Genomic DNA, 68649 nt, shown 5'->3' on the forward strand with positions numbered 1-68649 from the left:
CAGGAGCCCACACTCCCCGCCTCGGGGCTCCACTCCAGCCCCCGCCCCGCGGTTGCTGATCTGGAAAAGCGTGGCTCTGTCGGGCCCAGTGTTTCTATACTTAGCGTTTCACACACTGTTCTCAGCCTGGGTGGCTTACGGTGTGCCGCTCACGGGACCCCCAGGACGCCCACCCGGCCCCCGGCCCCACAGAGGCCTGAGCTCCCCGCCCGCCCTCCAGGAGGAGTGGCCCCTTCCTCCGCCATCCAGCAGCTTCCACAGCCCGAGTGTCCCAGACCCCTGGCTTTCACCGTGAGTTCAGGGTCCAGCGTTCTCTGTGCCCCTGCACTTGACGTGTCCCGGGCAAAAGTCAGAGACTGGAGATGTGCGGGCGCTTCCTCTGCCCCAGGACCCCGTGGACCTTCCCCACAGTTCAGGCCGGCATCACTCACTCGCTCACCCATCCACTCACTCACCCCACAGCAGCAACAGGGACCCACCCCAAGGATGCCCCTCCCCATGAGGGTTCTGGGGGGCAGGGTGAGCCCAAGCCTCCCCTCGGCTCCGCCCACCGAGGGCCCGCTCATCCAGCGAGGGCCCCCGCCTGTGCGGGAGGGTGCAGAGGAGGGCTCCCCAGGAAAGCCCGCAGCCTAAGAGCCCTGCCAACTGCAGCTCATTATCGATTTGATGAGTGCTAACAGCTTTCCCGGGCAGCCTCTGCAGGGCCAGATCCAGGAGCAATTAACTGTAATTATCCCCGGTCCCCGCGCCCCCAGCCCGCCCCCAGGCCCATGAAGGAGAAGTCGAGGCTGGGCTGCGTGACGTCCCCCAGGCGGCAGCAGGGGCCTGGTCCGCAGCCTGGCTCCCTCGGCAGCCCAGCCGGTCTGTGGGGGGGACAGGGGGGAGGGAGCCGGCTTCCAGAAGGCTCAGGCTAGCTCCCCCCTCCGCCCTTCGCACACCCCCCCTACCGGCTCCACCCAGACCCCACCCACGGAGCACACGCGGTGCCGGCTCCTGCCCCACGCCCACCAGCGCTTCCTGTGTCTCAGGGTCCTTCCACGCCCTCCCTGACCTCGCACTACCTGGAGGGAGGGGGACCTGTTCGCCTCTCAAGGAGAATCTGAGGTTGAGGGGCAGCTCCAGGGTGGGGTGGAGCTGGAAGCCGAGCCCTGGCCAAGGTGGCATCAGGCCCGGCCAGGGCTGACCTAGAGGTGGGTCTCTGACTCCCACCCTGCCCCGACCCAAAGCGAGAGCGTCTGCCGCCCTGGCACCGCTCGGGGGCCATGGGGGTGGAGGGGGGTCAAGAAGAGAGGCGCCCGGCGACCCCGGCTTCCCGGCCTGGACCACGGGTAAACGGTGACCACTCCACTGGCACCGGATCCCAGGAAAGGGGGGCAGGCCGGGGGGAGCAATGGTCTTCTTTGGGGTGTGTCGAAACAGAGGGGTGTCCAGGGGACACAGGCAAAGGGCAGCTGGACACCTGACCTGGAGTTTAAACAGCAGGACCAGCTGGGGGCGGAGGTGTGGACGGAGGGCACGGCTGAGGCTGTCCTGGCCACGGGCGGGCCACGGCGCTGTGTGGGGCCGCACAGGTGGGTGAGGGCAGCAGCAGGGACAGCCGAGGGGACAGTCCGGGGCTGGCCGTACGGGGCTGCGGAAGCTGCTTCCCAGGAAGCCCAGGGCCCGCCCGCCTGTGCTGTCCGCAGAGTGCCCAGGGGTGTGCGGAGATGCCCCCACGTGTCCTGCTTCCCCTCAGACTGCGGGCCGAGGGCAGGGACGCAGGAGACACTGGGGTGGGGCACAGGCTGAGTGAGTGGTGGGGTGGGCAGCCAGGCCCCTGGGGACGGGGTGGGACCGTCCCCTCGGTCTCCTGTGCAGAAGCAGCTGACGAGGCTGGAGGCTGGGAGAAGCCGGCTGGACCCAGACACCAAGGCTGGTCAGAGGACCAAGCTGGCCACAAGGATACTGGCATGAGCTGAACTGTGTCCCCCAAGCTCCCATGCAAAGCCGACCCCCGGCACCCCAGAATGTGACGGCATTTGGAGACAGGGCCTTGAAAGGGGGATTAGGTGAAAACCAGGCCCTTAGGGCAGGGCCTAAACCAGTCTGACTGGTTATAAGAGGAGATTTGGATGCACAGGGAAACGCCGGGGGTTCGCAGGCGCACGGGACGTGAGGACAAAGCAGGAAGACAGCCATCTGCAAGCCACAGAGACAGGCCTCGGGAGAAGCCAGCCCTGCCGACACCTTGATCTCACACTTCCAGCCTCCAGGACTGCGAGAGGATAAATGTCTGTTATCCAAGTCACCCGGGCTGGGTACTTGGTTCCAGCGGCCCTGAGAAAGGCGAACACAGATGTTTTATACTGAGACACAAAGCTGAGGCCGAGGCGGGGCAGAGGGCAGACAGGTGACCGCTCTCAGCCCCTCTCCAGGGCCACCGGGACCCCAGCCCCAGGCCCTGAGCCTGAATGGCCCCCTCCCTTCCCTCACCTCCTGAAAGCCACCCAGGTCCAGCCCTCCTCCTCAGAGTCTCCCCAAGGACCTCACTGTCACTGCTCTGTGTCCCGCCCACCCCACAGCCCCAGAGCCCCTCGGGGAGGAGAAGGTAACCCCTGGAGCCCCCAGCCCAGACCGGCCTCCACAAGCTGGGGACCAAATCCCCTCCGTTCCCTGACCCACCCCAAAGCAGACTTTTACCAAACACAGTCAATAAATTATTCAGTTTGCAAAATGCCATTATGTGTGAGTTTACTTAATTGAATAGAATAATTTATGGCAAAACCTGGGGAAAGAAAGATCAATGAGGAATGGCACGGAAGAACGATTGAGTTTCAGGGAAGGCAATTTGATTTTTATCCCTCATTATAATAATGTTAAGGGTCAGAATCAATATTTGCCCGTGGCCGGACCATGAATTTTCACTGGAGGTGGCGAGGAGGTGGGCCGGTGCATCAGTAATTAACGCCTCCTCGTCTGCGCCACAAATAACGGCGGGCTTTGGGTCCAGACGCCCGCTGCCCGCAGATTCGCGGGTGCTCATAAAAGACAATTTAGGAGCCAGTCTGTTCGCGATACGTGTGTAACACCCCCCGACATGATTCAGGACGCAGCTCCTCGCCGGCTTCACAGCAAATCACCCAGAGATGGATGGCATGAAGTTTCAGTGCTTTTCCTCGGTACCCCGCCTCGGTCATCATGATGCCCTCAGCCAGGGCCAGGCCAGGCTCAGCCTGCGTCTGGGCCACGACCGCCCGAGCGCCCTGCACCCCTGCACTAGGCCAACCCGTCCTGGAGGGCAGCTCAGGGGGACCCTCGTGCCGGCCACGAGAGGCACAGGCCAGAGGCTCCGCCACCTGCCCCCTGCGGGAACCCCAAGGGCGTCACCTCCGCTGGGAACCTAAGTGCCCTCTCCTGGAAAGCAGAAACGGGCATCCCTGGGTCTGCACAAATGATTGTTCCTGATGCTGCTTCCCCCCGCACTGAAAAGGGGTTCCTGATCTGACGTATTCAACCCAGACACCTGCCCCGTGCCCGTCCACAGGCGCGTGTGTCGACGCACACACGGCCCACGCCCTCTGCAGGAAACCTCTGGCTTCAGTCCTGCAGGTCCAGGGAGCAGCAGCGAGTTCCGAGGCCTGCAGGAGTGGCTCCCTGAGCCACAGACCCCAGGGCTGCCTGCCAAGGCTCTGGAGCCCCCCGAGCCCCCAGTGGCCCTTCTGTGGCACCCCCACCACACACACCCATGCGGTCAGCTCCAGGGAGCCCGGGCCGGTGTGCGCAGAGGTCCTGGATTGCTGTCCCCAGTTTATAGAGGAGAAAACTGAAGCTCAGGGGGGTCGAGGGACTTGCCAGGGGCTTGCCACACCCGGGTGGCAGAGCCCTCCCTCCTCAGACCATCTGACCACTTCTAGGGACTGGCCTCACGCAGGGCTCCGCAGCGGGGACAGGGTGAGACAGACCCGGCACCACGGCCCAGCATGACGACATACATGCTTCACAAATGGCTCATGAAAGTCCTGAAAACTTAGCAGCTCTCGCTGGCCAAGAGGAGCCGGCTCCCAGCATGGTCCCTGCCTCCATACCTGCCTGACATAAATGAATGAATGAATGAATGAACGGACGAATTCTGAGTCTCAGCCCAAAGCTTCCTTCTGGAGCTGCCTGTGGGTTCCCTGGACTGTCTCAAGCATTTCAGACTAAACAGGTTCCCAAAGCAATGTGGGCAACCCTGTAGTCCCGGGGCTCCCACCTCACCAGCCTCCTAAACCAGAAGGACTGCGGATGAGGCCGTGGCCAGAGGCCCAGCACGCCAAACACCAGCAGTGTGCTGGGTCCAGCTCCCCATCCACCGGTGGAGGGTCTACGGAGAGACCTGGAGCTGCAGGGCAGGGATGCTGCAAGGGCTGACGAGGTCTCGCGTGCTCAGTGGACCGCAAGGGAGGTGGACAGCACTTTGCTTTCCTCCCGAGGCCCCATCTCAGCCTGGTCACCCCGATGGGCCTCCCCTGCCCCGGCAGTCAAGACAGCAGTGGAACTGAACGGCCCGCCTCGCCGTGCACATCCTCTGCAGTTACACCTAGCATCCTTTCTGCCAGGAGGACACTCACCCCTGCCTGTCTAGTCCTCTCTGCCTTCCAGGATGTCACTAAGTGTCTCCTCTTCCAGGAAGCCTTCCCTGACTACCCCTGCCCCAGGACCTCCCTTCGTCTGAGCCCCCCCACATACGTTCTCTGACTTCTCTCCTGGCCTAGATCGCCTCCCAGACTGCAGGTCACTTGCTGGACCGTACGTCCTGCTTCTAGGACCTACGGGAGCTCAGCCTGAGCGCGGTGGGACAGGCACCTCTCGCCAAAGGCACAGCATCACTCCCGTGTCGATTGGGTTTGTGGGGCGGAAGCTGGGTCTCTGTGGAAGGTGCCCCCACCACCCTAGCCTTAGCCTGACCTTGACCGCTCACCGTACAGGGTATGGCGTCCCCCTCAGCCACAGAGCTCCCTGGGGCTGAGCTGAGCAACAGAGGACTCCATGCAAATATTTGTTTCGAGAAAGAGCAAGAGACCCTCAGGTGCGTCCATGAGGAGCACATCAGACGGACGGCGAAATCCACTGCGGGACTGCTCGGCTCGACCACGCCAGGAAGCAACTCGGCAAACAAAGCAATGAGCAAGAGCAGACTAGAAAGAGCAGCCCAGATTTCACGGGAGATACGTTGTCCTTGTGAGTGAGATGCTGAGTTGCGAGTACAGAGTACCTTCTGGCCTGTCACCGGGAGACCCCCGCCCTTCCTCCCTCCCCAGGATGGAGACACCTGGGTCTCTCCCTCTCATGCCTGAGAGCCGAGGGTCAGGACTGGTGTGGCCATGGGGTTGGGTTGGAGGCCTCAGGGGACAGTGGGGAGCCCAGGTCACCCCAGGTTCTGAGAGGAGGATGGAGTTCCCACAGTGGGGCGGAGGGCAGAGTGAGGGGTGGGTTTGAGGGAAGAGAAAGCACTGGTTTGGATCCCGCAGGTCTGGGGAGTCCAAGGGGCACAGGGCAGAGGCCGGGGGGCGGGTAGGGGCGACAGAGTCACAGATCTGGGGACATGAAGCCACAGGGCGGAGCAAGGTGGTCCTGGGGGAGAGGGGAGAGGGACGAGGGCCACCAAAAGGACGGAGCAAGGACACCCACAGGGTGGGGCGGCTGAGGAGCATCCCGGGAGGAGGCAAAGCACGGAGGGGAGGGGCCCAGATGCCAGGAGTGACACCATGGGGCACCTTCCTCTGCAGCCTGTCTGGGACCTCGGCGTGAGGAAGGGGAGGCTGGCCAGCCCTGAGCAAGGGGCCCCAACCCCTCCTGCCTTGCCCTGGGGTGACATCCGCTGGCAGGGCTGGGTCTCACCCTAGGCCCCGCTCCTGGGCTGTGGGTCCATTTGCAAGTCTAATTGCCCCGCTCCGCTCTGCCTTTCACACCCCATATATTGGCACCAGAGCCAGAGCCGAGATGCCTGCCTGGGTGAGCTGTGTCTCTAAGCTCACAAGTATGGCAGCCCCACCTCACCCGGCTTACAGCACAGGAGCCAGGAGGTGTGGGGTGGTGTGGGGAGAGAGCCTAGGCCAGGCTGGGGCCCAGGGGCCTTCCTGGAGGAGGGGGCTGGGAACACGCAAGGACAGGGCTCTCTCCCCACTCTGCTTCCCCACCTCCCGCAGCTCACGCTGGGGCCAACCTCCACCCTGCCTCCCCCCTTCCCCGTCACGGCGCCCCCGCAGAGCAGGGAGCAGGTGGGGCCTCACTCCCCCAGGGCTAGGAATTGAGAACTTCAAGTTGGCCACAGCTGGACATGAGCACAGTGGGGACACCGAGAGTGGCTCTGGGGCTGCATAGGTCTCAGCCCTGCCCCCTCCCCTCCACCCTCCCCGCTCCATCCTGACTCCAGCCCTAGAAGCTTCCCGGCCCCTCCCTCACTGCCCCCTTCCGAGCCCCACACCTGCTGCCTCCATGGGGACCCCTGGCCCACCGCCTTTGGGGATGCCCTTGGGGTCTGGGCCAGTCTGCCCAGGACTCTAGACTGGGAGGCCAGGGGCCTCTGGAGGCCCACCTGCCCCTTGCATGGCCAGCTGGGGCCAACAGAAGCTTCAAACAGAAAATCCTTGTACCAAACTCCAGCTTCCTTCAAGGGAAACTCCAAAGCAGCCCAAAGACCTGAGCTAGACCCTCAGATCCCCAGACCCTCAGATTCCCAAATCGTCCCACCCTCAGATCACAGACCCTGAGACACCTTGAGCCTCATTGCCCCAGAGCCCCAGACCCTGAGGCCCCTAGGCCCCCAGGCCCCATACCTGCGGGCCCTGAGACTCTCAGACCCTCAGACCCCCAGACCCCCAGACCATCAGGTTCCCAGACCCTCAGACCCTGAGACCCCCAGACCCTCAGACCCCAGACCCCCAGACCCTCAGGCCCCCAGGTCCCCAGGCCCCCATACCTGCGGGCCCTGAGACCCTCAGACCCTCAGACCCCAGACCCAAGACCCCCAGACCCCCAGGCCCCCAGGCCCCATACCTGCGAGCCCTGAGACCCTGAGACCCTGAGACCCCCAGACCCTCAGGTCCCCAGACCCTCAGGCCCCCAGACCCCCAGACCCTCAGGCCCCCAAGCCCCATGCCTGCAGGGCCTGAGACCCTGAGACCCTCAGGCCCCCAGACCCCCAGGCCCCCAGGCCCCCAGTCCCCCATACCTGCGGGCCCTGAGACCCTCAGACCCCAGACCCCAGACTGTCACAGGCACACAGTGCCCCCACGGCCAGAGGCAGGAAGGTCTCACTACCCCAGGCGCCACTGAGGAGCAGCTGGAACTGGAGTTGACGGTTTGAGCAGAGCTCGCGGTGAAGACCTGGAGTAGATGAAAAACTTCAGGAAGTTTCCATCAGCCACCCAAAGGGACAGCCCTCACCTGTGCCTCACTCAGATCTCACCTACACCTTCCTCCCTGCAAGGCAGGCTGTCCTGACCCCAGCACTGGGCGAGGGGACACAGGGCGCCTGCCAGTTGGGGGACAGGAGACACTGCCCTGCTACCCGAGGCCCCGTTTCAGGAGGGGGTGCTGATGGGGGCTGAGAGGGAGGCATGGAGGCCAGAGCCTCCCAGAGAGCACGGCCGGTGGAGGCTGGCTCTGAGGTGGGTGGGGGGCAGCCTGAGCCAGCAGCCCCCAGACCCACCCCCTCCTCCCGCTGCCCCATTCCTGGTGCCTGGGGACAGAAAGGGGGCCTCCTGGGGAGAAACCACCTTGTGATCTAAGTGCCAGGACCAGGCCTGGAAGCCAGACGCACGGGTCCTGGCTCACGGCACCCAGGGAGGGCCAGCCAGGGAGGACTGGGGCCGGCGACAGAGCCCACCATGAGGGACAGAGGGAGGGCAAGAGGAAGCCGACAAGGGCAGGGGGACAGACAGGACAGGAAAGGGAGCTGATGGAGACCTTCGGCCTGGGCCCAGTCCTGGCCCCTCTAACTGCCCGGGAGACCTTGGCACGAGCCCGCGCCCCTCGCCTCAGTTGCCCTCCCCTTGCTGAATGAGGCTGTCCAGACTCTGCCGTTTGGAGCTGACAGCTGGCCCCACCCCTCCACCAGATCCCGGGAAAAGAGCAGGAACTACAGGAACTGGGGGGCAGCCCTCTCTGGAGCCAGGCCCCTCTCTGCCGTGGAGCCACAGGGGCTCTGGAGATGAACATTTCTGGAGAAACAAACCCAGAGAAAGGATGAGGAAGTAATCATTTTTTAAAGGTGCGTGCCCCCCAAACGGCATCCACCCGGCCCGCCAGGTGGCTGCCCTCACCCTGGACAGTCCCGGGGCCCACGCACCACCACCCACACCCATCTCCTGCAGCCTCCCGGACCCCCGCTCCTCCCAGCCCCGCGGCCCCAGCCCCTGGGGGGCTCCAAAAAGGAGGGGCTCCCCTACAGAGCTTCAGCACCTCAGCTTTGACTGCCAGGAGCCTGGACCCCCGCCTGCCCCCAGGGGAGATGGAGGGAGGGCTTCTCATCCCACCTGGCTCAGGACCAGCTCAGCTGCTGTCAGCCAGCGTGGCTAACTGGGCGGGGTTCTTAAATGACACTTAAAGACCCCTATGCAACCCAGCGGGGAGGCTGATGAGGGGGCAGCTGGTCCACTGGCCTCCACAGACCAAGGTGCCCACTGGGCCCTGCTCTCTCAACCCCAGCGTCAGCCAACGGCACCTGCCCAGCCCGGCAGCAGCACAGAGCCCCGCCCTCCTCCCGGCAGCAGCTCAGGGGCCCTCCTGCTGCCCTGTTGGTCCAGAATCTGGACTCTTCACCCCAACAGCCCCAGGCGACACCCAGCCTGCCCGTCCTCTGCCCGAGTGTCACATGCTCACTGCTTGGAAGGTCACCACTCCTACCACTGAGCCCCTGAGCCGGCCGGCCGGCTGGCCCTCCAGGACCGGGGCAGGTGGGGAAAGGGGCCGAGAGCAGGGCTCCTGGTGGGAAAGACGCCCCCAGCATCGGGATTCCAAGAACTTTGACGTGACAAGCACAGAGCATTGGGGCCAAACTCCCACGTGTGTGTGCGCTCCTGCATGTGTGTGTGTGCGTGTATGTGTGCCCGTGTGCGCCAAGTAACAACTCTGTCCTTCCGGGGGAGGCGTGCTTCCCACCAAGCTCATGCTCTTCCTCAGCTTATTAACAAATCGCATGGCCTGACACGCGTTTCCCCCGGGACTAAATCTCACCATCCAATCAGCATAATGTGAAATAAGTGAACCCTGCGATGCTCCAGCCGCGCTCGGCCGGCGGCCGCCTCCCCGCCTGCCACCCGCCCGCCCCAGCCCTGGGCCCTGCCCAGGACTGGCTGAGTCGGGACCTTCCCCCGAGGGCTCAGAGCCGTGCCAAATTCCCAGCCCTCACTGCCTGTCGTGGCCCATGGAGGGGCCTGGGGTCCCCGGGACTGTGCCCAGGACCTCCTGGTTCCCCTCACACACCTGCCAGCCCTGGGAAACTGCCCCCCACCCCGGCCCCTGCGTGAAGCTAACTGGGGGTCTTCAGGGCAGGCCCTCGGGGTCACCGTGGTGTTTATAGGGAAACCGTGAACTGTGGGTAGACGGCCCACCCTCGGCTCACACTGGGATGGAACATGAGGCCAGCCTTGCCCTCCCAGGCCAGGCAGGGGCACCAGCCCGCTGGTCCCGCTGCCACTGCTTCCCGGATTCCCGATTCCCTTCTGGCTGATGCAGGAGAAGACGCTTTTCTCTCCAAGGAGAGAGAGGAGAGCACGGCAGGGGGCCAGCAGGGAGATGGGACCGTGAGATGCACCCCCCCACCCCGGTGCCTGGGTTTCGGAGGAGGGGTCACCTGCCAGGCCGCCCAGCTCACAGCCATCTGCTTTGCTGCTCTGAGACAACCCCACTCCAGACCTGGGGACCAGGAGGCATGATTTCGGGGCCTCCGTCAGGCTGGGGTTTCCAGGCCCAAAGGGCTCGAGAACGGGAGTCCCCATCTGGAGCTCACCAGGCCCTGGGGCACCTCAGCATCCCCCCAGCGTGATACAGCCGAGAACAGTCCATCCTTGGGAGATCCCAGGCCTCCCACTGCCCGGTGCATCCCTCTGAGTGGACCAGTGCAGGGTCCGGAGGCTTGAGAGACACGTGAACATCTAGGCTCACGTCCCTGAAAGGGTCGGTCTTGCCCGGCCTCCAGAAAAGCCGGGAAACCCCCAGAAGGCCCCAGAAACCCGAGCCCAGAAGCGGATGCAGGGAGCAGAGATGCCAGCCCACAGCTGCCTGAGTGTGGCCCTGAAGCGCAGGCAGGGCCGGGAGGTGCCTGACCTCGAAGGATAGGCCCTGGGTCCCTGAATGCTCCCTCGGTCCCCCACACTGCCACCCTGAGGGACGGTCTGCTTATCCTCTGCACTTTCCCAGTGGCGAGACTGAGGCTCAGAGAGGTGAGGTCACTCCCCGGCCCAGCATCACACAGCAGGAAGTGCAGGAACCAGGACACAGACCTGGCTCTGTCCTGCTCCAGAAACGGAACTGGGGCAACACTGCGCTTCCTGGCTGTGGGAGGGCTGCCCGCCAGCATGTGCATGAGACCAGCCTTCTGTGACAGGCTCAGCAGATGAGTAGATGAGCCCGGATCCCCGCCGAGGAAAGTCAGCAGATGAGTGTGTTGGCTGAGCCCGGATCCCCGCCGAGGAAAGTCAGGCTCAGCCAGAGAGAGCCACCGGCAGACCATCCCTTACAGAGGCAAGAGCAGGGTCGCCCTGTCTGCAGGGCGGTTTAGGGACCAGGACCCCAGAAATGGGCCCCACATGTAGGCAGCGGGTGGTCTTGAAGTCAGGAGTGGCCAGCAGGCCTGGGGGCACCGTGGGCCCCGGTCAGCGATCTTCCCTGCAGCCCATCCAGGCAACGGCCACCCAGGTACCCAGAGGGGCTGAGGTTCTTGTCGGGGTTGGAGGCTGGGGGCTTGGTGGGAGCTCAAGGAGGGGTGGGTGAGACAGGTATGGAGACCCAGGGGATTCCAAACGCGTCCTGCTAGGACAGTCACTGACGCGTGGTGATCAGCAGGGACCGGCAGGTGACGTTCACAGCTCAGCGGGCCCCCAGGCGGGTCAGTTTCCCATCCCAGGGCTGCCGCTGCACACGCCCTCGGGAGACCCGCAGGGCCCTCATCAGAGGCTGACCCTTACGCTGGGCCCACCACCCTCCTTCTGGAGCGGCCCCCTCCCTCCATGGGCTGCCCCTCCCCCTCAGCTCCACTCATCCCGTAGGAGCCCCGGAGCTCGGCAGGTCACTTCTGGGCAAATGAAATCACCCGAAGATGAGTGGCGAGAAATGGAGCCGGGACCTTTGCTCCTGGGAAGGAGGCAGCAGGCTCCCCGGGGGCTGGAGCGATACGGGAACCCCCTGGGGGAGCCTGGCTTCCGGGGCGTGCTGCGCACCCTGGGTGGATGGGGGCGGGACCGTGAGTCAGCCCTGCACTGATGTTAGAACAACAGAGACGGGCGCTTGCTGACACAGGCGAAGAATCGTGCACATGGAGCCCCCGTGACCCTCACTATGGCCTTGTTGCCCTGTTTGGGAGATGGTGAAGCCCCAGGTGCAGAGCTGGGATTCGCACCCAGGCTTGGTGCCTTGGGAAGCGCAGTGCAGGACGGCCTCCTCACGTCTCCAGGCTCCAGGCCACCACCCACAGACCCCTCCTGCCCCCGCGCCCAGAAAGCCCCGGTTCCCTGCGGCAGGACCTGGGTCTCCACCTTCTGTCCCCCTTGGCTCGGCCCAGCCCAGGGCTGGGCGCACAGGGCTTGGGAAGTCCCCACAAGATTCCTTCCTGAAGCCAAACTGCAAGGACGTGGAGCGAGCACCAGCCTCTTCTCGACCTCAGTCTGGGGCCCAGATGGTGGCTGAGCCGGGCCCGGCTCAGGGGACACAGTGTGGCTGGTGGACGGGCAGGCGGGGCCGGCTCAGCTGCAGATCCTCCCCGTCCGGTCCCGAGTTCTCAGCCGGGGCTCATCCTGCCTCGTCAAGATGCCAGCGAGCCCTGGGCAGCACAGATCAGCCCCGGGCACTGGACTTAGAGCGTCACCCCTCTGCCAGGCAGACCAGCCTCCCCAGGTGGCCACCGAGGCTGCAAGAAATGCGGCCCCACGTCTCAGGTGCTGGAGAAGCGGGAGAGATTTATTCCAAACCAACGAGGTCTGTGTCCGCTGTCTGGGCGTCTCAGACACAGCCCGGCAGTGGCTCCTTCCACTGGAGGGGAAATCAAGGCACAGGAGGGGGACCTGCCCGGGACCCGCAGTGCCACATCTGTCTCAGGCCCCATACCCAGGGGTCCATTCTGGGGGTGCTCGGGGCACCAGCTGCCCCCAGGTTGGGCGTTTTCTCTCAGTGGAGCATCTAGGTCGTCTTCAGAGGACATTTGAAACCATTTATTAACCTGGACCATGTTTTCCCAAATAGCTGAGAAAAGCAGGAGCCAGTGGGGGAGAGGCTGCCTTTCTCCAGATTGGGGGTGTGGGCAAATGGCTGTCCCTGGAGATGGCTGGAGGCGGTGGGCAGACCAGATGGCCAATGGCAGGAGGCCTGGCTGCCCAGGGGGTGGGCGGCACGTCCCAGCTGACCTCGCATTCCCCAAGTGATGAGAGCGTGAAGTCAGGTATAGGGTGACCTCACCCTGGAGCCACCCTATGGGTTCTCAGGGACGCCACTGCCCCTTCTCCAGCCCCGGGGCCGGGCCGGGTGGCCAGGTCACACCAGCTATTAGACCAGCATCGTCGGCACTGAGGCTGCAGCCCCAAGCCCTCCAGCCAGCAGGCCGCCTCCTGCGTCAGCCACTGAGGCCACTGTGAGGCCCAGAGCCTGGCACCTGGCCTTGGAGGAGACGGACCCCGCCTTGGGCAACCCCCAAGGATGCCATCACCACTCCCAGATCTCCAGGGTTGCTCAAAGGTGGGGCCTGGGTGCCTCCCCGGCACAGTCCCTGTCCCCTGGAGCTCCCCTCCGCTCAGGAAGCCCCAGGAGGGGACCTAGGCTGACTGCTCCCCCCACCTGGGCACTCAGAGACTGCAGCGCCCCCAGGGCCTCAGCCCTCACAGCTGTCATCTCAGGGGCTCGGGGCCTCCCAGTGCTGGAGAGCCAGGCCCACGGGCACAGAATGTCCAGTGGGAGGCTGGTGAGGACACTGTGGCCACCGACACAGAGTCAGCAGAAAGGCCAGGCCGGCGGGCCGGGGCGGGGAGGGGGCCCCGAATTCGCCACGGGATGGCTGGTGGGCTGCCCATTCCAGACTGGGCCACCTGGGGAGGGCACAAGGGCCTCCATGCAACCATCGAGGACTTTAAAAATGACACCGGCCAAATGGAAGGGCTCCCAGTGGATTTGAGTAACAAAATTAAGTAGTATTGGATTATAACCCAAAGTATAAAATAGATACCCGCAAGTCCACACCAGTAGACGCGAGTGATGGTGTAATAACAGCTTGCTCGTGTAGGATAATTCCAAGTCGTTTGCGTAGGTGCCACCGCCCTTTCACAGTGTTACCCTGGGTGGGACCCGGGACCAGAAAAAGGACATTAGGGAAAATCTGAACAAAGAGTGGACTTCAGTTAATAACAATTATCATTATAACAAATGTACAACACCACACTAACGTAAGATGTTAATATTAGAGGAACCTGGGTATGGGGTATACCCATATAGCCCATATAGCCCATAGAGGCTATATACCCATATAGCCTCTCTGTACTATCTTCTGAGTTTTTCTATAAATCTAAGATAAAGTTTATTTTCGAAAGGTGATTCTGAAACAAATACAAGATAGCAGGAGGCTAAGGTTTGGTGCAGCTGGGTGGTGGGTGCGTAATGAAACTCTGTGCTTGTCTCTGTGGGGGTTGTTTCTCCAGGTAAAGGGGGGAGGGGAGGGGGAGGGGAGGGGAGGGGAGGGGAAGGGAGGGGAGGGGAGGGCAGGGGAGGGAGGAAGACATACATTCATGAAGGCCTCCAGGCCTGGCTACCAGGCCCGCCTTTGTTTGGAAGGCTGAGCAGAGCATTGGTGGTTTTTAATCTGAGATGAAGTAACCTGGTCAGAGGAAGTTTGAGAAGGACCCTCTGGCTGCCCAAGGCTGGAGTGGGGCGCAGAGGCGCGTGGCCCCCGGGCAGGGCGGCGGGCACAGAGGGAGGGCCCACAGGGCAGGCTCCAGGTACAGCGCCTGCGGAGGCCCCGCCCCAGCTCCCACCCCCTCCCAGAAGACCCCTCCCCGAGACCTCCAACGTCCCTGTGAGCCCACCTGCCCCTGTGCCAGGCCACGCCGGACTCGGGAGGGGGAGACGCAATGCCCCTTGGCCCTCTGCCCGTCTGGTAGGGAGATAGGCCCTGGGCCTGGGCCTTCCTGTCCCCAGCCTCAAGGGGCTGGGGGGCACAGGCCTTCCAGGGTCCCCAGCCCTGAGTTCCGAGTGGGGAGGGGCCTCCCTGAGCTCTTGGCGGCTCCATCCCCACCTCCACCCCCACTCTAAGACCTGACCACAGGAAGCCTGGCTTCTTGGCCAGCCCAGGGAATTCCTTCCCGGCCCCCTCCCAGCCTCCTGGGCTTCCTGTGTGGAAACGGACCCTGGATCCCGCCTTGGTAAACACAATATCATCGGGGAGAAGTCACCCTCCGCGCTTCCTGTTTGCTGGGCGCAGACTCCAGGGCCGAGCCCCGGCCCCCGGGGGCTCCGGGCACCCTGCTGGGGCAAGTAGCGGGGTCTCCACCCGTGAGACAAACCCTCCCCCACCCAGGGCTGCAGGGAGATCCACTGGGGGCCTCGAACTCCCCCGGGACCATGGGGCCAGGGACCCCAAGACAGGCGGTGCGTGCACCCGTGGATGGTACCGTGCACCAGGAGGCCGGCCGGGGCTTTGGGCACTGGGCGGAGACCCAGGGGTGGGACAGACGCCCAGCCGTGAGCACCCAAACGGTGGTATAAACAGGCGGGAACCGAGGCCGCTACCCTCCGCTGCCCCTGCCCTAGACCTCAGGAGAGCGCCAGGTGCCCCCCGAGGGGCAGGCGGGCGGCGGGTCACTGCTGTTTATTTAGGACCCGCCACTCCACCCCTGCCAGGCCACAGGGCTCAGGCCCAGTGGGAGCCCCACGGGGGCGGCTGACGTGACCTCACCCCCATTTCCCAGGGAGGACACGGGTCAGGAGGGGACAAGGCCGCACACCTGGCGTCACTGGGGCCGGAGCTCAGGAGACAGATGGCCTCACGGGCAGAGAAGGGCCCGAGGCAGGCAAGAAGCCTGCTGCAGCCCGGGCTCCAGAAGGCCTTGGGCAGTCTGCCAGGCTCCCACACCTCTGCTGCCACTGCTCTGATCCCTCCCGCCACCGTCCCCACTGCTGTCACCCTCCCCAGGGCCACGGCTTGGGCGACCACAGGAGGAGGCTCAGAGGACTGAACGCTCGCTCTCGAAGATCCAGACTCTTCTCCTGGTACCTGAAGCCCTGGGCGGGGGTCAGCACGCCCCCTGGTCCAGATGAGGCCCAGGAAGGAGCGGGCAAATCTCCCCCGGGGGCCGCGGGCCAGGTGCTCAGTTCCCGCCCCGCCATTCCGCCCACCCTCCCTGGCTCAGGCCTGTTCCCAGCCACCGCTGGGCCTGGTAAGCCCCCCGCCCCTGGCCACCCAGCCCAGCCCGACCCCCCCCAAGCCCCACCTCCCCTCGTGGCCTCCTGGTGCCCAGGGCTGGGGCGGGGGGCGGGCGGAGCAGGCCTGAACTCTGAACTCACAGAGTGAGTCAGGCGGGCACCTCGGAGGCCGCAAAGGACCTCATCTGGGTGGGCTCACTCCCCTGTCCGGAGCGGCCCAGGCAGCCCCGCCCTCGCCCTCTGCTTCCACCCCAGACCCGGCTGATCCCGGGCCTCCACCGGGAGCGCCCCTCCTCCTCCCCTCCCAGGAGGAGGGACCTGCCCACTCTGGGTGTCGGCTTCCGCAGATGTTGAATGAGAAGGACGCCCACAGACCCCCGCCCACAGCATGACAGGGGGCGGCCCGGGCTTTGCTCACAGAGCTGGGTCCCGCGCCGCTGCAGCTTTCCCATCCGTAAAATGGGCATTCTCGTCCTCACAGCTGCTCCCCTGCTGGCTTCCCAGCCTGTAATGACAGGGCCGAGGGCTTTGATGGTCCCGCCCAGGCTCCCAGGCTAGCCCCAGGACAGGGGCTCCCGTCCAACAGAGCAGGCGCTGCCCTCCCGAGCCTACCCTGGCCTGTGGGAAGAGGGCTCCGCTGGCCCCAAAGGTCAACTGCCCCAGGCTGGGCCCGCTCCACAGAGACCCCCCACCCAGGACAGGTGCCGGGGCGGGGGCCCAGGAGGATCAAGGGCAGGAGGGCCCTCCTCGGTGAGAAGCAGGCTCTGGGCCCCTCAGTGACTGGGGGTCAGGTAGGGGAGCAGGGGTTTCTGCGCGGAAGAAAGGGACCCACCCAGCGTGCCCCACGCACCATCCCATCCCCCACACAGCCCAGGTGAGATGCTGCAGGGCATGCTGGGAGCAAGAGCACAGCCCTCAGAATGGATCCCGGGCTCACAGGCCAGCCCTGGTCCCTGAGCATGGAGCCCGGACCCACCCAGACCCCAGCCGCGCCCTGGTCCCTCAGGATGGAAGGGCCACCGGGCCAGCACCTCCACACAGGAAGGTCAGACCCTGGATCACCGGATCCACAGACCAGGGGGTCTTCTCAGCCCCTCCCTTCAGACAACAGGTCCTGAAAGGATGTTATCTCCCCATGCCCCCCAAGTCCCACCACACCTGTCCCAACCCCCCAGAACCCCCCAAATTCAGTGACAGAGAAGAAGCCTTGGGAGGCATCAGGCTGGCCTCAGAACAGAGAGGGAGAGCCTGCAGGGTGGGGTGGGGGGTCCGGGGTCCCGGTGCCTCTCGGCCGACGTGCAACCCCGATCCCAGGGGCCCCAAATGCCATCGACAGCAGCGAGCAAGGAGGCGACCCCGGGGCGGGGCCACGGGGGCCACACGGCCACACAAAGCACCGGGCCCGGGGAGGGTTCAGGGAAGCAGCTTTCGACAGCAGAGAGCAAGGAGGCGACCCCGGGGCGGGGCCACACGGCCACACAAAGCACCGGCCCAGGGAGGGTTCAGGGAACCAGCTTGCAAACTGTTAAGTGCTCTCGGTCCTGGAGCTGCTCTATCCCAGAGGGACACTCCTTGAGGCGAGGCCTCGTTCACTTATTCGCTCGTTCATTCATCCGGCATGTGCCGCCGGGGCCCCACTGGGGTTCAGCCCTGTGCCCGACGAGGGGGTGCAGCCATGACTCAGCCCCCACCACGCCCCCAAGGGGCCCCATCGAGGCCGGGAGATGGGTGTGACGTGCCGGGTGGATGCAGCCCCGGGCAGCCAGGCCACCAAGCAGGGGCCCCGACACTCGCCGCCCGGAGGAGAAGTCCCAGGCGTACGTAGGGGTTTGCGAGGGCCCGGCTGGCTGGGAGGGGCCTCGAGGTGCCCGCGTGGCTGCCTGCGGTGGGGACACCTAGATGGGGCGGGGGCGGCAGCCAGGGGGCAGCCAGGGCCATCGGGTAGGGCGGCCTGAGCACAGCAGAGAGGGGCAGAGTGGGGAGGGCGGCTGTGCTGGGCGGGGACCCCCTCCAGCTCAGGGGGTCCTGAACCTTGACGTGCCCGTGGAGTGTCTGCTCGTCTACCTCCTGGAAAGGCAGGTGGGGTCTCCCGTGGGGTCACCATGGCCGCTGCCAGGATTTCCCCAGCTAACATAAGCTCTGGGAAGGGGGCCAGGAGCCCACCAGAAAATGCTGCTTCCCATCAGCCCAGCCCTGCCCCTGGCTCCCTGCCTCAGGGCCCCGAGAGCCGGGCAACTCAAGACGGAGTGGCTGGGGAGGGGGACAGAGAAGAGATGGGGGCTTGCATCCCAGCCTGCAGGAGGACCTCCTCCCGCCCAGTGCCTTCTCGCCTACAACGCTGGTCCCTGCATGGGGATGCTGTAGGGTTTGTGGGCAGAGGGAGGGTCCCCTGCTGACCCCGAAGCCCTCTGACCCCGTGGACGCATCCCTCCAACGTTCCGCAGCCCCCTCGCCCCAGGACCCTCAGAGGACTGCACGCCCAGTGAACTCAGGAGCCGCGTGAACAATGAGTGCATCTTTTATTCACAGATAAAAGCTGTAGCAAGATATTATCTACACATTTGTACAAACGTTTGGACAGCCCTAGAAAACACATGACGATCAGAAAACAGAACCCGCAGTGACGGGAGCGTCCCGCTCGCCGGCGGGCTCACCCCTGGTCTACATTTGACAAGAAGTGGCTCTGAGGACCCCCGCCCTGCTTGGGGACCCCCAGAAAGAGCCCGGCCGGAGTGACACCTCCCATAGAAAACCATAAAAACATAGACCATTTGTCTTCAAATTCCAACTGCAAATACCTCAGTTATAGGCAAAACGATATAAAAATACGAACCTAACAGAACCTTTACAAAACCCTCCCCCCCCTCCCATTTTTGTGTGTGTTGGTTTGTTTTTTGCTTGTGGTTTTGGTAAGAATTCCTGCCGTGGAAGAAGGCACCAGGTGCCTTCAGCTCAACCCTTGGGCGCCGCCCTCCCGGTGACCTCAGAACAGAGCAGGTCCTGGGGAGAGGAGGGTCGGCCATCCCCGCCTGGAAGACCCCACCGGCTCAATCTGCGCAGAGAACACACGCAGGCCGAGGTCTGGAGACCACCAAGGCGGGCTCTGCTGAGCGGAAACAGCTATGAAAGAAAAGCAACCCTGAATCCTAACCCGGAGCCCGGCAAGCCCGGGGCTGTCTTGCTACATGGAACTGCCTGGCTGTAAGAAGGCGCGATTAGATCAGTCGGGCCGGCGGCCCCAGCGCACTGTCTGCTGGTGTCTCGAGTCCTTAGCACCAAACGCGAAAAGGAGAGAAATCCAGTCCAAGGTTAAAGGCACTTGCGTTGCTGTCTGGGGGCGATAGTCTTCCCGTGTCCTGCTCACTCGCTCCTCCGTCCACGTGCTCGGCCGGCCCCTCCCCTGCCTCACGCTCCATCGCCTCCAAGACCCGCGGGTCCCCACTGGACCCTCCGCATCCTCGTCCCTCCAACCCCCGCCACATCCTCGCTCCGTCCCACGTCCCGTCCTCGAGCCCCCGACACCCCCACCCCCTCCCCCGTGTCCCAGTGCCCAGCCTCAGACGTCCACCTCCTGCGGCCCCGGGGCAGCGGTGGCGGCGGCGACGCTGATGTCGAAGCAGGTGACCATCATGACGCGGGCCTTGCACAGGTTCACGCACTGCTCCAGGGCGGCCGTGGCGCGCTCCAGGGCCTCCAGGTACTCGGCCGACTCGGGCTCCAGCTCCGGGTCCACCTCGACTAGGGATGGACGGCAGACCGCTGGTCAGGCCGGGGTCCCCGCAAGGCCCAGGAAATGCTTCTCTCCCTCCCAGCCTCTGGGTCCCCACCTGGGATGGGGTGAAGTGGCTGGACTAGGGGTGCAGGTGGGGTGCAGAGCCTGGGGTCCTGCACCTGCGCCTCCCAGGGTGTGGGGGGATGAGCGGGGAGACTCACACTGCTCCAGCCAGCGGCCGGGCTCCACCATCAGCCGGCCCTGGGTCTCAGCCAGCTCCTCGCGGAGCGCCTCACGCTTGGCCCACACCTCCTGCAGCCGCTGCTGCCTACGCTCGGCGAGCCGCAACTTCGCACTGACGCACACCGGGCCCTGGGCGGCGAGGACGGCGGCGGGTGGGCTCAGGCACGGAGGACGGTCTGCTCCCAGGGGCTCCGTGAGCCTCGCTCCACCCCCCGGGCCCGAGCAGGCAAACAGCAGGGCCTCAAAGGCAGGCAGGGGGTAGGACCTGGGCCCCTCCTGCCCGAGGGAGCTCACGCCACGTGCTCCCAAAGCAGCCTGTGCCTGTCTGGAACCCGGGCCCAGGACGAGCGGGCACGGCGGTGGGAAGCACGCCCACACCCCGGCGTAACTCCAGGGCATGAGAGCGGTGGCCTCAGGACCCCTCCAGCCCCCCACTCGGCCCACAAGGGCCATCGGGAGATGCCAGGGGTTCAGGGGCGAGCGGGGCCTTTCCTACCTTCTCTGCATTCTGGGAGGGCTGTGGACAAGAGGGCAAGATGAGGTCAGTGAGCTGCCCTGCCACACCCCAGGGGCCCACCGCGCCCTCCCAGGACCGCCTGCCCCCGGACTGCCCCAGCCCCGACCTCGGCCGGGTCCTCCCTCGGGGGCAGGCAGTGCCGCTGCAGGCGCTCCACGTCATCAATCTCGTACACCTTGATCTCAAAGGGTTCCTTCAGCGAGCCAGCCAGGGGCAGTGGCAGGTCCACCCACTGGCCGGGGAGGCTGGGCTTGCGGCCCAGGGCAGCAGCATCGGGCAGTGGGGCCGGGATCAGCCGTCGCCGCTGCAGACCTGCAACAGAGAGCCAGGCGCTGGGTGAGCAGAGGCCGGACCCCAGCCCTCAGCCCAGGACCAAGAGGGGCGCCTGGCTGCGGTTCTGACAGGCAGAGCCCACGGGGGTCCTCCCAGTCCTGAAATGCTCAGCCTACGCCGGCCGGAAACCCGGCTGCCCCTGCCTGCCCGGTGGGAGAGATGGGCTCCTGTCCCCCAGCCCCTCCCCAGCCGGCCTGGGATGGCCACACCCTCCCTGCTGGACAGCAGCCTCAGGGTCACACCCGCCAGCCCTGGAGGCAGCCCTCCGACAGCCTAAGGGGCCACGCTGCTTCCTAATGGCAACCGTCTCTACCGCACCGCCTCCGGACAGGCTCCCAAGCCAGGCCCATGCCTGTGGCACCAGCCACATCTCCCAGCACACCCCTCCCTGCTCCCCACGCCGGCCTCCTGCTTTCCCAGCCCACCTTCAGCCACGGCGTGCCTCCCCCGCCCTCCCGGAGGACAGCAGCCAGTGGCCAAACCCCTCAGCCACACACAGCATGAGAAACAGGCCCACACTCCCCAGGTCCCCAGAGACAGAAGGGCCAGGGGCTGGAGGCAGGAACAGCACAGCAGGGGGCTCCCAGGCAGCTGGGCACCAGCCCCGGGGGGGAACACCAGGCTTGGAGCCCCAGACCCAAGTCCTCTCCCGGCTCCCCCCACCTCAGCAGGGTGCCCCGTGTGGCCCACCCCTGCCAGCCCGCTCTGAGGGCATGGGGACCAGCCTCAGAGGCAGCGTAGGGACCGGAGAAGGGCACACGCTGGGTGCATCTACAAACGGTAGTGGCTGCACACACCTACAGCCTGAACAGCCCCAGGCACGTCTGTGAAACCGTCGAGGGCCGCCTACACTGGGATCCGCGAAGGTGGGGCCCTGCAGGGGCTGGGCCACACCCACCTGTGGCCCTCTTCTTGGGGGACTTGAGGCTGCGGGAGCGGGCGCCCGGGGATGCGGCCCCACTGTCGCTCATTGAGTCAGGGGCCGAGGAGGCGCTGCCGGTGGCCTCGCTGTCGCGCATCATGCTCTCGTAGCCGCTGCTGCCGCCGCTGTGGTAGAAGAGGGCCGTGCGGCCCATGGCGGGCGGCAGCTCCCCGCTCAGCACGCTGCTGTTGTCGCTGCCATGGCCGCTGCTGTAGCGCTGCGGCCGCCGCGGGGCCGTCACCTTGCTGTACGGGGAGGGCAGCACCGGGCCCGCGGGCGGCCGCTCCTCGGACACGTTCACCCCGCTGTCGTTGCCGCTGTCCGAGTCGGCCGAGCCCCACAAGGGGCCACTTCGGCCGTGGCCTCCGCCGGCCGCCAGCTCGTTGACGCGGCTGTGGGCGGCCCGCAGCGCCTGCTTGGTGCCCATGATGGTGCCCCGGCTGGCCTTGGCCCCAACGCAAGGCACCGCTCGCGGGGCGACCCTGGGGCCCGTCACTGGGCCCCCAGGGGTCCTGCCCGCCACAGGGGCCAGCGGCTTCACCGAAGCACCCAGAGCCCTGGACCCGCCTGCCGCCGGGCTGCGGCCCTTGCCCCCGCTGGTGGGGGGCTTGGGGGCCCCCACGCCCTTAGCCGGGCTGCTCCTACAGGCAGGAGCGGGCCCAGGCGTGGGGCTGGCAGGCGGCACACCCAACCTGGGCATGGCCCGGGCCGGCCTCCCGGGGCCTTCCCTGGCCTTGCTGCTACCGTGCGCCAGGCCCTCCTCGCACCGCTCCAGAGACCCGTGAGTGGCAGGACGGCACCCTGCCTCTGCCTTGCCAGCCCGGGCCTTCAGGCTGGATGTGGCCCTGGGGATGGCGTGGTCGGCCCGGCCGCCAGGCCTGGCCTCCCCCTCCCCTCGGAGGCAGGTGGCAGCCCCGGCCCAAGCCAGGCTCCCGGCCTGGGGAGGGGCCGGCGCCGGGCTGTTCTTGTGCTCCAGGCTGGACTTGCGCACCGGCGGGGCCGGGGGGGCCGCCCCCCCGCCAGGCCGCGGGCAGGGGTCCCCTTTGGAGGCCACACTCTTCTTGCTGCTGGACGTGGCCTTTGGGCTGCCCAGGCAGGCCGCTGCCTCGGCCGAGGCGTCCCCGAAGGATGTGCAGGGCGTGGTCACACCCAGCGTGGTGGCTCCCCTCCGCAGCGGTGGGATCTGAGCCACGGCCTCTGGCCTGTGCGCTGCCCTGCCCACCTCACAGCCGTCCACCACCCTCCGGGCACAAGCCAGCATCGGGGCCAGGCCGGGGGCCCTGCTGGCAGAGGCCAGGGGCAGCAGGCCACATTCGTCCGCCCGGAGAAGCCAAGGGTCCTCGAAGAGGCCTCCGGGGCCAGGCGGGCCCGGGGCCAGGCGGGGGCAGCCCACACGACTGGCCGCTGAGGTAGTCCTCGGTCTGCGGGGAAGGCTGGAGTGGATGGTTGGTGCTGGGGCGGCCCGCCGTGGGGACGCGGCGTGGGCCTCCCGGCCAGGTCGGCTGGCAGCTGCCGTGGCCTCCTCCGTGGGACGAGGACTCTGGGCGGGGCCGGGACTGTCCGGTCTGTCCTGCTCTGAGAACTGAAAGCTGCTGCCCTCCAAGGAGCCACCCAGGATCGGGGAGCCCAGAGGCTCAGGCCCCGCTGGCGAGCCGGGGCTCAAGGGGTCTGGGCTGGCCCGCGAGGGAGGCCGCGGGGCGGGGCCGAGGCTGTCGGCTGTGCACACGCTGACCTCGCTGAGCCACGAGCTGACGGAGGAGCCGTGGCTGCCGCCGGCCGCGGCCGCCCCGTCCGGGGCCCCACCGGGCGCCTGCGAGGTGTACGCGTCGAACTCATCGTTAATGCTGCTGATGATGCTGACAGGCCTCGAACCCGAGGCCAGGGCCTGCAGGGAGCAGTCGCTGCTGAGGCTGGCCAGGCTGGAGGGTCGCCCGGGGCCGGCCAGCCCCCCCAGGGACAGCTCCTCCACCAGTGTGAACACCAGCTCGTCCTCGCCGTTGAGCTCCACGGGCTGCTGCAAGGTCACCGTGGTGGTCAGCAGGCCCCGCTCCAGACACTGGCCGCGTGCGGAGGGGCGGGGGCAGCCGTCCTGCCCGCTCATGCCCACGGGGGGTGTCCGTACCACACCCACACCGTCGGCTCCCCCAGGCTCCTCTGGGGCCCCGCCAGCTTCCAGCTGCCGAGGCAGTGGGGGGGCCGGGCTGGGCAGCGGCCTCCTGCCTCTGCCCCCCGTGGCCTTATCCGGCACAGGCAGCTCGGGCCTGGCACTGCCGTCCTCTCTCTGGTCACCACCAGCCTTGGAGGGCTCTGGGGCAACCCGGTGGGTATCTGGGCCGGGGCTGCCGCGAGGCGTGCTGGCGGCCAGTGGGGAGCCCACGGCTTTCCTGGGGGCCGCGGCCTCGGGCAGCGAGGGCTTCCTGCCCCCGCGGGCCGGGCTAGCCTGGGCTCCACTGGTGCCACCCAGGCCTCCTGGGGGGCCCTCGCTGCCGTGGATGCACTCCAGCCGCTCCTGCAGCTCCGCGAAGGTGCTACAGCGGAAGTGGTCAGCGTCACGCGGGCCCCGGAAGGGCTGGCGGCGGCTCAGTGCGGGGATGATGGGCACAAAGTCGGGGGGGCCCTCGCTGTCCGTGAGCTCGCGGTCCGACAGCGCCGCCCCCCCCGGCCCCACGTAGATGACGGTGTCGCAGGACTGCTCGCTGCTGGATGAGTAGTCGGGGTCGCCGGGCGAGCTGGGGGCCAGGCGGTCGGGGTCTGGGGCTGCAGAGCGCGGGTGGAAGGGTCGCAGGTGCGGGGGGCGGCGGGCACGGCCTTCCTCGCAGGAGCTGTCCCCACCCGAGGAGCTGGACGCGTACTGGGAACAGAGCAGGCCCACCTGAGCGGCCTCCCCGCCTGCCCCCCTTCCCCCGCACCCCAGCCGCACACACCACGCTCCAGTGAAGGAAGTGACAGCGCAGCCACCAACCGTGTCCCATCAAGCACTGGACCGGCACGAGAGGTCTCAGGCCGCGAACATAACCGGACCTCCAAGGAAGCGCTCAGCCGAGTCACAGGGGGGTGAGAACACGTGCCCTCAGCACATGGCGCGTAAGTGCAAACCCTGGAGTCAGACCCAGGGCACCCCGGGGCGCCCCTAACTCCACCCTCCGGCCCGACGGAGGGCTGCCTGGGCCGTGCCCTGCTGGACCAGGCCTGGGAGGGGTACAGGCCACGGAAATCCCACCAGGCTGCCCTGAGCACACACCTACCCCTGGGCCAGGCAGATAGAGGCCAGACAACCACAGCCCCCAGCGCGAGCAGGTCCGGTTCTGCTTGGGGCGACCTCGAGCCTGGGCCCCGCCGCCTCTGGGCAAGGCCGTGTGGGCACAGCCCTGTGACCCCAGGACGCGGGGCCCGGCACCCCCACCATGCAGGCAGGGGCCCTGGGGAGAGGGAGGGGCAGGCGGGAGGCGGAGCCAACCTTGACCTTCTTCCTGCGCAGGCGGTGGAGGTGGGCGGCCAGCTGCACGGTGCTGAGCGTCTCGGCGTGGCGGGCGGGCGCATCGGAGACGTGGGCGATCATGGTGGTGCGGCAGTTGGCGGTGGCCAGGGTCTCCCGCAGCAGCATGGTGAGCCTGTGCTCCCTGGGGGCCGGGGAGGGGCGGGGGTCAGGGGCTGAGGGCCCAGGAGGGATGCCGGGTGGGAGGCTGGGCGCGCGGGCTGCCGCAGGGCCTCTCACTGGACCAGGGCCAGGCCTGGAGCCTCGGGGTCAGGGCTGACCCCCACCTCTGTTCCCCACGCCCTGGGCGCCAGGACCCCCCGCCCCAGCCCTCGGGCAGCAAGGCCCGTCAGGTGATGGAGGAGCAAAGAACTGAGGGGCTCAGGGACCACAGACAAGCTGGACACGCCTGACGTGGGCTGGGCTGGGCTGGGTCCCCAGGGCCCCGGCCAGGAGCCCACCACTCACCTGTAGGGCACGTGCTTGGCTCCACTGACCAGGGCCAAGATGACGCTGCCCAAAGCCGACAAGGACAGATGTGGCGGGCCCCCGGGGGCCTCCCCACCCCTGCCAGGTGCCCCCTCACAGCTGCCAAAGTCGATGAGGTGCAGGCGGCTGCGGCCTCCAGACACTGAAACCACAGGGCAGGAGGGTGAAGGCTCGGCCGCAGGGCACTCAGACCCTGCCCCGCAGCCCACACCCGGGACAGTCCTGCCGAGAGGGAGGGCGGCCGGACCCACACCACGCAGGCGCCACGGCCACCTACTTCCGCCCCTGCCACACTTCTCCACACGGTACTGGTACACGTGCAGCGTGAAGAGCATGTGCGAGCCGCCCAGGGCGTCCTCGCCACCGCCGGCCTGGCTGGCGCTGCGCGCAGCCAGTGCCGCGTCCAGGTAGAAGGCCGCCTTCTCAGCCGTGGGCGCCCGCAGCTCACTCTGGTTCTGGAGCTGCAGACAGACGGACAGCGGGGAGGGCGCCTGAGTGGCTCGGGGCCGAGCCGCCACCCCCACGCGGCCCCCAAGCCCGCGGCCCTGCTCCCCGCGCGGCGGCCTCGGCGTACCTGCGCCCCGCAGACGGGGTCCTCCCGCAGGTACACCCCCGGGGACTGGGCGTCCTGCAGGCTGCTGGAGGCCACCTCGGCCAGCAGGTCCCGCAGGCTCTGGTCCCGGCCACACACCTCCACGGCCGAGACGCGGACGGAGAAGCGGGCGCCCACCCTCTCCTTGCGCTCGTCAATGAGCCGGAAGAGCCAGGAGATGGCGCAGGGCGCGATGCCCAGGCTCTGGGGCGAGCTGTCCTTCCCGATCATGGTGTACGACTTGCCTGGGGCCAGCGTGACAAGCCCTCAGAGCCCAGCAGACCCGGCGGCTGCTTCCCTGGCCCCGCCTGGGGCCCTCAGGCCAACCTGGGGCCGCTGAGACCCCGGGGGCCTCTTCTGACCCACTCCTCGGCTCTACCTTCTAGGGCTACAGGGTTTCAGCTTCCTCTCCACAGCCCCCCCGCCCCAGGTGCCCACCTGCTGCCCGTATGGGATATGCCCACCCCCCACCCCACCCAGAAATGGCGCCCAGCGACTGCAGAGAGGGGATGGTAAGGGGCATTTACCAAGGCTCACGTGGCCAAAGGAGAAAATGCAGCCATCGGCCCCACTGACCACCGACTGAAGCACGTCGGCCACTGTCCCCGAGCAGACCTCGGCCTGGGGGAGAGGCACAGAGTCAGGCAGCCACCGGCCTCCCGCCACTTCTGTCTCATCACGTACAGACAGTGAGTCCACGAGGTGGCCGGGAGGGCGCCCAAGACCAAGGACACAAAAATCTCCACGTGGACACAAGACACACACGGACCGGAGATGGACACACACACACTCACAGCATGAACCAGCCAGACACAGCTGACAGGCACACGCAGTGTGCACGCACACACACAGAAGTCACAGTGCCCTTGCGGCCACGCCGGGCACACACCATGCTGCACGCACGCACGGCACACACGGGACACGTGGAGGAGCACCTCTGGGAAACAAAGCACCATTCGGAAAGCTTCTATGCGGCATGGGCTCTGAAAAACTTGGCCTGAGAACCAGGCCAGGAGCTGGGTGGAGACACCACGAGGGCTGGGAGGCCAGCGAGGAAGGGGAAACACAGCTGGCCTCCCCACCCCCCCCACCCCGCCCAGCCCCGGCTCTGCACGAGAAGGCCCCGCCCCCACCCGAGGCCGCCACTGTCACCCTCACCTGCTCCGAGTCCTGGGGGAAGACGGCATCAAAGGCAAACATCTTGGGAACGGCAGCCGTGGTGGCGTGTCGGGGGCCCGCACAGCCTGGGGGCCCCGTGGCCGGGTCATAGAGGGTCACCTGCTTCTTCCTCAGGTCCACCTTCAGGAAGGACGAGGACTCGGCCAAGCGCTGGGCCCCCTGCGCAGGCCAGATCCGCAGCATGACCTTCACCTGGGGAGGTGGGCAGGGCGGGCATCTGAGCAGCTGCTAAGTACACGGCAGGAGGGGCTTCACGCGAGTCAGGACAGTGGGCCAGGCCCCGGCGTGGGGTCCCCGCCGCAGGAACGCGGCGCCGGCACCCCAGCTCCAGGCCAGAGCGCCTCCCACATGAGGTCAGCCATGCAGGGAGAAAACGAGGGCCAGCGAGAGGAGAGGCTGGCCGGGAACAGAGCGCGTCAGCACAGCGCGGGGGGCACAGGGCGGAGGGAGGGCAGGACAGGGGGAGCAGACTCCAGCTGCCCCAGTGAGCAGAGAGACAGAAGGACGAAGACGGGACCCAGAGCGCACCCCACCTCGATCTGGGGCTCCTCCGCACCCTCTCGCTGACTCCGAGGCAGAGCCAGCACCAAGGGAGCTGAACCCAAAGACAGGCCTCTGAGAGCAGGGTCACCCCACACAGGCCCACCCCAGGCCCGCCAGCTCCCCGCTGGACCAGCCGCCATGGCGACCCACCCCCGGGCCCGCACAGGCTTCAGAAGGGGGAGGGAACACACTCAGAGAGGTCGACTGTCTCACCCGTGTCACACAGCCTGCCAGTGGGTCTCCTGAAATCCCAAACCCCAAATCTGAGGGCGGAGAGAGAGGGGCACGCAGATTGGGGCAGCAAGACCCGGCCCAACCAGACAGGAAGGCACAGGCCCCGGCCCCGCCCACAGGGTCCCCTCAGAGCCCCACGCACGCTCCTCCGAAGGCGTGTCCTCCACCCCTGATGCGGAGGACAGGGGCTGCCTCACAGCCGGGGCCTCCCCACACCCCCCAGCTCCCGACCTCGGGCTCCACGCACAGCAAGGTGCAGCCCCGAGGAAAGACAGCCGTGCGCCGCGGCCAGGCAGGCGAGGGGCGCGCGGGCTGCACGAGCAGCTGCCTCCCTGCTGAGGGGAGGGACAAGTGCCCCACACCCCGGCCCCCCACGTGTCTGTCCAGCCTCACCTCCTCCCGGGAGCCCTTCCTCCCGGCTCCCAGCCCCAAGCCAGAGGCCTTCAGAGCCCTGGGCACATCCTCCCGTGTCTGCACCTCAGGCGGTGGGTGGGCAGGAGTGTGTGGAGTGAAGGAAGGACAAACACGCGGAGGGGGACGGGCCTGACGCCTGCGGTGCCCTCGGGGAGAAACGGGATCTGGTGCTTCTGACCCCAGAGCCGCTCGGAACCCCAAGGACACCTGGGGCAGGACTCCGGGTCGGCAGGACGCCAGAGGCAAGCCCACTGGCACAGAACCCAGAAGGAAGAGGGCGGGATGATCCCAGAGGAGACGGGAATCCTGAATCCCCAGGCCAGGGGAGATGGTGGAGAGACGAAGGCTGGGGTGGGGGCCCGGGGTGGGGGCAGAGCAGAGCTGGACAGGGCTCGGCTCAGCTCAGGGCCCAACAGGCCACCAGGCAGCCTCTGCCACTGTGAGTCCCCCGAACACAAAAGCAGATACAAGGCTTGCCCGTGCTCCCTACCCACGTTCATGCCAGCTCCTGGGGCTGGACTACCAGCCCCAAGGCCCTCAAGGGAACAGAAAGCTCAGAGGGGAGGGAAGCCAGGAACCAAGAGGCAGGAGCCCAGAACAAGAGACACTGCAAACACCCCCAAACCCGCGTGGAGAACAAACACCCTGGGCCGCGCATCTTGGGTGTGGCCAAGGGGGGCCGAGTGCTGACAGGGCAAGCCACCCTGGGGGGGGCCCTCCCAGGAGAAGGCACCAGACTCCGGTTTCCGCTGGAGGACACCGCCCTCCGCTCTCCGGTGAAATCTCCGATTTCTCCAGTACAGTGTAAATCAAATTACCAGCCTCATCTCAGAGCCAATATTTTTCACGGGTTTAATTGTAACTGACAGATACATAACTCCGGCGAAATTGGTTTACCGTGGGTAGTTCGCACGAGGCACCATCTCCGTCCCTTTGGCATGTGGCAAATTGACATGCAAACTCGCGCCGCCGTAAGGAGAGGGGGTCCTCCGGGGAGACGCGGAAAGACATACTTTTCTATTGAGCTCCTCCGAACCTGGGCTCCATTAGCCGAGAATCGATTCTCTTATTCCCCGACGACATGAACAAAACTATTTCATTTCCAAACGCCACTGCCAAGCAGATGAAAACGTGCATTTCCCAGTAATTTTGGGCAATTTTTTTTCAGCGTGAACTCCTGGCCGCTTCAGGAGCCAAATGGGTTCTGCGGATTGGAGAGCGTTCCCGGCGGGGAGGGGACATCGCGTGCGCCAGCCCCACGCCACGCGCCACCGTCCCAGCTAAATGCCTGGGTCACTGTCTGCGAGAATCCTTTCATTACCGCGGGGAAATGACAGGGTCTTTGCGCCACACAAGCACGTCTCCCCCTAAATGTTCAGATATTGCAAAGCCCCGCTGAATAGCAGCTAGGTAGGGAAAAAATACATTTTGCATAAAAAGGGGCTTCCACTCCTGAGAGACGGCCCAGGCAGCCCCGGGGGGAGGGGCTGTCTTCTTTAATACCGCACGATGATGAATTACCTTAAGTGGTACATTAATGTCAGGAATCGAGTGTAATCTAACTTTCTTTCCTCTGACAATATTAAATGCCTTTCAGGAGGCAATTCTAACTATGTGCTCTTCATGCAAATAACATCCAGGGAGCTGGGGAGGGGGCTCCGGGGGGCACAGTGAGAGGACCAGGACGGGCGGCCACAGGCTCCCTGCCGCAGGGGACCAGGGCACAGCGGTGGTCTGCCGGAGAGAGGGGAGGAGCCCCCGCCCTGGAATACTTGGGTGGGGGGCCTGGCCCCAGGGGGACGGGGAGGCCTGCTGGAGCCCCAAGTAACACGGCGGCGGTAAGAAAGCAGGGTCCGCACCACGAGCCTCCCCAACCCTCCAGCCACCCAGCCCCCACCCCAGACGGGCCGAGTGACCAGGCCCAGAGCTGCTTAGAGCCCCCTCCCCACGGCCAGCTCGCGGTGTCCTCCCTCTGGCCCCGGCACTCCCACCGCCCAAGCAGGGCCCAGATTCCCCACTTCAGCAAGCTCCCGGGGGACACGTCTACCTCCATCTCAGGGCGTGGTGGTGATGGGGTGAGGGAAGGCTTCCTGGACGTCCGGACACGGGGACTGACCTCCGGGAGGCCGAGCACAGAGGCTACAGCAGGAGGGCCAGGGGGAGAGTGGGGTGGGGGCCTGGGGAGCAGCTCGGGCCCGGGCAGGGTGACCCCTGCAGATGCCTCAGACCCCTCTGCAGACCCGTCACTAGGAGCAGAAGCCCCCTGGGGCGTGTCCTAGGCGGCAGGACAGACTGAGTCCAGGGGTGCGTGGAACCCGCCCCCCCAGCTCTGCAGGGGTTGGGCCTCTGGGCACTGGAAAGGCCGGACCCAGGGCCCGGTGGGCAGCCGCCACTCTCGGGGAGGGGCAGAGCGGGCAGAAGGCCAGGGAAACGCGATGGGGTGCACGCTCAGGGTTGGGGTCCTGTCCTCACCCCAGAGCCAGTGGCCCTGGTGACAGGCCCCACCCCGCTGTGCCCCCAGAGGCACAGAATCCCCCACTAATGCACGCACGCAGAGCCGCACAGGCAGCCCCGACCCAGACCTGGGGGGCCGCCACGGGCAGCCCAGATGGGACCAGGAGAGAACCGGTCCCAGCCAAAGGCCACAGGAGCCGGGAGGCAGCCAGCCTGTGCCCGGGCGAGGCCTTCTCCACTCGGGGCCTGCGTCCCCACCTGAAGCCAAAGGCCACAGGAGCCAGGAGCAGCCAGCCTGTGCCCGGGCGAGGCCTTCTCCACTCCGGGCCTGCGTCCCCACCTGAAGCCAAAGGCCACAGGAGCCAGGAGCAGCCAGCCTGCGACCGGGCGAGGCCTTCTCCACTCTGGGCCTGCGCCCCCACCTGAAGCTGGGACGTCCTGACTCAACTGCTCCCCCACTTCTCAGGTCAGGCTGCGGCTGGGCTTTGCCGGGACTCTGGATAGCTGAGGGGTCCCACCCCTGCCCCCCGGACCCCCTGAGGGCAGCACACCAACAAAGACGAGGCACGGGGGCTCTTGGGGCCAGACCCCACCCGAGTCCGGGAAGCCCTGGCCGTCCCGCCCCACACTGAGACCAGCCCGTGCCCCTGGGACCCTCCCACCCACTCCCTGGAGGCCCACCACAGTCTGCCAGGCTCCCTGCCACCACCTGGAGCCGTCACGGTGGGCCTGGGCCTCCGTTGCCCCATCTGTACACTCACCAGCCTGGTCCAGCCCAGGAGAAGGAAGCATCCCCTCCACCTCCCGCACCCCAACCCGCAGCTGCCCAGACACCCCAGCCTCGTGCCACCCCCCAGGGTCACCCCCAAGTCAGGGCAGGGCCTACCTTTCCGACACTGCTGGGGTTGTGCTTGGCCTTGGAGGCGGCCCTGAGCAGGCAGGGGGGCACGGGCGGCGGCCACAGCTGCAGGGCCCCACTGAAGTCCGTGGGGTAGGTGGCAGCTCCTCGGGCGGCGGGGGCCGGCGGCGGGCGGGGCTTCTTGCGCTTGGAGGCCAGGCTGAGCTTCTGGGCAGCCCTGGGGAGGGGAGGGGCGGAGAGGGCAGGGGCGGGAGGCGTGGGGAGGGGAGGGGAAGGGAGAAGAGGCGGGTGCGGGTCCTCAGAGCTGTCCTGCCACCCGCCCCACCCTAAATGCGGCTACACGGCCACAGGTCATTCCCCCCCAGCCAAGCAGGGGCCCCCGGGGCTGGGGCCACCATGCCAGTACAGGCCAGGCGACAGAGGCCCCAGGCAGACACGGGACCCCGGCCCCCCTCCACACCCCGCACTGAGGGCATCCCCTTTCCCCCACCCTCTGCCGCCCCAAGTCCCCAACTCAGCAGCTGGGGCGGGACGGCACATGCTGGGGTCAGCCACTCACAGGCTGTGTGACCCACACGTGGTGACTTAGCCTCTCTGTGCCTCGATTTCCCCATCTCTAACATGGGATGACATGACCACCAGAGGCCCTCTTGTATAGCCCTGAGGAGCGAACGCATTCAAGGCACCCAGCACAGGTGACACAGACGGGCCTGGGTCCAGGCGGCCCTGGTTCCAGATGGCCCAGGCCTCCGTCAGCCCCCCCACCCCGCCCGCCTTCCCGGCGAAAGGGGCTGGAGGTCAGAGTAGGGCCAACTCAGGGCTGAAAGAAGCTGCCCACCAGGCCTGCAGGCAGCCCCCCGCCGCCCCGCCCAGCTGCCCCTCTCCCGGTCCTGCTGCGCCCGCCCTCCTTCTCCCAAAGCCCCCAGGCCCCTGAGTCTCACCTGTGCCCCTCAAAGGGGCCCGACAGGAGGGCCTGCACCCTCTGGGCACACGGCCCCCAGCCCGCCTCCCACTTGGAGCAGCGACCGGTGTTTTGCTTAACTCCTCTCATCTTTCACAGGAGCTGTCTTTTAAGAGACCCCAGGGACGGCTTTCCTCCTAGCGAGGTGTCATCAAGGAAAATAAAAGTAATCTACGGTGCGGGGCGGACCCTTCCTAACTCAGTGGGGCGGCCGGTGCACGCCTGGCGGGGGCGGGGGCCTGTGAGCGGAACCCACGAGCTGCCCGGACAACTCGGGCCGGGGCCCTCAGCCGGAGACGCGGCCCCGATTCCTGCCTGAGCGCATGTGCCCTAAACCCAAAACCGCCTGAACAGAAGTCCCCAAGACGTGGGGGAAGGGCAGCACAGGGACTGCCCGGCACCGGCCTGTCCTGGGAGGCACCGGCTGGGCCCTCGAGGAGACTGGACAGGTCAGCAGACCACCACGGCCGAGGTGTGTCCCCCGCTCCCGTCACAGCTGGCTCCCCGCTCCTCCCTAGGTCAGGCAGGGCCACCCAGGGTCCCCGAGGCTGGGGTGGGGCCACCCTGAACCCCCCAAGGCTCAAGGGGACGTGAAGGCCAGGAGGACGGGTAAGGCGCTGGGGGAGACAGGACACCAGAAGGCAGTGCTCTGCCTGCTGCTCAAGGCCACAGACGGCTCTGCACCCTCTGTGACCCTCTCAGGAACCAGGGTGTCCGGCACAGACCTCAGCCCCCTCCGTCACCCTCAGGTCCCAGCAGCAGAGCACAGGGAGGTGTCCTTCCCCGCTGGACACGCCCAGGTCTCGCCTGGACAGAGGCTGGGCCCGGAGCCATCTGAAGTCCCGCCAGCCCCACGAGGCTGGAACGGTACTGGCTGGGCGTCTCTGCCCCGTGGTCTGACCTAACTCGGGGCACCCCCTCCTCCCTCCCTGGCCCTGGGTCAGCCCCCGCGGGGCTGGGAGCTGAGAAGCTGTGCCCAGCCTGCCCAGCCCTCCAGGTCTCTGTTCTTACAGGCTTGCCTCACCGGGCATGATTCAGAGGCCTCGGGACAGCACTGTCTCCTGTGATGAAATCCAGCTCCCTTCAAAACCGGGACAAGCCCGTCAGCCACTGAGCAACTGCACCTCAGCTCACACGGTCTGGGGGTGGTCTCGGGAGGGTCCCAGCCTTCTGGGTGCACAGACCTGGTTTCCAGGCAGTGAGGGTGGGGGAGGAAGTGATGCCAGGCTTCACAGAGGCTAAGAGAACACACAGGCACCACACTCAGGACCCTGAACACCCACTGCATTGTTGGGGAGCAGGGTTGGGGTGCGGGGTGCTCAAGGCAGAACCTGCAGGGGGCGGGTGGGCACGTCTGAGTGGTCTGGCTCTAGAGAGGAGACTTGGAAAAGCAGGAACTTCACCTGCACGCACAGCTCTCCTCGTCCTCAGAGGACACCTCCCCCGGGAAGCCTTCCCTGATGCCCCCACACTGGGCTTCCCCAAACCCTGTGCCTGCTGCTACCACGGGAACCATTCCACGGCCTGAGCCACAAGTTCACACGGCTGTGTCCCATCAGGTGGGGGCTCTGGAGGGCAGGGTTTTGCCAAGCCCAGGCCTAGAACACAGGGAAGCTCAGGATGGGGCCCGGAGGGAGGGAGTGAACTCATGAATGAGGGAGGGACCGAGCTCCTCCAACCTCCCTCTGAGCCCCCAGCCCTCTCACCTAATCCCAGAGGCCTTTCCCCAGGCTCACTGGCCCGGGTCATTAATTCACATAAACAGAAAAGAAAATATTTGCCATTTTACAAAGAAAAATTGCCTCTTCCAAACAAGAAGGTAATTTCACAGGCAGTTGGCCTTGACGGTGAGGTCCTTAATCACCCTGAGGAGACACACGGGCCTGTTTGGATGTGTGTGGGGGTCAGTTACGGCCAACCCAGGGCTTCCTGCCTGGGCCGCCTGGAGGCCGGCGGACCAAGCCACATGCCACATGCCACGCCCCACGCCTGCATCCCCCCCTCAGAGCTGCCTGCTAAGGGGGCCTACGCCTCCGAGGCCGAGGCCCAAGGTCCTAGCAGCCCTGACCTGGACCGCTGCTCCCTGCCATGGCCCGCTTGCATTTTGCACATCACCTGGGAACTTCACGCTGCGGCTACGAAGCTGCCTCACGCACCCTGCCGGTGAGGGACACCTCTCCGCGGGGCCCTCCTGCCCATGCACCTCTGGGCAGCACCCGCTCTGGTTCTGGGCCTCTGCCAGGTGCCACACCTGACGTTCCGTGGCCTGGGCACCCGGGCTGACATTCCGTGGCCTGGGCACCCGGGCTGACGTGGGGAAGGGGGCTCCGCTGAGGCTGCAATGGGGCGGCGGGGGTGCCTACGAGTGCAGGGGGCTCCTGTCGCCGAAGGAACCCACCACTCGCCCTGCCCTGCACCTGCCCAGAAGACCCCCAGCAGTTCTTCCCACGCCATCTAGATTCAGGGGTCCAGGAGGTGAGCCCCGGAAAGGCCCAGAAGCGCGGGTAGGAGAGAGCGCTAACGGACGCATCTCGGGGGAGGAGAGGCTGCAGAGACAGGAAGGACGGGGACATCACACAGCGTCCCGAGGACTCGGGAAGGGGGAGTCAAGGTCACCAGAGCCTCCGGAGAAAATGTAATTACTGGCGGCCCAGCCTTTCCAGGACTCTGGTGGGGGCTGCCACGCTGAGCTCTCAGTCACAGCTGTGGCTGCAATGCCCGAGCGACCCACCCAGCCCAGCTGAGGGCCTCACCCCTGTGCCCTACGCCCTGTAACAAGACCCTGGGCACCAAGCCACCCACAGAATCACCCCCACCTTGGCTCGCCCACAGCAGGGTGAGGGGCTCGGAGGTGGTCGGGAAGGCCCGCGGCTAGCATGCCCGCAGGGAGTGCTCAGGGCCGGTGGAGAACCCAGATCCTGACCCCACCCTATCCCGTCTCCACTTGGCAAACACCGGACTCCTACTCAACCCTCAAAGCCTGTGTCCTGCGACACTGCTCGGCTCCTTCAAAGGCTCCATGCTGCTGTCAAAGGCTGACAGACCCCACCCCGACTACCAGAAACTTCCGAGGGGCAGGGCATGGGCTGGGTGTCAGCTTTGCCCCCCGGATGCCCAGTGAGGGATGCAGGTGGGAGCACGGAACATGCGCTCAGCTCGTGCCCGAGGCCCCCCGGGGTCCAGCGGCTCCTGGTCCTTGGGGACTCTGGACAAGCCCCTTTCCCCTCTGAGCCACAGCCCCACAAAGCAAAGAAGAGCACATAAAGCTGAGAGCACCCCCCCTCACCCCAACAGTGAAGGGTGCCACAGCCCCAAAGGGCAGAGGGTCTCGGGCCCAAATCAGGCACGAGCTGGAGACGGTGTTCCCATCAGGAACACCCACCCCACAACGTGGCCCAGGACCCTCCGGAAGCCGCTGTGACTGGGGGGATCCAACAGGCTGGAAGTAATGGCAGCCGGCAGTGTCCCCCCCCACCCCACCCCCGCCCCATGCCTTGTAAACCAGCCCCCAGCCCCCAGCCCCCAGCCTGAGCGCTTGTTTCTATGGTAACTTCCCAAGGTCAGTGGAGGCAGCCTAGCTCAGCTGGAGACAAAAGGCGCACCCCTCCTGCGGGCCCTAGGCTGCTAACGAGCCAGTGTGGCGCCCAGACCCCCGGAGCTGGTCTTCGTCCTCAGAGGGTCTCAGGCTTGAAATCCCCCAGCAAGCATGGCCTGATGGAGCGCGGTCACTGCCCAAAGCCCAGGGGCAGAGCCTACCCGGGCCAGGACACCTCCCGAGGCCCGCTTTGCCCCTCTCGTCCCCTGCCACAGGGCTCCTGGGCCCTCCAGGCAGGCCCCACCTGCCCCGGAGACAGAGTCCCAGCCGGGCTCTCTGCACCTAGCTGGGGTGGTGAGCCCGCACAGGGCCACGATGCTGTGCTCACCAGCCCGGCGCCCCCCAACACCCCACCGTGTGCCCGCCACTGGGCCAAGCTGACGCGGCGCAGGCTCCTGGGATCAGGGGACCAGATTAGCGCCCGCAGGGGCTGCTAATGGGACAGTGACCCGTGCCGGGCCAGCCATCACCGCTCATTACCACCGGCACATCCTGCATTCCCCACACCACAGGGGGAAGCTTGGAACCCAAGGGCATCGCCGGGGGGCGCGCAGGTGGGAGAAGGGACCCCCGGCTCCCACACACCACTCCCCCGCACCCCGCACCTTGCTGACGCAGCGCCCCGGCCTGCCAGGCCTCGTCCACGCCAACCGACGGCCCAGGACCTGGTGTCTGCGGGGCCACGCAAGGCATCCCGGGGACGCGGACGGAGCAAACACCGGGGCCCGGTCGGCCCTGCGCACTGGAGCTCGGGCCTGGGACGGGGACCCACTTGGTTCCTGCTGCCGGTGGAGCCAGACCTGACAGCAGAGCCGTGAGGGGGTGCGCCAGCAGCCCCCCAGGAGGCGGAGCCCGGTAGGCGGGGTGTGGGTACAGCCGGCGCCCAGGACAGCCTCCTCGGTCACCCAGGGATGCTCCCCCGGGCCCGTTCTACGCCTGTGCTCCCCGACTGCAGGGACAGCTGCCCTGAGACCTGCCTCCTCTGCCTCCCCTCCACGGCCACCCTCCCCCTCCCGCCGGCCCTGGCTCAGGGCCGCCCGAGGACATCCACCACCCACGGCTGAGCGTCCTCTCGCTGGGCCAGCGTCCTCTCAGGGCCTCACAGACATCAGCTCGCTGCACCTCTGAGGAAACTGAGGCACAGAGAGGTTACGTGACCTGCCCAGGGTTGCACAGCTCGGAGCGGCAGAGTTCGAACCCTGTCCTTGGCTGTACCCCACCCCCAGGGCGAGAGGCCTCCACTCACACTGCCATCGATGTGGCGCCCTGAGAGGCCGGACGGACGGAAGGACGGCTGCGAGCTCCCCTTCTGCTCGACTGCCGGCAGCGCAAGGCCACAGATCTCCCCGGGAAGGCCCACAGGCTGCCAGGCCAGGGGCTGAGGTCCCCAGGCCCCCTCACACTGTCCACGCCCAGGCTGCCCCCAAGCCAGGCCCCGGGCCTGCCCCAGGAGGACGTACCTGAGGAAGAAGGAGGCTGCGGCTGATGGGCCCGTGGAGGCTCCCGCTGGGATGCCTGGGGCTGGGGTGACCAGGGCCGTGGTGCAGGCCCCGCCGCGGCTCCACGTCTTCGACGCGCCATCAGGGCCCACAGACGGGGGGCCGTCCCGGACTGTGTCTGCCACCGCCACCGCGGCCACCGCTGCTTCAGCCTGGAGGGAAGCAGGGAGCCCGCATGAGGGACAGGCACCCGTCCCTCACCGGGGAGCCGGGGAAGCAGGCCCGTGCACCCCGGAGCCCAGCAAGCTCCCTGGGCCCTGCACGCGCGGGACCAGCCGGCTCGGGGAGTGGCTGGAGCAGAGGCGGGCACAGACGCCCGCCAGGGACTGGACTTTCCAGCCCCTCCCCCTTCCAGTTCCAGAAACACAGTGACCACAGTGGTCAGGACCGACGGACAGGGACCACCCCCTCACCCCTGGGCCATCCGTCTGGGAGCACCCAGAGGCACGACTGAGAAGGAACCACAATAAATATTTGTCATGAGCGCTAATTGCCCCACGTGTGATAATGCATTGTCTTCCCATCACCTGAAATACTACTCCGGCATTTCCAACTCATTAGCTAAAATAAATTCCGGAAAGGGAGACAGGCTCACAGCGGAGCACAAAGGTAATTAAGCGCCCCAGGACGGCGCCGGCAGACTTGAGATCCGCCCACTGTACATTACATTTACGCGCACGCGTCGGGCCCTGGACCCCCAGGCCAGACCTGGCCCTGGAGGGGGATGGACGTCGGCCACCCCAGCCCCATCCCCTTCCCCAAGGCTCCCCAGGCACCACAGCCCGGTCCCTGGGGCTTCTGGCTTCACTTGGCCCTGAGCCCTGTCCAGGGAGTCCTCTGTACCTGGATGAAAGGACAGGGGCCTGTCTGGTGAGCCTGCCTGTGAGGAAGCCAGGGGGCAGCCACACTCCAGGGGGCCTAGCGTCCTCGGGGTCTCCCAAGTGACACGGCCACAAGCCATCATGGGCCCCAGGAGGAATGTTCCAGCAGGAGGTCCCGCCACCTCACAGCAGCATCCCTCCTCACCACGGCAGAGGGTCTCACCCCACCCAGCCCGTGGTCAGCACCAGCTCCCAAAACCCCCTAGGGACACAGCAAAAACATGTCTGCCAAGGAAGTTCAAAGGGAGCCCCAAACCTTAAGCTGGATGGACGCCAAGCACCCCCACCTGGCCCCCCTGCAGCACCCCCAAGGCTGCAAGGACAGGTCAGTGGCAGAGAAGGGCCAACCGGGAATAGTCCAGGCCCTCGCCAGGCACTGTGCTAGCGCACCACACCCTGCCACCTGCCTCGCATCTGCCTATAGGGCAGAAACTCCTATGCACCCCTCAGAACCCAGTCCGGCCAGCCCTCTCCTTCTCCAGGCCACTCCCTGTGCCTTCCCTGGCCTCCCCCAGCCCTCAGACCTCCCCCAGCTTCCCCCAGTCTACGTAGTGCTGCCAAGTCACAGAGAAACAAGGCCAGGCTCAACTACCCAGCACCATATTCTCCGATCCCCCGAGCTTGCATGAGCACCTAGTGCATGCCAGGAATCAGGAGGCCCCGGAGGGAGCCTCTCCACTTGCCCGGTCTCCTCCACATCCATGGCACCTTGCCTGGCACACAGCAGGTGTTCAATAAATCTGTCCTCCAGGAGCACAAGGCGTGGCAGGGAGACGCGGAGCTCACGGCCAGGAGGTGGGCCCTGTGCCCCAGGGCAAGGGGGGGGCTGCAGGAGCAGAGGGGCACCCGCTCACAGGGAACATTCCACAAGGGTGGGGGGGTCAGCCAGGCCTGGACCTGGATAACGGGAACCGGACGCTGCTTCTCCTCCAGGCAGCTGTGGAGCTCAAGGCAAATGTGAGTGACGCGGGGCAGCCAAGGTCCCCGACAGCCTGGACGCTGCCCACTTCCCCTGCGGCCTTACACGCACGTGACGTGCGATGCTCCCTCACCTCAAACGTCAGTCCCTTTTCTGTCACTTCACATACGTGCTCCCCGTGAGAGATCTAAACTCCTTTGTCGAGCAGAGCGGTGGAGGACAGGACTGATGTTAAAAGCTGCGTCACCCACAGGGCCTGGCCTGGGTCTGGCTGAGCAACCCCCTGCGAGCAGCGCACGGCCGGGGGCTCCCGGGGGCCGGGGCAGGGCTCACCCCCGCAACACCCCTGGTACCCACTGCCCCAACTGGCCCGAGGCGGGGCCCACGTCCAGCAGCCCAGGCTGGCCAGGCTACGCTGGCCAGCAAGGCCGCCTGGATGGCAGGGGACAGGGCTGTGAGGTCACGGCCCCACACAGCTCTCCACCCACTCCCGCGGGGCCCAAGCACCCCACCTCCCACGCCGGCATCTCTGCCTTCAGCCAGGACGTCCGGCCCCACCAGCAACGGTGCAGGCCACCCAGCCTGCCTACGGCCGGCCGAGCCCCACACTGACCTGTTGGGGGTCCCGCACGCGCCTCGGCTCCGCCGGCCCACGAGCTGCCGGTTCCTGCCGGAAGCAGAGCCCAGACGTGCCCAAAGAAGCCGAGGGGGCGGGGGAGGGAAGACACGACACGACACAACACGGGGACAGCAGATGGGGGGGGGGCGGCCAAACAGAAAACGTGATGGAGGTGCCACAGCAGCAAGGAAAGAAAAGCATGAGGAGAGAAGCGTAAGGAGGACCCGCCGTCCCGGGAGGCCCCCGCGGCAGCCTCCAGGCCTCTCTGCAGGGCGCCCACGACGGGGCGCCGGGGCGCCAAGGAGCATGGCCTGGGAAACACCAAGCTAACCCATTCCTTAGGAGCCCTCTGCGCCTGCATTCCACATCTGCAAGATTGTGGCCCGTGAAGGACAGCGCTCCCCAGCTCCTCAGGACAAATACCTCTCCGGGGGCCACTTCGTGCCCAGAGGAAAGGTGGGGAGGCAGAGGAGGAGGTGGCTAAGGGGCGGCCAGAGCTGAATCTTGCCCTGCAGGGGGCACGGGTGGCATCGTCCACTGGGCATGTGCCGGGCCCCCTCAAAGCTCTGCCCGGTCACCCAGAGGGCCCCGGGCTGGGACGGTCCTAGCCTCTGCAGGTGCCTTGTCCCGCCCCCGTGTCACAGAAGCACCTCACGTGGAAGTGGGGGCCCATCTGTCCAACTTCCACTCCACGGGCGGGTAAACTGAGGCCCAGAGGGGGTACCAGCAACGGGTTAGCCAGGTCAGAGGGACAAAGCTCCCTCCATCCCACGCCGTTTTGGCCTTGTCCCCGAGGACAGGTGAGCACCCACCAGGGACCCCCGCCAGGGTTCACAGGAAGTGGGGGGAGGCAAGCAGGCTGGCGCACAGGCAGCAGGAGCCAGGTCCCCAAGCCGGGGCCACCCAGCCTCCATGGACAGAGGGAAGTCCTGGCTCCACCAAAAATGACCTCACCTCCCACTCAAAGCAGCGTGCAGCACCTCCTCCAGGAAGCCCTCCATCCTCCCTGTCCAGGCCGAGCCTCCGCTGTCCCAGCCCCTGCGGCAGGCTGGGAACCCTCTGCTCCAGGTCCTCCTCCACGAACTGTGGGGCCCTGGGTAGGGCCCAGCCTGTGTCTACAAGACTAGGGAAGGTTCGCACAGGCTCTGCTAGCCTGGACCCAAGGTAGCTGCACCCTTCACCCCGTTACTCAGTCCCACCCTCAGCCGCCCCAGGCGGTGCTACCTTTAGCCTACCGTGGGGTCAGGAGGCCAAAGCCTCAATCTCTTGGCATCGGCTGTAAAATGAGTGCAGATGTCCTGTGAACATCTGACGGGGCCCTGCCAACATGGGGGAGACATCACGGTTCACAGCCGTGTCCCCGTGGAGCAGGCCAGGGCAGAGCACCTGGGGTGGCCCACGGGCACCTCATCCCCCACAGTGGCAGAAATGCCTCTGCCTGACACAGTCTGGAAAGCAACTGCCCGACTGTCCCGCTGGGCGGCTCCCACTGCCGGGAATCATCACTGGACACTTGGGAGGTGAATGACCCGGAAAGGGCCGAGCTCTGTGCTCTGGACGGGGAAGCGGGCTGCAGTCTCGACAACAGCGTGGCTGGCTGAGGGCTGCTCCTTCCGGACAGTAGACAGCCATGCGCACAGAACGACCCCCGGCAGCCCATGGGGCAGGCTCCCAGCCACAGCGCCTAGAACATACCAGGCCTTCCACCCACCTCGCCCGCCCAGATCCAAGTCTGCCTAGAGACTGTGGCGCCCAGGGCCGCTGATGGGCTGTGGTGGAGATTCACAGCACGTCTCTCCGGAGGTATTTAATTCTAGAGCCTAACATGCAGTATTTTAACATTCCAGGGCTGCCTCTAATGATCAATGCCCCGGTTCAGGGGAAATTACCTCATCTGAGTCCAAAAGTTCTATTTATGGTTCTAATAATCTCTCTATTGATCGCCAGGACCGTTGTCTAATTATAAATCCACTCCCACCCACCCTGAACGCAATCAATGCACACATAAAACCAACAGGGAGCCTTAAATGTTCACGTTTTACGGTGTGCAGGCCACCGGCGGGGCTGCCCAGCTAGAGGCCAGTGAGCCCACCACAGCGCAGGGAGGCTGCACTGGGGCGCTGTGCCATCCCGCCCTCTCCCACCTCCGCTCACCCCACCCCTCCGCCTCCTGGAGCCCTCAGAGCCGCGGCCAAGCCGTCTCTCCACCTGCAAGACTGCGCTCAGCTCCCTCCCAGGTAAGGAGCCCCCTGGCCATTCCCAGCAGCCTCCTCTGCCCCCATATACTGCTCGCTGGGCCCACCGTCTCTGACACTTCCCTCCAGGCCCAGCTCAATGGCACCTCCTCCAGGAGGCCGCCCGGCTCTCTCGAGCCCCTCGGCACATCCCTCCCGGGCAGCCCAGCTCTCGGGCCAGGAGGCACCATGGGACTGGCACGGCAGAGGCTGGCCTCCCTCTCCTTGACGTCACTCAGGACTTAACAAACGCACGAGTCGGAAACGGTGAGGCCACACCCAGGGGGCGCTGTCACACCAACTGGAGGCTAGTTCAGACCCAGAAGTTCTTCCTGGGAGCCCCCCGTGCACCCCAGGCTACTGAGGGCCAGGGAGGCCCCAAGGACAGGGCAGCCTCGGGCGGCCCAGCTCCAGCAGCGAGTCACAGGGGGCCAGCTCCCAGCAAGGGCAGGGTCTCGCCAAGGGCCACCCTGGAGGCAGCAACGTCCAGCCAGCACATCTCGGTGCCGTCAGAGGGGCCAGCAAGCCCAGAGGCGGGGCGGGGCAGGGCGGGGGTCAGTCCCGCCCAGGGGCTGTACGGACTTTGCCCCAAGAGCTGGGGGCCCTCCTCGCGCCTCCATGTCCCACAGCCCCAGGGGGCACGGAGACCCCAGGAGACGTCTGCCTCGCGCTCTACTTCACAGACACTTGCTGGGCGAGTTGGTGCGGCTGGCGCTGCGGCGACTGGAAAGGCTTTCACAGCCACGCGCCCGTCTCCCTGCCCCTGGGGCTCCACGGGGGGCGGACGACACAGCCACACGTGTGCCGCACCGCCACCTGCTCCCCCCCGGCCGCGACCCCACCCCCAGCTCTGTCTCCCAGTAAGGCCTCCCCACCACCCTCTGCTTACAGGGTCCCTTCTACTTTGTCGCCTGGTGAGCCCCTATTCCGGGCACGGCTGGGCCCCCAGGAGAAAGCACCCCACCCCCCCCATGTCGTGCAGGGCTTGGGCCTCCTGGGGAAAGGCCCTCCCGGCGCCCAGCACACCTAGTCCCATGTACCACCAAACCCAAAGCAACTCCCTCCAGCGTCCCAGGAGACCCCTGATCCAATAACCCACCCTCTCCCGACTGTCCCCCCACCGGTACGCCTTCTCTTAGAAGGAAGACTGGGGGGACACAGAGGACACTTGGGAGAAACTCCCACCAGAGAAGCCCTGTAACCAAGGCGGGGCCGGGCCCCCAGCTCCACCCTCCGGAGCTGGGGTCATCTCAGGCCGCGGGGCCCTCCCTGGGCACACCCAGCCCAGGTCTGGGGCACCCCCGGCACCCCTGGTGCCCAGAGCTGGTTCCACGGAAGCTATGCCACTGCTGTGGGTGACAATCTGGTGGGCCTGAGGAGGGGAGCCCCGGAGCGGGGAGGGGGGTATCCCGCAGTCACCCAAAAAGAGGCAGCTCCTGAGAGGCCAGGCCCCGTGTAAGCGGGAACGGGGTCCCCACCACCTGCAGGCCCCCCGCTACCCTCCAGGCTCTGTCACCTGTCCAGGGGGCAGGGCTGTGTCACCCAGGGCTGCTGCGCTCCAGGCAGGAGAGCCTGGACAGGGAGTCGCCAGGAGAAGATGTTGGATGACGTTCTGATCTTGCCCCAGCAGCCCACAGGGCCCTTCCATCAGCCCACGGCGCCACCTGTGCTCTCAGAGTGGCCACACCGTCCCCAACCACAGGCCTGTACCAGGTGGAAGCGACGCTCCATGGTACACAAGGGACCCTGCCCCCCAGTGACCTCGTAGGCTGACTTGACGAGGGCCTTGGGAATGTCTGGGGCCTCCTCCAAAAGGCACAGCCCCCCTGCTCTAGGGGGAGCCGTGCTGCAGGGCACCCACTGAGCTGGGCGCTCAGCCCCGGAGAGCGCCCAGCCCTGACCGGCTGTAAGCGTCCTGCCTGGTGTCCCAGGGGGCCCACAGCCCACTGCGCCCCGGGCACTCACCAGGCACGTCGGTGGCAGGAAGCTGTTGACCCTCGAGACGCTCCACATGCCCTCTAGGCACTGCTGGGCCTGGATGGTGACCGTGCTCAGTGCCCCGCCCAGGCCGGCGGGTGCCACTGACACCTGGACGCTGGGCCCGGACGGCCAGCCCAGCCCCTTCCTCCTGCCCGGCCCCACTCGGCCCAGCTGCCGCCCCACCGGGCCCACCGGCGCCGGTCCATCCCTCGGGCCGGTGGCGGCACCGGGGCTGGGGGGCATGAGTCCGGGGCCTCCATGGGGGGCATCAGGGTCCTCGCGGCTGGCGGGCGCCTGAAGCAGCCGCAGAGCCTCCCGTGTGAGCTGGGTCAGGTGCGTGGTACAGACGTCACAGCGGCGCTCAGCCTCCGGGCGACACGCAGGCAGCTCGTCAAGAAGCAGAGCGGAGAGGCACGGGTCCTGGGGGAACAGGGGACAAAGGGATCAGTGCCTGGGTGCCAGGACTCACCGCCTGGCCCTCACGTCCACGGCGCCAGGCCAGCGTGCGTGGCGGCCGCCGCACCATCCGTAGCTGACTAATAAGCCCCGAGCTGTGTCGTCAGCACACACCCAGCAGGAAATATCATCGGGGCTTGAGAGTGAGGTTCGCGGCGCCCTCGACAACTGCCCAGCTCCTCCCGCCGTCACCACCACGCTCGCTCACAGCTAAGGAGGCGTTTGCACGCTCCCCGACGTGCGGCCAGCAGCCAAGGCCGCCCGGCCGAGGAGCAGCCAGGGGGCCGGCAGAACAAGGCATCCACGGCGGGCTGGGGGCGGCCAGCACCAGGGCCCCGGCTGGAAGCAACATCTATTCCAGAGCCAGTGGAGGTGGGGCTGGGGGGCTGGAGACCCTCCCCCTGCCTTTGCGGCATCTCTAGCCCTGCTCCACAGGGCCGAGCTGGTGATTCCAAGTCCACGGGAAGACAGAGGCTGAGCGCGGCCAGCAGAGACAGGAGGCAAGGCTCGATGGCCTCCAAGCTCCATCCCGGGCATGGACTTGGTCCCTGCAGCCCACCCCCTGGCCTGCACTGAGGGGGACACACGGGTCTAACTGCAAGCCTGGTAACCAGAGAGGGCTAAGAACAGGAGCCAGGGGGAGCCCAGAAGAGGTCCTCGCCTAGCCTGGAGGTCAGGGAGGGCTTCCTGGAGGAGGTGACATCTCTGGAAGAAAGAAGAGGAGGGAGCCAATCCTCAGAAGGAAACTCACTGGAGGGAAGCTATTAAGAGTCCCATTCCCGGGGCCCAGCCCCTGCACCTCGACCCCCCACCAGGCTCTGCCTCCGCCTCTCCCTGGGGCAGCCCTGCAGGGCTCTGGGTCTATGTTGGGACCAGCCCCTCAGCATCTTTGCCCCTTCCCCGAGGGGCAAGCCCCAACCACAGGTGCCTGGCTGGGACATCCCCTCAGCAGAGCACGAGCCCAGCCCAGCCGTGGCTGTGACCACCCAGGACTTCCCCAGTGTTACCTGACAGAGCAAACCCCAAATGTGGGCCTGGGTCTCCAATTCGGCCAGCTGGGGGACTCAGCCAGCCCCATCCCTCCCCATCACCACAGCCTGGACCCGCTGCCAATCTGCAGAGCCGGGGCCCTCCCCCCTCCCTGGCCACACTTCTCCCAAAAGGTTCTAGGCAAGGCCTGGCTCCAGTCCAGCGGCCCTCTTGGCCAAAAAAGGACTACGACCTCCCCAAACCCTCAGATGCAGAAGCCGTAAGCACCGTGCAGAAGGGGGCACCTCATTCATCCCAGCAGGGTTCCCCAAGCCTGAGCTGTGGCCAGCCTGACCAGTGTCCACAGACGCCTGGGAGGGCTCCAGAGGGTGACAGCTGGGACAGGGTGGCCTTGCCGTGAAAGTCCACTCTGCCGGTCCAGCATCAGAGGGCATCGCTCTGCTTCTGTGTCCCCAGGACAGGCAGACCTCGGAGATATTTCAGTTTCGGTCCAGATCACCGCGATAAAGGGAGTATTGAAATAAAGCTAGTCACGTGAGGTTTTGGTTTCCCAATTATAAGAACTATGTTTACACCTCACTGTAATCTTCAGCGTGCAGTAGCACTGTGTCTAAAAGAAACAATTTAATGTTAAAAAAGAGCACGGATTAAAAAATGACGCTGTCAGAAAAACGGCGCTGACAGACTCGCTGGACACGGGGTTGCCACGAGGCCTCCGCTCGCAGAAAACAGCGCACCTGTGAAGCGCAGCAAAGCAAAGCGCGTCCAACCGGGTGTGCCCGCGCCGCCCCGCGCTCCCGGCAGGCTCGGCCATAGAGCTGCCCCCTCGCGTGCCCCCACGCAGGCCCGGTCGAATGACGGCGTGACCCCAGCCAGGCCAGGCCTTGCCAGCTACCTGATTTACGGGCCGCTCCGGAAGGCCTGGCTTTTCTCCAGCAGGGGCTGGCAGGCCCCAGAGCCTCGGAAGCGCCCAGCGTGTCGGGTCCCAATCAGCGACACCACCCCCGCCTGCTGCTCCCCCGTGGGGCCCCGGGGAGGCCCGGAAACGCCGCGGGGACCCCACTCGTGTTGCCCGTGGGCCACAGATGGAATCCAGACGGCAGCCCAGCCACGCCTGGCTCCCACGGGCCGGCTGTCACTCCATCCCCCACCCCCAACCCCGCCAGTTTTCCAGGCCCGGCCCTGATGACTCTGGTTTTTCCACTCAGCGGGAGGCAGCTAATGGTGGGCTGGTGAGAGGGCGAGGGAGGGCGGCCGCTAGAGCCATTAACCAACTTGAAAGGCGGCCCAGACCCCGCCCGGCCCAGGCCCAGCTGCCCATTGTTCTAGGGCCTCTGCTTCCGGGGAGCCCTGGCATCCCCTCCACGGCCTGCACAGGAGGAGGCGGAAGGAAAGTGGGAAGCGCAGGGCATGGGGGGCCGCTAACGGCCCTGGGCCCCCACCAGACCCCCACCGCGCGGCCACGGCAGCCCCCCGCCCAAGCCCCGCCCCCAGCCGGTCCCGAGGAATTCAGGTGGGGCGCCAGGGAGGCCCCAGCGGCCCCAGGCCTCAGGCTCTGAGCATCAAAGCCCTACGTGGGAACCACAGGGGTCTGCTCTGGGGGGAGAGGGCCCCCCTAGCTCAAGCACACCCCGCACAGGGAGACACGCCCAGGGCTGCCCGGTCACCTGCTCGGTGAGCCAACTGAGGGGGTTTCTGCGCTCGTGGCCACCCCAGGTCTCCCGAGTCCTGCCTCACAAGTTCCCAGGAGGGCCAGGCCCAACACACCCTGGCCCACCCCATGGCCAAAGCCCCCTTGAGGGGCCAAATACCCCCTTGCAGCAATGGCAGCCGAGCCCACCCCTTGGGGGACCCTCCCATCATCACTGCCGAAGGCTGGCTGATCCCCCGGGCCTCGAGGGGCTGCCGGCGTGGGGCAGGCCCGTCTCTCCAACCCGTCTCCTGTCACACACGTGAGATGGCAAAGGCCAACAGGGGGAGGGACCCGCCTGGGGTGACCGCACGGAGAGCCCAGCGGACCCTGAGCCCCTGAGACAGGCCAGGCAGCAGCGGCTGGCCCACCACAGGGGCCAAAGCGGCGCTCGGGCAGCAGCTGGGCCACTGAGCAGCCTGGGACAGTCACTGCACGCTGGTCACTCAGAACCACAGCCCTCGCTGGAGGGACCAGCCGGGGGACCGCAAGCTTTGGGCAGGACAGGCCTAGAGCCAGGATCCCCACCCCCAGCTGCTGGCCCAGCACTCGGGGCTCCAGGGAGGGGGCTTCTCCTGGGAGCTGGTACGGGCCACTCCCAGGAAGGGCACCCTGCGCCCCAGAAGGTGAGGGGTGACGGCACCTTCCACACCACCTGCCGACCCCTGGGCAGCCCTCAGGGAGACAAAGGCCCCTCCCCACTCCTCAGCCGCCCCTTCCCCCCAGTGCAGCCCACAATCCTCAGACCCCAGCACAGGGCGGGGAGCTGGGGGACACCTGGGAGGAGCAGCCCTCCCTCCCCCGGGCCTGGTCTCCTCTCCCAGCCCTGGAGCAGCTCCTGGCAGCTCCAGGGCCCACAGGCCCAAGTTCCAGAATTTTAACCCCTGAAAGCCCCGGCCACCGTGCAGCCTGGCACCCACCCCTCCCCTCCAGAGCCCAGCACCTTCAGAAAGACAGTAGTTTTCCTGCTGCAAAATATTACTTTTAGTTTCCTCTTTGTGGTCTAATCAAACAGATATTTCACTTGCGTTTGGAAACTGTTTTTCTTAATTTGATTCAACTTAGCATCGCGTACCACCTACCCTGCACGCTGCCTGGCTTTCAGGGAGCCTCCCCGCACTTAAAAATGATGACTTCTTTCACTCTTCGCTTTGTTTCTGGGTCTCCAAGTTGCTTTAAGTAATCCTTCCATTTGCTCCTGTGAGGGAGCCCTGCAGGGGGCCGCGCTGCCCCACCATCACCACCAGGAGAGGCCTCCCCAGCCCGGCTGGCCAGGTCCCCCAGCAGGGCAGGAGGGGAGCTGTCCAGAAGCCCCCCACCCCACCGCCACGGATGCCCCCCGGGAGGGGGTGGGAAGGGGCTCTATTCCCCAATTCAGAAAAGCCCCCTGGCCGCAGGCCTATGAGGCGACCCTCTCTGAGCCCCCATCACCCCGTCTTTTAAAAGGAGGCCTGGGGGCACCCACTGGCAGGGCGGCTAGGAGAGCACATGGGCCCAGAGGCCAGCCACACGGTCAGGCTCGACAAGCAGGCACTGAGCAAGGTCCCACCAGCCACAGCTCCCTCCGCCCCATCCTCCCTTCTCTCCACAAACAAAGCAGCTGGGCCGTGACCCCGCGCGGCCCCCTTTTCCGGAGTTGACAACAGGTCCAGGAAGGGACCCCTGGCTGCCGGGCCGGGCGCTGCCCTCCCGGGCTCTGCTGTCGAGGACATTCCCAGGTCGCGTGCAGCGGGCTCGGTTTCCAGCCACACCGCAGCCATCCCAGGCCCTCCCCCCCTCCCTCCCACCCAGCCAGGGCCTCACCAGGGGCCCGGCCCCCAGCCCCAGGCCCCACGACCTGCTGGGTCCAGTGAGATGCCTGGAGACCCAAACCCAACCCTCCCTCTGCCACCCAGGCCGCCAGAGACCACCCCGGCCTGCAGCTCTGAGGCCCCAAGCTGACACGGGGGGAGGGGAGGGGGGCCACAGCCTGGCCCACCCAGCGCTGCCCAGCACCCATCCCCAAGACCCTGTGCCAGGCACCGGCCAGCTGGGCAGCTCGGGGCACACACTAGCTCATTGAGACCTCCTCCCCTCAACGGCCTCTCTATCCTCCACACGAGGCCACACAAGGGTGGCGGGGCCCGGGGGGCTAAAGGCCAGACAGGCAGGACGGCCTCAGCGGGTGAGGGTGGTGGAGAAGCAGCTCCACCAGGACACCCGCCGCAGGGGGGGAGAGGGGCCTGGCGCCCAGCCGGACACAGCCTTCAGTCTGACTGTCCACCGCCGCAGGGTGAGAGGGGGGCCTGGTGCCCAGCCGGACACAGCCTTCAGTCTGACTGTCCACCGCCGCAGGTGGGGGGGGGGGCCTGGTGCCCAGCCGGACACAGCCTTCAGTCTGACTGTCCACCGCCGCAGGGTGGGAGGGGGGCCTGGTGCCCAGCCGGACACAGCCTTCAGTCTGACTGTCCACCGCCGCAGGGTGGGAGGGGTGCCTGGCGCCCAGCCGGACACAGCCTTCAGTCTGACTGTCCACCGCCGCAGGGTGGGAGGGGGTGCCTGGCGCCCAGCCGGACACAGCCTTCAGTCTGACAGTCCACCTCTGGATGCGAGCACAGCCTGTGGACCTCAGTTTCCTCTTCTGGACAACGGGCCGTGGCAGATCGCACCCCGCAAGCCCAGCCATGGCCAGGGCCCCCAATGCCACTTGGGAGGCTCTGAGTCCCGGCAAAAGGAGCAGGTGAAGAAGCTGAATGGGGCCCCTGCCCCCAGGTGGCCCCAGATACCGTGTCCTCCTGCACACAGGGCCACCCCCGCCCACCAGCCCCTCCGACAAGGCTGCCAGAAGAGCCCGGAACTACGGCTCTTTATCGGAGGGCTTCCCAGGACCCCCCAGGCCCCACTTCTACTCCAGGGCTGGAGCGCGACTGCACTCCACCCCACCTCCCTACCTTCGACCTCATCCTGCTTTCCCCTTGTCACCCTACAGGGCACCCAAGACACAGTCTCCGCATGTGCTCCGGGCAACCCCATCCTCGAGCTCTTGATGCTCCGCCCCTGGAGACCCTCACCCCACCTCTGGGCTAATTCCAGCCCAGATCAAATACCACCTCCTCCAGGAGGTCCTCCTGGGTGCCCCCTTCCAGAGCCCTCCCTCCCAGGGCCCTTTGGTTAAGAGCACAGGCTTCAGAGATGGAGAAGCCAGGGTGCGTGGCCTCGGGCAAGTCACTCACACCCGTGTGTCCGCTACTTCCTCCCCTGGCACGTGGTGTGGTGGAGCTAAGCACGTAATTCCCAGAGGCCTGCTCACTGGTGACGGGTTTTGAACAGGCCAAGTATGTGGGGCTGGCGGGGATTCCAGGAAGCAAAACTGGGCTGTGGCCTCGCACCAAGGCTGTGTGGGGGAGGATGGCGACGGGGAGCCTAGGACGGGGCAATTCGGAAGGAGCCGACTCTGCAGCCCACACCCCCGAGCAGGGCACGGGGCAGGGCCAGCGCCCGGCACGCTCCACCCGGAAACGGAGGCAGTTGCGCAGGCCAGCATCCATCACACGGGATCAGAGGTGAACGCACACGGCGGTGCGAGGACATCCACCCAAGGTGGACACAGCAGCCTGTCCCTGGGCCGTGTAGGACCGTAAATCCACCAGCCCCAGGCACCCAGCGCCCACAGCCGAAGCCTGGGATGCTGCCCAGGGGGGCAGGGACCAGACCAGATGAGTCCGGGGAGCCCTCCCAGGAGCCCTGCAGTCCACATTGGTCCCTCGGCCACAAAACGTAGCACCAGAAGCGAAAGCGCCCCTTCACCCAGAGGGGGCCAGAGTGTCTACTCAGCCCAAGGACGCTGTTCCCAGACAGGGCAGCTGAGGCCCTGCCAAGAAGAGACCACACCACAGGAGCTGGGGCCACGGGAGATGGGGCCACGGGAGCTGGGGGCCACAGGAGCTGGGGAGAGAGGCTTGTCCGCCACGCGTCCACCCAGCGGGAATGAAGATCACGGGGCTCAGAGGTCAGGGCTCAGGGGTGCATGACCAGAGAGCAGCTCCCAGAGGGTCCCAGACAGCCCAGACTGGCTGCTTCCAGAAACCTGACAGGGGACAGCCTGGCCCTGAATGCCACCCCCCACCGCACGGGTTCCCCCTCCCCAGGAAGCAGACGAGTGGACGGAGGCCAGACGCACTGAGGGACACTCGATCCACTTCCATCCTGTTTATTTATTCATACCCCGCACCTTCTTGCACAAAGACTGCGGTGGCTTCCAGGAATTACTCGGCATAAACTGGAAGTGAAACCACGTGTCTAGAGACAGTCATGTTAGAGCAGCTAGGAACGATCAGTTCCCACAGATGTGTGAGAAAGGGCCCATGCGGTTGGTGGAAGCTGAAGACTGCATTTGCTGTGAGCTTCCTGGCAGGCAAAGGAAAAAGGAAACTAGACTTTCCTTGCCATTCAAGACGACAACCAGCTCTTCCAACTGCCAAGTAAAGGATCCCTTCAGGACACTCGAGGGAGCCTTGAGAAGGCCCCAGACCCCCTCCCTTAAGCCATGCCAGACCAAGACAAGCCCCGGAAAGGCACTGAGCAGCCCGAGGTACAGGGGTGACACCCTGACCCTCCCCCTTTCAGCAGAGAGGCAGTGAGGAAAGTCACCACAACTCACTCCCCTGCTCAGCCCCAGTGCTGACTGCAACTGGACTCCCCTCAAGGAGCTCCCTACCCCAGACCCCAGCCGGCCCCCAAAGCCCCATCTCCGCCTCCGGCTGACGTTCAGAGGACAGGTGCTCAGGACCCGAAGCTCAGTCCCGCCCCCACTGCCCACCCTCACTCCCTGAAACCCCAGACCAGCAAGGACCCAAGACGGGCACACGGATGGGACCAGAGGAAGTTCCCAGGGACAGCAGGGGACACCAGCTAGATCACCGCCCACCTAGGGAGGAGGGGGCCAGGGCAGGGCGTGGAGGGGCCGGCCTAGGTCTCGCAGAGGCCAGGTGGCAAGGCCAGGCCTGACCGGCCTCCTCCCTCCTCCCGCCCAGGCTTGGTCCCCGCGGCCTGATCCCTCCCCGGCTGAGTCATCAGTCCCCTACCAGCTGGGACAGTGCCCAGCAGCCAGCCCCCGGGAGCACCGGCCCCTCTCACACCTCCCAGCTGCCTCTGGGGCTTGCCAACACCTGGCTCAGCTGGAGAATGCTGTTGACACCAGGCGCCCCGCCCCGGGGAGCCCCCCCAGAAGCTGGCGGAGCTCAGGCCAGGCTCCAAACAGCATGGGGGACACGGGCCCAGGGACTGTGACCCCAGGTAGCAAATGTCCAGCACCAGCTGGGCCAAGCCCCTGCCGCCCCAGGACCCCACCGTGGCATACCAGTGCGGTCAGAGCTGGGGGTGGTGGGGACAGACCACGCAGGCGTCCTGGGGGTGGTGACAGAGGCCCACCACTCCTGAGCCAGGCCCCAGAGAGGGATGGGAGGGTCTCCAGGCCTCTAGCCTTAGAAGCCTGGTCACTCACCCCGAGCTGTGCCCGGGGTGAGCCCACGGCCTCCCGGCAGCCTTCAGACTCGCTGTCCAGCTTGGCGAAAAACACGAACCAGTGCTGGGGCTGCATGGGTGGGCTGTGGTTCTGGAATTCGCAGGGTGAGGGAGGACGAGACCCCCCTGTTCGGGTGAGCGAGAGATTCCCAAGATCGAAAGGAGAACTGATCACTTCCCCCATCTGAGCACTAATCAATTCAGTGCCGTGTTGACACGTGGACGGCACGGGTTCCAGAAGAGTCACCACCTCCACGCGACGCGTCTGGGCGGCAGCTGGAGCAGATCCCCAAGCAGGATCCCTGCCCCCCACAGCTGCAAGGGGCTGGGGACCGCCATCCTCCACAAGGGCCTCATATGGGGCGGCGGGGAGAGCCAAGATCCAGTCCAGCAGCCCTCGGGGTGAACACAGCAGGGTGTGCGAGGCAAGATCTGCTCACTCAGTCGTTCAACAAACGTTTCTGGGTGACCCAGACCCCATGCCTGCCCTGACAGAGCTCCTGGCCTGGGGGTAGCACACTGGCCACAGAGACCACACAGTGGCCGTGGAGTGTGGGAAGGGCTCAGAAAAGGCGGGGCCAGGTGGCAGCAGGGGTAGCCTCTGGGAGGGCGGTGGAGATGTGGGGGAGGGAAAGCTCGGGGGAGGGGAGGGGAGGAGAGGTTCACTGCACATGGAGGGCCACCAGGCTCTGTGCCAGGAGCTCAAAGTGAGGCCACTCAGTGAAGAAGGGGCCCTGTGCCCAGGGGCTGTGCCTTTCGGGGGGCCTCGGTCTGGGCTCAGTCTGGTAGGGCCCAGGTGGACAGCAGGACCCAGGACTGGCCAGGGACCCTCCTGAGGGCTCCACAGTTCAGAGAGTCCCCTCTGGCTGCCCTGAGGGCGGGCAGCTGTGGGTGGGCTGGGCCGGGGGACAATGACAGGGGCCTGCAGGAACTTGGTGACCAGTTTGCCAGGGAAGGCTGGGGCCTCAGGTTCTGACTCGGGGGATAGAGTGGCCAGTACTAAGCTGGAGGGCACTCAGTCGTGGAGGAGAGGAAGGCCTGGCTTTGGTCCCTGGGTGGGGGGTTCTGGGAGCTCCCAGCAGAGGCCTCTCAGAGGCAGGGGCAGGGAGAGCAGAGCAGGGAACTGGCAGGACCACCTGGGGAGGCTGGGGCAGGGGGAGGGGGTCTGGGGAGAAGCAGGGCATCTGAAGCGGGGCCCACGGGAGGAGCGGCCCGTGGAGGCCACAGGACAGTCCGAAGGGCGTGCTCCAGGCCACGCAGAGGTCCGAAGGGGTCACTCAGAGACAAGGCCTTGGGCCCTGGTGAGAGCAGAGGTGGCTCCGTGGAGGCCCAGAGGCCCCAGCCTGGCATCCCCTCCACAACCAGGCCCACCGCCCCTCCCAGTTCAGGCAGGACGGTCTCTGGGCTCCCAGCTGGGCAGGCAGAGCATGTTCCCTCCCCCACGGCCCCCAGGGACACTGGGGCTCCAAAGCAGGGGGCACAGTCCTATCTGCTCCGCATGGATGAGGTCCCTGGGCGGGAACCACGGTCATCCTCACTGCCCAGGTGCGGAAACTGAGGCAGGCGCAGGGAGAAGGGAGCAGAGGCAGCAAGGGGGAGGCGGGCCCTCCACCCAGGCCGCCTGCCCACCTCCCATGGGCACCAAAGACCTGGGCACAGCATGACCCCCGAGCCTACATCCCAGCAAAAGCAACAAGGGCTGAGGCGTACGGGCCAGCCTGTGCCAGACGTGGCCCAACACACCCGTGAAAGGGGTGCGAAGGCGGCCCCAGGTACAGAGAGGGACCCCGAGGCCACGAGCTCTCGGCGAAGCTGCCCAAGGCCCCAGCCTGGAGCTGGCAGCTGGCAGGAGGGTGGGCAAGAAGCCAGCGGGGAGTCGAGCCCCGGCAGGGTGCCTCAGGCAGAGGATGGGGTGGCCGTCCCTCGACCCTTGCAAGGCTCCCTCCCACCTGAGACCAGGCAGGGACCGCAGGGGCAAGGGCCTCTCAGCCAGGCTGGGGTCCCAGCTCCACCCTCATCCCAGGCCAGGGGAGCCCAGCAAGCCACCTCCGGACCGGGGCCTCCCCAGATGCCCCAAGCATGGGACTAAGTGAGATGACAGCCAGCAAGGTTCTCTGTAAACTGAAGCACTGTTCTCACAAAGCTCATCTCCTCACGATGAGAAACAGGAAAGGGCCCTAGGGAAAATTCTAGACCACAAACTACATTCCAGTGCCTTGTCAGCCTCAGAGCAGAGCCCAGTGCCCCTGGACCATCGGGCCAGACTCCTGGGAGGCCCCCCTGGGGCTCACCCAGAGCCGGGCACACGCGGGTCCCCCCGGCTGCCCCAGCCTCCTTCGCAAACCAAAAGCAGAAGCAGCTGCACAAGCCCATCCCGGGCACCGTCTCCCCAGCCTGCCCTGCAGGAAGCTCTGGGGCAGGCCGGGTGAGGCTGCAGGCTGTGCGCGCATCAGCCTGGGTCACACAGGACAATGACACCCGCCAAGGCCCCAGCCACCTCGTCCCATGTCCCACGGCCCGGGTGGCTCAGCCCAAGGGCCTGCAGCCCCCTTGGGCCCATTCCCACCCTCTCTGGAGAAACAGTGGATGACGGGGCCCTCCCTTCCTCAGGCACAGCACCCTACAGGTTGGACAGCACCCCAGAAGGGCCCCTGGAGGCTACCCCCATCTGACAAAGGAGGAAATGCAGCGGGGGAAGGGGCCAAAGAGATCAACAAAGCCAGAGACCCTGGTCTGCTGCGTGAACAGGCCGCTGGGTGCCAGGGACAGCTGGGGAAGGGGGTGAGCCCTCACCTGGCACTGAGGGGTACCCAGTGTCAAACGCCAAACTCGGGGAGGCCAGGGGAGGTGGAAGGTGAGCACTGTGGGTGGTCCAGGGCCTTCCCTGATGAGCTGTCTGTAGGAAACGACCACTGAGACCTCCAGATGAGGGACCCCGAATCCACCGGCGACTGGTGTGACCTGCAGCTCTCTCCACCAGGATCCCCTGCCCACCTGCGACCCACCGGCCACATGTCCAGCACCACGAGGCAAAACCCAGTTCAGTCACTAAAGCCTCTGCTCTCTCTGGCCTCAATTTCCCCTAACGGGGTAGTAAGATGGCCCTGTGGGCCGTCAGGGCCCCAGGGGTCTAGCCCAGAACACCCTCTCCTGGGGCCGTGAAGGTCTTCTCACGTCTTTTCAACCAGATTCAGGCCATGTGGGGCACAGAGCGTGGCAAGGCTGCACCCTGCTCAGGGCAGCAGATCCGGGAGCGTGCAGCCCCACCCCAGGACGGGCCACAGGCCCCCTCCCCTGACCGCAGAGCGAGGGTGCCCAGGACACAAGCCAGACTCACATCCCCACTCCCAATGCCGCGGGGAACACCGCTGGACCCCAGGAGGCCGGGGTCTCGCCCAGACAACAGGGCCTCCTCGGAGAACTATATTTAGATTCAATGGGGATTATGCAGGCTTACTTCCCAGGACAGCTTTCAGAAAGGCTGCAGGTCGGGCGGGAAGGGCTTCCTCTGGAGAACCCCCCCCCCCAGCCCCCAGCTTCCCAGGCTGTGCAAACTTCCAGAGCGCATTGTTCCTGGAACAATGGTCCCTGCTCCTTCCAAGACCAGGGCAAGCCCGTTGGCTACAGAAGTCGGCAGAGCGCCCTCCCCTGGCCAACACCTTGGCAGCTGGGTCTGGGGCCTGGGGGGCCAGATGGGTGGCCACCGCCTAAAGTGGCAGAGCCCCAGGCTGTGGGCCACACGCAACTCTTAGCCATGGTCCTGGGAGGGGACAGGGAGGGGGCCCCCCTCACAGCAGCTGGCCCACCCTCTGGCCCTCCAAGCCCTCCTGCCCCAGGTGTGCAGTTTCCAGACACTTGGCTGGGGGCCCAGGTGCTCCAAGGGCGACAACACACCGAATAACCTCTTGCCGCTGGCAAGGCAGGAGCTGTCCCGCCCGGGGTGGAGGCCCCGCCGTCTCCCCCTCTTCTCCCTCTCCCAAACACACACTAGGCTTCCAGCTGTGGGACATCTGCAGCAGAAACGCCCACCCAGCCCCTCCCATCAGACAGTGGGACCCTCTTAGGATGAAATGCCCCAACTCACACACAAGGTGTTAACAGACGGGAAACCGAGGCCCCGAGAAGGGAAGGGACTGGCCCCAAATCCACGGTGGAACCTCGCCTCCCTCCGGGCCCCGAAGACTCCCAAGTTACAGCATAGGACCCGTCCCAGGGGCCGGCCTGAGGAAGGGTCACTTACCCGAAGGGGTGTCCCGGGCCCGCCGACCAGCTTCCACGCCTGTCGCTTGAGCTCGGCGAGCTTCGTGTGGCAGTGGCGGCACCAGCCGCCTCCACCAGCCGAGTGGCCCTGCTCCGCGCCCGCCCCGGCGCCCTCGGGCGCAGGGCGGCTGCCGCATGGATCCTGCTCGGGCCCGGCGGTCAGCCTCTTGCGGGGGGGCACCTCCAGCAGCTGCAACGTCTCGCGGGCCGGGCCGCCCTCTGTCACCTGGTGGGGGGGGGCAGAAGGGGACAGTGAGCTTGGGCCGCTGGGCGGCGCCACCCCGGTACCCAGCACCGGAGACTCCAGACCTCAGAGCGACCCAGGCCGAGTGACTCACTCGACAAAGTTACGAGCGCTGGGCACGAACCTGCAGCGCAACGTGTTCTTCCATCCCGGGAGGGCTTCATTGCCCGCGCCCCCCCAGCAGGAGGCCCGTCGCCACCCGCGCTCCGGTCCAGGCCCGGCCCCCAGGGGGCGCCGCGCACCCTGCCAGTGTCCTCTGCGTCCCGGGCTCGGTCCCGGGCCCTCCGCCGGCCCCCCGTCGCCCGCCTCCCTCTCGTACCCCGCTGCGCGTACCCCGGGCTGCGCCGCACACAGGGGGGCGCCGCGGCTGCCCATGGCCGGGACGCAGGAAGGGCTGCGCCGTCGCTTCGGGGCCACGAGGGCTCTCCGGGGTCGCCGCGGCTACGTGATCCGGCCTGAGGACGCCCCCATGGCGAGGCCGGCCGCTCCGAAGTTCGCGGAGCAGGCAAGTGGCGGAGAGCGCGATGGCTGTGGCGGCGAGCGCGCTCGGAAACGAGGGCGGGTCCGGGGACTCCGGGGGCGGGGAGGGGCGGGGCTCCGGGAGAGCTGTCCCGCCCCGCCCAAGCCCTCGCTCTGCAGTGTGTGGGGGAGGGGGTCCCGCAGCGCCGCGCGGCCGCACCCACTCCGAGGCCCCCAACCTGTTAGGCGAGTCCCAGCCCGAGGGAGGGGCGCTGGGGGCCGCGGTGAGATACCCCGTACACGCGCGCGTACGCGCCTTCCTGCTCCTCTCCTGGGACACTGGGGTCTACTGGGAGGCCCCAACCCAGTCGTCACTTTACAGGCGAGAAAACTGAGGCCGCGGAGGGGAAGGTCTTGCCCAAGGTCACACAACAAAGTGGAAGGGAACCCCGGCCCCCAGGCTCCCGATCGCTTTTTCCTGAAAATCCAGCGCACTCCGCGTGTCGGTGGCCACACTTTGGGTCTAACTGTCACGCATGGGTGAGCATCGCCGGGCTCTGCGCCTCGGAACGTGCAGCGCCCATGCCAGTCTATCTGTGCCTAGGCGTGTCTGCAAACGGCACGCGAGTCTTTGCAGTCGCGCGTGTGCAAGAAGGCCGGTGTGCGCGCCGTGCGCCCGGGGAAGAGGGAGGAGGTGGCCCTGGGGGTGTGCGCGGGACCTGTTGTCAGCCGGCCGGGCAGATGGGAACTTAGCTCCGGAATTAATTGCCTGTTAGTCTCCGGCTGGGAGGTCGCCCCCCTTCTCCGGCGACCAGTTGCTCCCGCTCCAGCTCAGCCCTAAGTGTCTTCGCTATCCGAGGCGGCAGGCGGATCCGGGTTCGGCTCTGGGTCAGCCAGAAATCCAGGGTCGGGCTCCGCGGGCGCGGCCACCCGGTTTCTCGCGACGCGAGCGCCCCCTGCTGGCCGCCGTGCACCCGCCGCCGCGAGGCTCGGAAGAGGCCTCGCGCCACTCGTCCGGGGCGAAGAGGTGCGCCGGGGGAGGGGGGCTAGAAGGAGCGGAGCCAGAGCAGAGGGCGGCTGGAAAACCGCGGCCCAGGCGGAGACCCCAACCGCAGCTCCCCGGCACGCAGTGCGACCCTCACACAGATTCGAGCCGCTCCCCGCCTCTCCTGAGCCCCTCAAAGCGACTCCTTCTTTATGTTTTGCCCACCCTCCCTTTCACTAGAAAGGTCCTCTCCACCTACGCACTCACTCCCCAGAAAAGAGTGGAGAGGGGTGATCTGCCCCTCCTGGCTCTCCCAGTTGTTCTTGGCCTGCAAAGCGGCGAGGGGAGCATAAAGTGGGCAAAGGGTCCCCACTCTCACTCCACGGTCCCACGTCGTCCAGCCCCTTTCCACTCGGCCTGGACGCCGAAGCTCTTCTCCTTTTCTAGCTCCTCGAAGGAAAGGGGCGTCACCCCCGTCCGGATCTGGGTACCGCGGGACATCGCAGCCCCCGCTCCTCAACTGCTCTGGGACACAGACACACACATACGCAGGCCCGGGAAGCGCGACTCTATAGCACGCCGACGCACACACTCCTCACCTGCACCTCCGGAAACACATCGGCCCCAGGAGCCCTTGTCCTATGCCCGGGGCCGGCCACACCCGCAACTTCGTTTGTCCGCACGGCTGCGGCCCTTCCAGAAGCACACGCTCACACCCTACACCCGGGTTCCCGGGGACGGCCAGACACGGTCCCGCGGAACCTGGACCACCTCGGGACTCGGGATCAGCCGCGAGACCCGCGGCCCCCAGCCTCTCCCTCCCCAGCAAGGCGCGCGGTGGGACTCGGAGTCCCTGCGCTGCGCTCTCCTCCCTCGCCGACAGTCCCCCGCTCAGGACGCCTCGCTGAGGGGAGAGAGAGAGATAGGGCAGCACTAAGGGGGAAAAGTGCGGCCCGGCCTGCACGACGCTGCTCGGGACCTGCCGCCTCTTTCCCGGCGCCGCACCCTGGGCCGCGGGAGCCGCGCCGCAAAGTAGCGGGACGGCGCCTCTGCCGCCAGCCGGGTCCCGCCGCCCGGCCCTCACCTTGGCTCGGCGCCGCAGGAGGTGGCTGGTGAACCCCAGAATGATCTCCGAGTCCAGGCAGAGCGCCCCCATCTCCAGCAGGCTGGGCGCCTTGCGGGGCGCGCCGCGGGGCGGCTCGGGCGGCCCCGGCAGCGCCATGGAAGAGCGGAGCGCGGGGAGCAGCGGCGTCGCCGCCGCCGCCGCCGCCGCCGCCGCCGCCGCCTCCCCGCCCGCGCGCTCACTGGCCGCGCGCCCGCCTCCGCCGCGCTCTGCACCGCGCAGGGCAGCCCGCCAGGTCCCCAGTCCTCCGCGGCCCGCGTCGGCGGCCCCTGCGCTGGCTCCGCGCCGCGCGCCCCCGCGCTCCGGCCCCGCCCGCCCGCGCCGACAGCGCCCCCTCCGCCAGAGCGGCGAGCCAGACTCCCGGACACGCACACCCGAGGAGGAGGGGCGGGGGGCGAGTACCCTGCTGGCCCTGGGGCGGAGGATGGGGGCCAGGACCCGGCCTGGGTCCGCACCCCCTTGCTTCGCGCGCCTCCTACCGGGTGCTGTGGCCGGGAAGCACAGGGTCCGGGCGGCAGCGCCTAGCGGGATTCCGCAAAACCCCGGCGGACAGGGGGCGTGTCGTGACCCCTCCCACTCCAATCCGCCCTGGGGACTCCGCGCCTTGGGGGTCCCAGTCCCTAGACATGTGTAGGGAGCCCAGTGACCTTGCGCTCCCCCCTCTCCCCATGCTCCACAGCGCTCCTGTCTGGGGCCTCTCCTCGGAAGCCCCCCATCCCACACCCCAACCTCGGTCAACGGACTCCTAAGGCCCGTCCCACCAGGACCTCAGAGCGCCTCCACTCCAGCACCCCGATTCCGCAGCCACCTGCAGCCTTCTCTGCCCTTGACCTGAACCCCTCCGGCCGTTCCTGGAACTCCTGCGGGCTGGAGGATCCCTGCTATTCGCCAGGCGCGACCAAATTTCGGAGTCCGTGGCGGGACGCTCGGGGATCAGGCGCTGGGTTCTACCGGGATACAAACTCAGGCCCGAATCCCGCGCTCCATCAGTGCGCAGCCCCCCAGCCTCGCAAGCTAACGGGCGCCCTCTGTGGGCGCAGGCCAGGCGGCGGGACGCCTGCCTGGGGAGGGTGGAGCCCCGGGACAGGGTTTCCTAAATAACCTAGGCTCACGGCGAGGTCTTTGGGAGTTAGCGGGGTGGGTATTAGGCAACACTGCCGGGGGAGATGGCCCTGAACAGGATGCGGAAGGTAAGCAGGCATGGAGAGAAGACCAGAGAAGCGAGGGCCTGGACGTCACAGCGCTGGGCCCTTTCAGAGGCGCAGGTGCGCAGATGGCCTGACATGACAGCTGGGCTGGGCCAGCCCCGCAGCCCCCTCTGCCCCCTGGAAAGGACCATGGACTCTCCCTACTCACCCCTCTTCGGCCGCCGGGAGACCCTCCTGCTTCACGGCGTTCCTCCCCTGACACTCCAGTGGCAACTGGAGGACATTGTCTCCACCTGACTGCACCCGAAGGGCTCATCATAAACACCTTATCTGCCCGGCGCAGGGCTGGCCATTACCACTGCTCTGCCCCACCCGGGCCTCGCGTCAGGAGAGACACCCCGGGAGGAGCTGCCCGCCTCCCCATCCCCGTGGCCACTCCTGGCCTGGGGCAGAGATCAGGGCAAAAGCCACAAGGAGGCCCGGAGTCGCCCACTCCCCCTCCTCAGCCCCTCCTGTCGGCCACTGGAGGCCACCCTGGGGACCTCCCACCCTCCTCCCTCCCCACCTCTCCAAGACCCTGATCCTGGGGCGCTTCCTCCAGTGGACCCCACTCTTCTGGGAGGGGGCTGCCACCTTCTCACTGGATTGATTAAAGCCATCGTGGGGATTTTTTTTAACATTTAATTTACCAAGCACGCCGCGGCCAGTCAGAGCTGTCCCCGGGGAAATCTAGGCCAAGGGAGCAAAGGAGAAAAACCCCTGCAGTTGAGTGGAGCTCTGACAGGATTAATTGCTGGACTCGGCTTCCAATCAGACCCCACATGGCAGTATTTCAGGACAGCGGGAGGACACCAGGCTGCAGTGGTCAGAGTCCTGGACCGGGCATGGGGAGCCTGAGCCATACCCCCACCTCACCACGACCTGCTGGGGACATTGGGAAACGCCCCCAGCTCCACATGCAACCCAAGTTCCCGTGGTTGGTCTCCAGCCCTCCCCCAGCCAGCCTTTCTAAGAGGGGCCAAGCCCTTCCAGCCAGCAATCTGAGAGCTGGGCCGGCATCCTGACATGCGTCCACGTTGCACTTTGGAAGCTGAATGCCTGGCAGCAGTCTCTATGATGGTGGCAAAGGGGACCAGTAGGGAAACGGCCAACAGATCCTAATACTGGATCCTCGCTGACAGTAGACACAGGTCAAAAACCAGGGGATCCTGGAAAGATACCCAGACACAGTGTGCAGCAGGGTCAGGTTTGCGTTTCTAGAGAACATTTATGCCCATAAAGGCCTGGACCTTTCCTGGGAGAGACGCAAGGGACAGGTAGGAGTTGTTTCTTCTGCGGAGAGGAGAGGGTGGGCCGGGGAGAGGCTTCTCTCCACTTTCTCCCCGCCCCCCCACCCTGTGTGGTTTTAACTCTTGCAGGGCATTTAAACCATGAGTGTGGGTGTTTAATAAAGAGTTCAAGAAGGATTGCAGGGCTTCCCTGGTGGCGCAGTGGTTGAGAGTCCGCCTGCCGATGCAGGGTACACGGGTTCGTGCCCCGGTCCGGGAAGATCCCACATGCCGCGGAGCGGCTGGGCCCGTGAGCCATGGCCTCTGAGCCTGCGCGTCCGGAGCCTGTGCTCCGCAACGGGAGAGGCCACAACAGTGAGAGGCCCGCATACCGCAAAAAAAAAAAAGGATTGCAGTGCCTAAGCCGCCAGAGATAAGATGATCTGAGGTCCTCGAACTAGGACCCCACTCAGCATGGAGCAGCCCCTCCCTCCCCTCCATGGGCGGGGTGGGGGAGGGAAAGAAACCTTCCCCCTTATCTCAAGGGGGGCTTGGGACCCTCCCAGCTTCTCCAAGTCTGGTCAGCTCGCCAGGCGCCCCCTCAGCACCCCTCCAAGAGGCTGGGCTCATGTCTGGGGTGGGTGAGGGGTGCCTCAGGAGGGCAGCCCGTGATGACAGCCCCACCGTGTCCGCAAGGGAAGCTCACCTCGGCTCAGGGCAGGGTCTCCGGGGGGGTTGGGGGGGCAGGCTTCAGGTCAGGAGAAGATCAGCCATGTTCCCAGTTCTCCTTCAGGGGTGGCTGAGTGCTGGGGGCCACTCATTTAATTTTCACAACAACTCTAGCAGGGGGTGTTACTGCGACCCCCAGCACACAGATGAGGAAACAGGCAGAGTGGGGAACTAAGAATGCCTCCCAGGCCGTCTGGATCCAGCGTCTGTGCAGGTAGCCCCTTCACCCCCAGGGCCTGGCCTCAGTAGTGCAGCTGTGGAGGGCAGGACATGGCCTTGACCTGGGGGCTCTCAGCCGGGGGTCAGAAGCAGGAGGCGAGGATGATCACATCCCCACCCCCACCCCTGCCGCAGTGGGCTGCAGGATAAGGGTGTGTCAAGTAGAGAGAGAGAGAGAGCAGCAGAGTCAGGCCAGCGCCCTGTGGAACAGGGACCCTCACTGGTCACTGGGCCAGCACCCCCCCCGCCCTCTGCCCCGCACCCCTGCCCAGCACCCCACGCCAGGAGGAGCCCCAGGCCCAGAGAGATGGGACCACCTCCAGCAACGTGGTTTCAGCACCTCGGCCAGCGCCGTGGCGCAAGGGCCCGCCCCTTGGCCCTTTCTTCAAGTCACGTGGGGATGGGCTCAGATAAGGGCAGTGGAGGAGGGGCCTCCTGGGTGCTGGGTTTTCCATCATTCACTCGCTCATTCGTTCACTCAGTTCAATCACCCTGGAGTCATCCTTGACTCCTGCTTGCTCTCGGCGCCCTTGGGTCCTATCCATCAGGATTTCCTGTTCCCGCGCCCTGGACACAATGACCAGAGTCAGACTTCTTTGCACAGCCTGCGCTGCCCATGCCCTGTCCCGGCCACCGTCATGTTTACTGCAGGGGCCCCTAACTGGAGGCTCTGTGAGCACTGCCACCTCCTTGGGTCTGCTCTCAACACAGCAGCCAGGGGTGCCTTTGAGCCGGTGGGTGATACCACACCACCTCTCTGCTCAGGACTTTTGCTTCCCTTCTCATGCCCTGGGAGCCCCAGCGTCCCACAGCCTCACAGACTCCTTGCTGTTGCTGAGCACGGCCCCCTCAGGGGCTCATTCCTGTTCCCTCTGCAGGGGACGCTGTTCCCCAGACATCCACTCTGCTGTCTCTTTTCTGGAAGGTCACCTTCCTGGCAAAGCCCTCCCTACCCACCTTACCTAAAACCCCAAACCCTCCCAATATTCCCCAGCACTGCAATGCTTTCGTTTTCCTCCTCAGCACCTACCGTGCGTTACTATGAATGTTTCTTATTTGTCTTGTTGACTGCGCATCATCCCCGTTAGAAAATCGGCTGTTCCTCTCATACCCGACACAGGGTAGACACCCACTGATGGCTGTTGAAGAAATAAAGGCATGAGTGATTCCCAGGCATGCTTTCTGTTGCTAATTCCTGTGTGAAGTCCCATTGCAGAGGGGCCCCTGCCCTCCATCCCCTTCCTGGGTGCAGCCCTTCTGGCCCCCCACCTGGATGTCTGCTCTGGCCTCCTCACACTGGCCCTCCTTCCCACCCGATCCAGAGCAAGGCTGCAGGGTCAGACCCCGACCCTGGGATGACTTGCCCAGACCCGCCCAGCCCAGCCCTAGGTCAGCGGGTTTGACCCGCCTGAGGACACTTCCTGGCCCAGATGGAAGCATTCCTGATCTGTCTGCCCCTCCCTAGCTCCCGAGAGGAAATGTACGTGGCACCGAGTGGTCCCCAAACCCTGTAATCAGTGGCCGCACCATGACAGGAGCACTCTGGCCCTCCAGCCCAGCCTGCAAGGCTCCCAGCCCCAGTAGAAATTCTGAGGTGCCCCACAGAAAGTGGTGGTCCCTCAGCCAGCCCGCAAGGCACCCAGCCTGGACTTCCTCCTCTTTGGGCTCCGCTCCTTCAACTTCTTTTGTCCTCTTTGCCTGGACTTCCCCCTCATAGCTGACAAACTCCAACTTCAGGGTGCACTCAGATGCCACCTCTTCCAGGAAGGCTTCCAGCCCTAGGCAGAACTAGTCCCCCAGTCCTGGTACTCCTGCCGCACCTGGCATGTTCCTGTGCCCCTCCAGGGCACAGGTGTCACTGATTCCCAGGTGTCAGTGAATGTTTAAGGAAGACAGGAAACCAGTCAGGAAGGTCACCAAGGAGCAGGAGCAGACCCCTCCTCCCCGACTCCCTGGTTGATGGGGTCAGAGGGCAGGAACCAGGACTCTGGGAAGCCAATCCCCTGTGTCCACACAGCCACAGCTGCAATGGGGACACTGCCACTTGTGGCCGGCAGATGGCGCCCCTTGGCCACAGTCTCTGGTGAAAAAGAATGCATCAATATTTAAGAGAGAAACCGTCTGGTTTCCCTCTTACGCAGATAGGAAAACTGAGGCCCTGAGAGGGGCAGGGGCTTGCTTAGACCCCTGAGAGTGAGAGGTGCCAGCCCTGAGACCTCTTCAGCATCCCCTCCACGTGCCTCCCTGTGTCCCCCCACCCCCACAGGCCTCAGCCCACCCCGACTCCTTCCTCCTCCCTCACCCCCGTTTTTGCTCTGTCTCCCCCTACCCCTCAAAGACCTGGGCTCAACCTCTAGCTCGAGGACAGGCAATGACCAGGGTAGAGGGACACATGGGGGCAGGGGGTGCAAGCTGGAAAGCCCTGGGGAACCCCTAGTGCAGCTGCATCGCTGCCCCGACAACGTGCCGGAAAACTTGCTGCTTCCTGAGGAGCCCGTCTGGGTGACTGTCCCATGCAAACAGCTCCCTTCACCTCTCCAGGGCAGGGGCAGAGTCCAGCTCAGCTCTGGATCTGCAGGAACCAGGGCTGGACATGAAGCTGCCCTTCTGAACACAGGTTGGGTGTGTGTGTGTGTGTGTGTGTGTGCATAATACAGCTTACACAAGAGTGTACAGCATGATGGACCACACACAATGAGCATGCAAACAGCATGAGCTGGTGTGCTGGATGAATAAAGATGGGGGTGCTGAGGGACCCCAGGGTCCAGGCACACCACTGACCATGTCGAGGACATCTGCATGCCTCATGAACCACCATCCCTCACTCATCCTGGGCATGACCATGGGGGTTCCTCAAAGAAAGAAGAGAAGACGTTGAGTTCCATGAGCTTAAGTACAGATGCAATTCAGAGAACAATAAGAGAAGCACTTGGAAAATAAAACTGTGATAACAGAAATAAAATTCGAAAGGTTGAAAAATAAAATCAAGGAAATACCCCAGAAAGTAGAAGAAAAAGAAAGAGAAAAATAAGGGGAGGAGAAAGAAAAGAAAATTACAGGATTAGAGTAAGAAGTTCAATATCTGAATAATAGTAGTTGCAGGAAGAAAGAGCAGAAAAAATATGGGTAAGGAAATAATGAAAAAAAATCCCAGAACTAAGGACTGAGGATTTAATGGTTTCCACAATTAAAAAAGAAAGAAAGAAAGACCAACATCTTTGTGAAATCTCAAAACAACACCAGGAACAAACAGAAGATACTAAAAGCTTGTGATGGGGGGAGGAATCCACATGTCAAGCAAGAAGCAGATTGGCCTCCACTTCTCAACAGTAGCAAATGGAAACTAGAAGAGAATAGAGCAGTTTCCAAAACCCTGAGGAAAAATTATTCCCTATCTAGAATTCTATACCCAGCCCAACTATCAACTGAGTAGAAAAGTAGAATGAAGACAAAAACTTGGCCTTTGATCTTTCCCTTTCTCCAAGTTCCTGGCAGATGGGCTCCTCCCAAATACAGAACTAAACCAAGGAAAAAGAGGACATGGGATCAAGGAAATGGGACTCCAACCCTGGAAAGAGATAAAGGGCATTTCCAGGGTGGTGAACAGAGGTTTACAGGTGTCAGCTGAGTCCTAAGGGTCCAGATTGGAGCAGGCATTCAGAGCACTGTACAGGGAGGCCTTAGAAAGAAGGAAGGAAAGAAGGAAAGAAGAAAGGAAGAGAGGGAGGGAGGAAGGGAGGGAGGGCGGGAGGGAGGAAAGGAGGGAGGGCGGGAGGGAGGGAAGGAGGGAGGGCGGGAGGGAGGGAAGGAAGGATATAGATTACATAATGTGTTTGAACACATTTAGAAGGGATATAAACTTTCATCATAACTATGCAAATTAAAAAATGAGGCAATTATTTTTTTAATTAAAAACTGTACCAGAAAGGAATTGTGACATGGTATGCTGACTTGGGGCAGGAAGCTCCTGTTTTTCTTAACAAGTTTTATAATTATTATTTGACTTTTTAAATTATATAAACGTTTAAAGTTCAGTTTTAAAAGAAATTATTTGTTTAATTTAGAAATGTAGATGAAAGTGAAGACATACTTCTGAATAACTCTAGAGAAAAATCCCAGTGGAAATTACAAAGAAAGCAATTGAGTGCTTTATACCACCACCCACGGTCTGAGACCAAAGTGACTCCAAAGGAAAATTAAACACTTATCTGAATGGTTTTTAAAACGAGGAGCAAAGACTAAAGAAGCCAGACTTCACAAAATGTATGGCCAAGTGTCACCTTGCCCACGGCATGTCACCTTGGCCTGCGTGCTGGGGCATCTTCCCAAGACACTCTTCAGGCACGATGGGGACTTGGTCTGGAGACAAAGGAAGGCTGAGTCTTGGAGGGAGGAGGACAAGGTACCTGGAGGGTCCCCTCTGCCGGGACTGAGCTGGCTCTGCCACTTAGACACCCCCCAGGAACCACTCCTGGAGGTGGCCACCTCCACCCACTTCTGCTGAGGCCAGGCCCTCAGGGAAGTTGTGCGCACGTGTGACGAGCTACACGTGGATCTAGGTGGGCTCTGACGAAGCCTCCATGCCCCAGCACTGAGCCAGCGGAACATCTGAGTCCCCAGGAAAATCCAGCATCGGGGGTGGTAAGCACGAAGAGTCCAGGAGAGATCTAGCTCCAGAGGAGAGCAGGATGGGGACCCCCCTCAACCGTGTGTCTGTCACAATACTGTCGTCCCTCGGGGACAGCCAGAAACATTTCTGGGAAAGGACCATGGCAGAGAATCAGCAGACCACAGGGGGAGGTTTGAGCCACTATTCTTGCGGTAACGGGGCGGGGCCTTTTGAGCCAAGATAGAGCAGCAGCGACCAGATTCACACTCCCACCAGAAATATTCAAAAAGGGACAAAATGGGTGAAGCCACCGTTCACAGACATTGGCTCTCAGGCAGGACGGGACAGGCACCCCTGAGAGAGGGCAGCAGGTGAGGCAGGGCGTGCGCTGGCCCAGCCCACTGGCCCGGGAGAGCTGACGGGCCTCAGCACATGGAGGGAGCACCAGGGGGAGCTCTCAGGTATCCCCGGACAGAGCGCACACCGTCGGGACTCTGGGGCAGCCAAGGCTGCGCGAGTCTGCAGGGCAGAGTCTCAGAGAGAAGAGCGGCCAGAACCACCACAGCTCTGGAGACCGGCAAGGGTGCCCCTTGAGTCTCTAGCCCAGTGCCCGTCGGCACGTGAAGGAAAGGACGTTCCCCAAGGCCAGAGGAGGAGCCACCGGGAGGGAACAGAAGGAAAGCTGCCTGCGTTTCAACCACGTGGGAACCAAAGCAGATGCGCGCACACCA

The 68649-nt window shown here is 65.4% G+C and overlaps 1 protein-coding gene across 5 annotated transcripts; it reads right to left on the reverse strand.

Moving 5' to 3' along the window:
• Positions 1-18084: 18084 nt before the first annotated feature.
• Positions 18085-57895, reverse strand: KIF26A (kinesin family member 26A). Of its 5 annotated transcripts, none has more exons than XM_060149841.1 (16): positions 57712-57895; positions 57115-57360; positions 44222-44656; positions 37565-37755; positions 31576-31765; positions 27024-27236; positions 26393-26486; positions 25848-26110; positions 25551-25734; positions 25253-25415; positions 24767-24929; positions 21286-24160; positions 20161-20366; positions 20034-20054; positions 19516-19666; positions 18085-19320 (listed from the first exon to the last, which is right to left on the reverse strand). In XM_060149841.1, the coding sequence occupies exons 1-16, from the start codon at positions 57751-57753 to the stop codon at positions 19139-19141; spliced, it is 5619 nt and encodes a 1872-aa protein (XP_060005824.1). In that variant the 5' UTR covers positions 57754-57895; the 3' UTR covers positions 18085-19138. The 5 variants fall into 5 exon arrangements, with proteins under 5 accessions (XP_060005824.1, XP_060005909.1, XP_060005999.1 ...); XM_060149926.1 differs by lacking the exon at positions 57712-57895 and adding an exon at positions 57503-57614; XM_060150016.1 differs by lacking the exons at positions 57115-57360; positions 57712-57895 and adding an exon at positions 46587-46697.
• Between the last annotated feature and the right edge of the window lie 10754 nt (positions 57896-68649).

The sequence above is a fragment of the Lagenorhynchus albirostris genome, chromosome 1 (assembly GCF_949774975.1).
Source record: "Lagenorhynchus albirostris chromosome 1, mLagAlb1.1, whole genome shotgun sequence".
Classification (NCBI taxonomy): Eukaryota; Metazoa; Chordata; class Mammalia; order Artiodactyla; family Delphinidae; genus Lagenorhynchus; species Lagenorhynchus albirostris.

Excerpts from the sequence above, each read along its gene's own strand:
- KIF26A (XM_060149841.1), bottom strand. The coding sequence starts at position 57,753 with ATGGGCAGCCGCGGCGCCCCCCTGTGTGCGGCGCAGCCCGGG. Across the intron at positions 20,367-21,285 it reads CCCCAAGAAGAGGGCCACAG|GTCTGCAGCGGCGACGGCTG; the intron begins GTGGGTGTGGCC and ends TCTCTGTTGCAG. Across the intron at positions 19,321-19,515 it reads CGGCCGCTGGCTGGAGCAGT|TCGAGGTGGACCCGGAGCTG; the intron begins GTGAGTCTCCCC and ends GTCCATCCCTAG.